At 41.9% G+C, this 71,040-nt stretch overlaps 1 protein-coding gene across 1 annotated transcript; it reads left to right on the top strand.

Moving 5' to 3' along the window:
• Positions 1 to 40,968: 40,968 nt before the first annotated feature.
• Positions 40,969 to 50,992, top strand: LOC120435746. Its single transcript, XM_039605811.1, has 6 exons — positions 40,969 to 41,026; positions 41,115 to 43,134; positions 43,291 to 43,370; positions 45,223 to 45,255; positions 50,176 to 50,230; positions 50,853 to 50,992. The coding sequence occupies exons 2-6, from the start codon at positions 41,145 to 41,147 to the stop codon at positions 50,990 to 50,992; spliced, it is 2,298 nt and encodes a 765-aa protein (XP_039461745.1). The 5' UTR covers positions 40,969 to 41,026; positions 41,115 to 41,144.
• The last annotated feature ends 20,048 nt before the right edge of the window (positions 50,993 to 71,040 follow it).

Below are 71,040 nucleotides of genomic sequence, written 5' to 3'. Positions count from 1 at the left end.
TCGATAGAGCATTATTTAGTCATAAAAAATAAACATCATTGAAATATCATCAGTAAAAGAAAGACTCTCACTATGTAAGACATGTTTGCAAATTCAGTTAATAAATAATGTGTCTAATATCTAATCTATACAGATGCTTGAAGGCATAAAGCAAAGCATGTTTGTTTCTTATGGCTTACAGATGTGTTTGGCTTTAACATAATTTACATTTCATTTATATAGTTTCACAGACGAAACAATAAAATAGGTTTCCCGAACTGTTCTTCATGGCTCAAATGTTGAATCCTTTTTAGGGTGATGCGTTATCCTTGATGGCGGGCAATTTGTTCTTTGATCTCTGACCCTCGCTGACTCTGACGCCTCCTAATTCTGCTTCCATCCTTGCTGATTAATTTGTTCTTCCTTTTGGCATTCCTGGCACTGATGCTGTCACCAGTTGTACACAACATCTCTGTTGGTCCACCAGTCTAATCTGTCATTCAGGTGAACCCAGAATTACCTGTATTTTTCTAATGTTTCAAAAAATATACACTATGTTGATGGGCATTGCCCCACTTTTATTTCCTTTATAAGTAAGAATCTCTATGGTTCTAATGACAATTCATATACAGATTGCGGAGGACATTTTATTCACCAATCCAAAAAGTTCCTCATCAGCAGAAAGTAGTAAGATTTCAGCCCACCGTTAATAAACCTATCCAATGCAGTGTTATCAGAGAAATTATGCAGGTGTTATGTTTTTATGTACTGGTAATCTATTTATCATTTATCATGATTCCTGCTCTGATGATCACTTTCTTCTCCTTCTGTAATTTTAATAGATAAAGGATGTTGAACATTAAGCTCCAAACAGGATGAACGAGGAAGACCACAGAGGAGAATCATGGCTGTAGTGAAAGAATACATGCAGATGGTTGGTTTCATGGACGAGCAACATCTGATACCATCTTAAAGAAAAAACAAATTAAATTGAAGATGAAAAAGAATGACAACAATATGGTCTTGTCATGGCCAGAGTTGCCCACTCATATTTAACTAATTCAAATCCAGTTACTGCATTGAAATGCTTATGTTCTAATAAAAGGCATTGTTTAACACTTCTGCCATGACAACCCAAATAAATCAATGAGAGGGAAACGGGAAGATTAGTCATCAGGCAAGGTGTACTGTTCATTTACCATGCCTTGACAACAGTAAGCTTAACAAAAGAAAAAGGTTGGGGACAAGAACCGGGCAGCTGAGCCAAATCAAAGACATTACTAAAACAAAAAGATGCCAACAGCTTCCCTAAAGTGGAAATCAAATAATATGCAAAACAAAAGGCCTGTGTAGCAGCTTGACACAAAGTCAGTCACAGGATACAAAAGTGTCATCATCTGCGTAACCTAGTGCTTTTAACACTTGAAGCTCAGTTGCAAGTGTTTGGGGTACCCCAATCTTATCTGTCCAGACTCACTCAATTTTATTTATATAGCGCCAGATCGCAACAGCAGTCGCCTCAAGGCACTTTATATTGTACAGTAGATACAGAGAAAAACGCAACAATCATATGACCCCCTATTGGTGACAGTGGGAAGGAAAAACTCCCTTTTAACAGGAAGAAACCTCCGGCAGAACCAGGCTCGGGGGGGGCATCTGCTGCAACCGGTTGGGGTGAGAGAAGGAAAACAGGATAAAGACATGCTGTGGAAGAGAGACAGAGATTAATAACAGATATGATTCGATGCAGAGAGGTCTGTTAACATATACTGATTGAGAAAGGTGACTTGAAAGGAAAAACTCAGACGTAGGCTGCCGGGGGATTCCCATGATGCACTATTGCAGCAAAACTAAGGGAGGATTCAGGGTCACCTGGTCCAGCCCTAACTATATGCTTTACCAAAAGGGAAGTTTTAAGCCTAATCTTAAAAGTAGAGATAGTGTCTGTCTCCCGAATCCAAACTGGAAGCTGGTTCCACAGAAGAAGGGCCTGAAAACTGAAGGCTCTCCCTCCAATTCTACTTTTAAATACCCTAGGAACAACAAGTAAGCCTGCAATGCGAGAGTGAAGTGCTCTAATAGGGCGATATGGTACTACAAGGTCATTAAGATAAGATGGGGCCTGGTTATTTAAGACCTTGTATGTGAGGAGCAGGATTTTGAATTCAATTCGGGATTTAACAGGAAGCCAATGAAGGGAAGCCAAAACAGGAGAAATATGCTCTCTCTTTCTAGTCCCTGTCAGGACTCTTGCTGCAGCATTTTGGATCAGCTGAAGACTTTTCAGCAAGTTTTTAGGACATCCTGATAATAATGAATTACAGTAGTGCAGCCTGGAAGTAATAAATGCATGAACTAGTTTTTCAGCGTCACTAAGAGACAGGATTTTTCTAACTTTAGAGATGTTGCGCAAATGGAAGAAAGCAGTCCTACACATTTCTTTAATATGTGCGTTGAAGGACATGTCCTGGTCAAAAATGACTCCAAGGTTCCTCACAGTGTTAGTGGAGGCCAAGGTAATGCCATCCAGAGTAAGAATCTGCTTAGATACCATATTTCTAAGATTTTCAGGGCCGAGTAAAATAACCTCAGTTTTATCTGAATTAAGAAGCAGAAAGTTAGCGGCCATCCAGGTCTTTATGTCTTTAAGACATTCCTGCAGTTTAACTAATTGGTGTGTGTTACCTGGCTTCATGGACAGATAGAGCTGGGTGTCATCTGCATAGCAGTGAAAATGTATACTATGTCTTCTAATGATGCTGCCTAGGGGAAGCATGTATAATGTAAACAGAATTGGTCCTAGCCAGTGTTACTGTAATTAAATTACTTTTCCACTGAAAAAGTAGAGTAACTGATTACTGTTCATTTTTAGGTATTTTAATTACAGTTAATTACAATGTAATTGCGTTACATTGTAAAATAATTAAACTCGCTGAATATCATTATTTAATTTCAATCATTTATTTTCTAAAGGTAAAAGTAAACTCTGCCGCTTTAACATCGCTGTAGTGCAGGTGGATGTCATTTCGCGCCAGTTTGCTGCATAGTCGTATTCTAAAGCGGAAGATGTCAGACTCGGCTGAAGCGAGTGGCTGTTTTATGAAATGGACATATTCCCGACTCTTCACTTTTCTGAAACAAGCAGCTTACATATTACTGTAATGTTCTTGTCTATGTCCTGGGGAGAAAAAAAACTATCGGCCGCTGTTGATAGCACGAGTAATCTACTGAAGCGCCTGACACGAGAGCATAGAAGAACAGAAAAGTGGTGAGTGGGTTCTTTTACAGTTTGAGAGAAGCCAATTGAGTCTAATAACAGATTAAATGCCATGTTAAGGCTGTCATTTTTAGCATCTACATGAATGTTAAAATCACCCACAATAATTATTTTATCTGAGCTGAGCACTAAATCAGATGAAAAGTCTGAGAAATCAGAGAGAAAGTCTGTGTAAGGCCCAGGTGGACGATATATGATAACAACTAAGACTGGTTTCTAAATTCACAGCTGGGATGGATGAGGCTAAGCATCAGGCTTTCAAATTAATTAAAAGTCTGTGTTGGCCTTTCATTGAATAATAGGCTGATGTGAAAAATTGCTGCCACACCGCCCCCTCGGCCTGTGCTTCGAGATTTCTGGTAGTTAGAATGACTCGGGGGTGTTGATTCATTTAAACTAACATAATCATTCAGCTGCAACCAGGTTTCTGTAAGGCAGAGTAAATCGATTTGTTGATCAATTATTAAGTCATGTACTAACAGAGACTTGGAGGAGAGAGACCTAATATTTAATAATCCACATTTCACTGTTTTACTCTTTGTTCAGATGTGGATAGTGTATTGTTCTTTCTTTGTGATTGTTTATGTTTAAGTTGTTTATTGCTGGTTTTTAGTTTGTTTTTTGTCTTTTTGGGAGCTGACACAGTCTCAATGGAGATGGGTTTTTGGGGGGGTAGCAGGAGGAGAGAAGCTGCAGAGAGGCGTGTAAGACTGCAACTCTGCTTCCTGGTCCCAACTCTGGATAGTCATATTTTGGGGGGTTTAATAAATTTGTCCATATTTCTAGAAATGAGAGCTGCTCCATCCAAAGTGGGATGGATGCCGTCTCCCAACAAGACCAGGTTTCCTCCAGAAGGTTTGCCAATTATCTATGAAGCCCACATCGTTTCTGGGACACCACTCAGACAGCCAGCGATTTAAGGAGAACATGCGGCTAAACATGTCACTCCTGGTCTGATTGGGGAGGGGACCAGAGAAAACTACATAGTCCGACATTGTTTTGGCAAAGTTACACTGTCATGATCCTGGGTCCTTTTGACCCAGCGTTTTGTGTTTTCTATTATTGTGATTTTGGTTCTGTCCTTCCTCGGTGTAGTGTTTATTCAGTTCTGCCCATGTGTTCCTGTGTTTAGTCCGCGTTTCTTAGTCTGTGTCCTTGCTTGTGTAGTTCCTGTTTTATTGTGAAGGTCTGTGTCTGACGTCAGTGTGTTCAGTTTACTTTTCCCCTGTCTCGTCAGGTCGGATTACTCCCAGCTGTGCCCTCCTTTTGTGTCTCATTCCTCGTTATCCTTCTGTGTATTTAAACCTCGTGTCTGCCTCTGTTAGTTGCTGTTTCGCCTGTGTTGTTCCCCTAGATGTCCCTGCCTCTCCATATGTGTTTCCTCGGACCTCCCTGCATCTTCGTTTCTGGTTTGCTTTGTTAGTTTTCCCAGTTTAGGTTACCTGTTAGTGTCACTCGCCATTTCTGTTTACTGTTAATAAATTCTTACCTGCACTTGAGCTGCTGCTGCCCGGTCCTAATTTACTTCCACACGGCTTGCACCCGCAAACCCGTGACAGCACGAAACAGCCAACATGGACCCGGCAGCTTGCGACCCTTCGGAGGAGCTGAAGGATGACATCATTTCTCCGTTGAGAACCTTCTCAGCCTGTGGTTGGAACATCCCCGGAGGAGCTTCATCGCGCTGTGGAAACTCGCCTACAGCGGCTCTTCTCTGGTCTTCCGTGGCTGTTTGGCTCGCTCTCTCCGACCATTCAGGCCTTCCTTCAGCGCACACCTCACCTGCTCTCTGCCACTCCTGCCTCGCCGCCCGACTCGCCGAATGTGATCTTGCCTGGCCCGTCGGAGCCGTCGGGCGGGAGGAAATGTCGATCGCGCCGCCCGGCGCGCCACCCCACAGCCGGACATCCGGACTTTTAATTCGCCGGTTGTGGAGAGTGAGGGCTCTTTTTCGGACTATGTGACTGTTCATTCTGGGGCTGTCTTCTGTGCGGCAGATGATTTTGAGAACAGCTCATCGCCTGCTCAGCAGCCGCCTCTGCTCAGTTTCCTGGTGTCACTCCACCGCTGCTTTCAGAAGCCAGGCCCTGCAGGAGGAGCAAGCAGCGGCGAAGGAAGGATTATGTGGTGGAGGACACTGGGCTTACTCCGCTACAATCCTTTGCTTTGTTTTTGGGACTTCCACGCTCGAGCTACACAAACTTCCCACCTCCTCGTCCCAGCCTCGCTCCGCCACTGCTGCCCAGCCTCCAGTGGCTCACTTAGCTGCCCAGCCTCCAGTGGCTCACTTAGCTGCCCAGCCTCCAGTGGCTCACTTAGCTGCCCAGCCTCCAGTGGCTCACTTAGCTGCCCAGCCTCCAGTAGCCCAGCTCCCAGGGTCATCTGCTCACTCACACTCAGTTCAGTCTCCAGTGCCTCCAGTGTCACCTGTAGTTCAGCCTCCAGTGCCCCCAGCGTCACCTGTAGTTCAGTCTCCAGTGCCCCCAGCGTCACCTGTAGTTCAGTCTCCAGTGCCCCCAGCGTCACCTGTAGTTCAGTCTCCAGTGCTCTCAGCTTCACCCTCAGTCCAGGCCCCAGTGCCGCCTGTAGTCCAGGCCCCAGTGCCGCCTGTAGTCCAGGCCCCAGTGCCGCCTGTGCCCCCCGTAGCTCAGGCCCCTGTGCCCCCCGTAGCTCAGGCCCCTGTGCCCCCCGTAGCTCCAGTCTCACACTCTCGCTTTAGGCAGGGAGAAGGTCTTAGTTCCACCCAGGGAGATTCTTGCTCTTTAGCTGCTTCAGGCGAAGTTATGCACTCCAGGGCTTCCCCAGAAGCTAGGTTTCACCCCCCAGCTATTACTGGACCCCTGAAGATTAAGCAGCCCTCAGAGAACTCCTCCATGTTAGTGTTGCCTGGGCAAAGCCAGTGCTCCGTGCAGTGCCAGCTGCCTTTATGTCGGCTAGTGGACTCTTTGCCTCGTGTCTCCGCTGGAGGGTCCGAAGGACCGCTCCGGCCATCGTCTCGTGTCTCCGCTGGAGGGTCCGAGGGACCGCTCGGCCTTCATCTCTAGTCTCCGCTGGGGTCCGAGGGACCGCTCCGCCTTCGTCTCGTGTCTCCGCTGGAGGGTCCGAGGGACCGCTCCGGCCTTCGTCTCGTGTCTCCGCTGGAGGGTCCGAGGGACCCGTCCAGCCTGCAGCGCCTCCGGCTTCCACGCCGCCTGCTGCAGCGCCTCCGTCCCCGGCTTCCACGCCGCCGCCAGCTGCAGCCTCTTCGTCCACGCCAGCTGCAGCGCCTCCGTCTCCGGCTTCCACGCCGCCGCCAGCTGCAGCGCCTCCGCTCGCTTCCACGCCGCCGCCAGCTGCAGCGCCTCCGTCTCCGGCTTCCACGCCGCCGCCAGCTGCAGCCTCTTCGCCCACGCCAGCTGCAGCGCCTCCGCTCGGCTTCCACGCCGCCGCCAGCTGCAGCGCCTCCGTCTCCGGCTTCCACGCCGCCGCCAGCTGCAGCGCCTCCTCTCGGCTTCCACGCCGCCGCCAGCTGCAGCGCCTCCGTCTCCGGCTTCCACGCCGCCGCCAGCTGCAGCGCCTCGCTCTCCGGCTTCCACGCCGCCGCCAGCTGCAGCTTCACCATCCACGCCAGCGGCAGCCTCACCATCTCACGCCGCCAGCTGCAGTGCCTTCGTCTCCGGCTTCCTCGCCGTCACCTGCGGCCTCTTCGCTCTCGGCTTCCTCGCCGTCACCTGCGGCCTCATCGCTCCGGCTTCCTCGCCACACCTGCGGCCTCATCGCCTCCGGCTTCCTCGCCGTCACCTGCGGCCTCTTCGTCTCCGGCTTCCTCGCCGTCACCTGCGGCCTCATCGCCTCCGGCTTCCTCGCCGTCACCTGCGGCCTCATCGCCTCCGGCTTCCTCGCCGTCACCTGCGGCCTCATCGCCTCCGGCTTCCTCGCCGTCACCTGCGGCCTCATCGTCTCCGCTTCCTCGCCGTCACCTGCGGCCTCATCTGCCACGCCTGCAGCACCCTCCGAGTCTTCAGCGTCGCCTGGTCCAGCCTCCGAGTCTTCAGCGTCGCCTGGTCCAGCCTCCGAGTCTTCAGCGTCGCCTGGTTCTACCCTGTCGGGGTCTGCAGCTGACTGGCCACTTTCCAGGCCACTGGCCAGGCGACATCGCCGCCGTGGGCGGCCCCGGACCGCCCGCCTGAGTCACCGCCATTGCCTCCCTCACGGCCGCCCCTGAACTGTCCGGGCTCCTGTGTTATCGGCCCCGGCCGCCCCTGAACTGTGCCCGCGTCGGCGCCGCTGCCGTCCTCACGGCCGACCCCTGAACTGTGCCCGCGTCGGGCGCGCTGCCGTCCTCACGGCCGACCCCTGAACTGTGCCCGCGTCGGCGCCGCTGCCGTCCCTCACGGCCGGCCCCTGAACTGTCCGGGCTCCTGGGTTGTCGGCCCCGGGCCGCCCCTGACATGGGTCCACATCGCCACCGTGGCCTTCCGCACGGTCGGCCCCGGAACTGTTGGGACTTCTGTGCGGTCGGCCCCTGGCCGCCCCCTGAACTCTTCTGTTTTGGACTCTGTTTTTGGGGCTCCAGTGTGCGTCTTTTGTTGTTGTTTTTTGGTGGTGGCTCGTGTTGTGGTTTTTGTCCCTCTTGTGCACTGGTTTTGTTTTGCCCCGAGCCCTCCGTCCTGGGCCCCCACCGCCCGCCCTGGTCGGGTTTTCTGTTTTTCTGGCTGTTTTTGTTTTCTTGTTGGGCTGTCTGGGGCCAGCCTTTGAGGGGGGGGTACTGTCATGATCCTGGGTCCTTTTGACCCAGCGTTTTGTGTTTTCTATTATTGTGATTTTGGTTCTGTCCTTCCTCGGTGTAGTGTTTATTCAGTTCTGCCCATGTGTTCCTGTGTTTAGTCCGCGCTTAGTCTGTGTCCTTGCTTGTGTAGTTCCTGTTTTATTGTGAAGGTCTGTGTCTGACGTCAGTGTGTTCAGTTTACTTTTCCCCTGTCTCGTCAGGTCGGATTACTCCCAGCTGTGCCCTCCTTTTGTGTCTCATTCCCTCGTTATCCTTCTGTGTATTTAAACCTCGTGTCTGCCTCTGTTAGTTGCTGTTTCGTCTGTGTTGTTCCCCTAGATGTCCCTGCGTCTCTCCATATGTGTTTCCTCGGACCTCCCTGCATCTTCGTTTCTGGTTTGCTTTGTTAGTTTTCCCAGTTTAGGTTACCTGTTAGTGTCACTCGCCATTTCTGTTTACTGTTAATAAATTCTTACCTGCACTTGAGCTGCTGCTGCCCGGTCCTAATTTACTTCCACACGGCTTGCACCCGCAAACCGTGACATACACACTGATTCAATATTGATTTTAGTGACCTCCGATTGGCGTAACCGGGTGTCATTACTGCCGACGTGAATTATGATTTTACTGAATTTACATTTACCCTTAGCCAGCAGATTTAAATTTCCCTCAGTGTCGCCTGCTCTGTCACCTGGAAAACAATTGACTATGGTTGCCGGTGTCTCTAGCTTCACATGTCTGAGAACAGAATCGCCAATTACCAGAGTTTGACCCCCAGCGGGTGTGTCGCTGAGTGGGGGAAAACAGTTAGACACATGAACAGGTCGGTGGTGTACCTGGGGCTTCTGTTTAAGACTATGCTTCCTCCTCACCATCACCCAGCCGCCCTCTTTCCCCAGCTACTTGGGGTCTGCCGGGGAACAGCTAGCCGGGCCTATGCTATCTTCGGCTGCACCAGCTACAGGGGCCTGGCTAGCTATGGGTGAATGAAGGGTGCGAAGCCGAGTCTCCAATTTAGAAATCCTGGCCTCCAGAGCTGCAAATATGCTACATTTGTTACAAGTATCATTACTGCTAAAGGAGGCCGAGGAGTAGCTAAACATCTGACACAATGAGCAGGAAAGTGCAGGAGGGACAGGTGAAGAGGCCATGGTGCTAGCGAGTCGGTTAGCTAAGCTAATGAAACAGTAAAAACACGGTGAGTGAATACTTTGGCTATAAGTTAGGTAGTGAGTACACAGAAAGTGTGCTTCGGGTGAAGCACGTCAAGATTATACTATGAAAAAAGAATGTATCTCACAGTTTTTAATTAAATTGCTTAGCAGATAAGCTACTCAAAAACACCACTGTGTTTGAGCAGGAACAGGAAGTGATACTCTACTGCAGAGAGAGCGAACACCAAGTGACCAAACCTTACAGCACCTGGTATGCCCAGGCAGTCATCCAAGTACTAACCAAGAAGAGGCAACAGAGGAAATTCTGAAGCTTGATGAAGTACTTCAGACTGCTATCTCAAATAGCAAAAAAACACAATGAAATTATCATAAAAAAAAACAAAAGGGCAGACCTATTCCAAATTTTCAAGTGTGCATGAAAGTGTAGAGGCTGAACAAGAGGATCCAGCAGAGGAAAGGGGGACAGTTAGATTGGCCCCTATACGATTGCTGCTATTTCAGGAAAAAGTGTGGATCTTTTGGACAGCCAAGGTGTGACAATACCGAATCTCAACATCGATCATTTGATGGTGATACAGAGGAACAGCCAAGAGTTCCACGTAAGTGTTCCACTAATGGATTGCCTTCCTCTTGTTCCTCTGAGCCATCCACCACTACCAAGTCCACAGCTGGGCCATCCACCGACACTTCCACCTCTGGGCCATCCACCGACACTTCCACCTCTGGGCCATCCACCGACACTTCCACCTCTAAGCCATCCACCACCACCAGGTCCACAGCTGGGCCATCCACCGACACTTCCACCTCTAAGCCATCCACCGACACTTCCACCTCTAAGCCATCCACCACCACCAGGTCCACAGCTGGGCCATCCACCAACACGTCCACTTCTGGGCCATCCACCGCCACGTCCACATCTGGGTGAGATACAAATGCTTTGGCCACTGCCACTCCAGGCATGATGCATGCCTCTACTGCCGCTGTCAAATCCACAACAGACCCATCAATCATTATTTATGAGTATGTTTATTTATTTTAAAAATTAACAAAAAATTAAAAATTAACAAAATTATTGAAGTTTTTGGAAAAGCATTTACTCACTGTGTAGACTTTAACTGTTGATACAAAAAACAAAAAAAAACCGAGTTGTGAGCTCCTATTTGCAACAGTTCTATGTTTCAGTTGTAATCCAAGATTTATGAACATTAAGAATATCTGAATAGCCCTGAGGATGTGTTCCTTAAACCTAATGTGCAGTTTTGTAATACTGTCACTGTCATTTTTGCATGTTTTTAAACCCCAAACATTAGTGTTTTGTGTTTAAGAATATTAGTAAAATATTTTACTTAATGTTTAAATTGACATGCAACCACCAAAGGCGCACTAAAATCGATATAATATTATCTTCTCATCATGTTTAAAAATAGTCAATCAGTACAGAATTCAGCTGAAGGTTCTGTTTTTAAAATTAACCCAAACATTTACTGGTGTACTGATTAAACGAACGAAAGTCGTCCTTAAGATCAGAAAGAGAACGAAATGAGAACAACCTGTTTTTACAAACATGGTTTTACAAATGTTCAGGTTTGACATTTGTAGACGTGGAGCCATAATTATCGATTTAGAGGGATCCATGCAAATATAAAAATAATTTTTAAAATGGTTTAACATATGTGACAGATGCATGTGAGGGAAAAAACACGTATGTCCTCCTTTCAAAAATTGTACCATACTAGTTATTCTTCACTGAATTATAATACAGCTCCACAAAGGGAACTTGAAAGAGTGGTAAGGGGACTTTTTTATGGTTTATATGCTAATTTTTTTCTAGGAAATATGGTTGTAGCATACAAAATCTCATTAATTGTGGTATTGTAGATATGTTTTTTTTTAAATGCTTATCTGATGCTCTTGATGAGCAAATTCAACAAAGAAAGTGCTGATAGAGCATTTATGATTGACATATTTGAAATGAATAAACCAAAAATTAAGGTATTAAACAATATTCTGTCATTAACTTGTCCTTAAAAGCTTTCTACTATGTGTCAAATGGTAGATCTATTTAGCTTGTGGTTTTACTGTGTTACTGATTGACACGGTTGTACAAGTACATTTTGGGAGTTGCCACTGAAGGTCATCACTGGATGCTGGTGGTAATAATTTTTTCGTACTTCATGATTATTTGCGTATATACATAATGGGTGGCAAATTAAAGGAAAAATCTGAATGAGAACACATTCTCATTCGGAACACATTCTCTAAGTTACAGACTTGGAGAATTAGTTTCAATGAAGAAACGACACAGTGTTGAAAAACATCTAAGACATTGTAGGTATTTTTTAAAATAGTTTGTTACCCATCTCGATCTCATGTTCAAGCATAAATAAAGTAGTGCATTCAGTCTGCTTTGTGAGACACAAGTACATCAAAAGTTTATTTATTTGTAACTCTAGTACTTCAACATTTAGGTGATCATACCTGGTGAGAAGAGAAGCATTTTTCTAGACGCACTGGGTGAAAGCAAAAAGAACATCAGTTCAATTCAATAAAACTTCATTGATCCCGAAGGTTGGCCCAGACGGAAATTGGGTTAAAGCTGCCGACCTTTGACTTCAGGAAGACATCCCCCCATCCTGCACTAACAGTGGTAAATCGTGCAGCCATTGAACTGGTGGACAGTTACAAGTATTTGGAGCTTGTTCTTGATAACGCTCTGTTGAACTTTTTCACTGTAGCAGCAAGATGTGACTCAAAGGACAAAGACTCTACTTTTTAAGAAGGTTGTTGTCAAATGTCATCATGTCCTGCATCATTACATCTTGTGTTAACAAGCAGTTTTTTAGGTTTAACTGATAATGTGCACAGTGACTGTATATGTGTATGTCAGATCAGACGATGTCTGAACATTTAGCACATAGCCTATAGCTCTGTCAGGGGCTCTGTCTATGACCCAGCATTTTGAATTAATTTAGTATTTTTGATTTCTAATATTATATTGAAAATATGTTGAGTCTTTTTTTGGTAATCTCAGTTCAGAATTAATAGTGTTATGTTACTTTAGGTTTTAATCTATGTCACCTTGTGTAAGCCAGTTCTTGTCCTCTGAGTCAGTATGATATGTATTTCTTTGTCCGTGTGTTTCATGTTGTTAAGCCTCCCTTGTTGGTTCATGTCATGTATCATAGTTTCATAACAGTTTTCACAATTAGTTTCCCAGTTAAGTTGTCGCGCCTTTGCTGGAGGTTTGTTCATGTTTACCAGCCTTAATAAAACTGCTTGCATTTGGTTGTAGTCTCTGCTCCATCTCCTCCAGTGTCTGCATTTAGGTCCTCCTTCTCGCTCAACGCAAGCACTTAATATGAATGTCAAAAGGTTAATAGAATGCAATTTCTGGAAAAGCAAATGTTACTTCAAATAATGACTGCATTGTTACATATTTTATTCCCTAGTGGTGTGCGATACTGCATATTTTGGTATTGATCTGATACCAAGTAAATACGGGCCAGTATCGCCAATACCGATACTGATACTTTCAATAAATAAGGTGCATGTGTCATTGAATTGCTAAATCTGAATACATTTTCATGACCATAAGTGTTTTTTGTGATGTTTCCTCTTTTATTATTAAATAGTTAAAACCCAGAACATAATTAAGACAAAGTTTATAATTAAACAGAAAATGCTTTATTATTGTGCGCGGCCGTGCTCTGCGATGCCGCTGCAGGTGAAGTGGACTCACCTGCACAGGATCTATAATCACACCTCGCCAGCTTAAAACCTTTGCTCTGCTTGTGTTTTTTTGGGGGGGTGGTGATGTGTATGGCTGGCAGCGGGAGAGCTGCAGCCTTTGAATGTACTGTTACAGCAACCGTGTGATTATTTTAAGGGTGGACAGCGCGCGGGGGGACTGGTTCGGGTGAGCCGGAGGCTGGCACGCCAACGGGACCTGCCGAGCTGGAGACAGAGGTCGAGGTGAATGAGGGTCCTGCCATGCCCGAGGGCGGCGTGCTGTCCAGTCCAGCCTCACTTCCAACAGAAGTTGGCACCTTGCATGGTCCTGCGTGCCGGCCGCCTGTGAACCCGGGCTCACTTCCATGCCTGCTGCACCGCCGCTGCTTGCCATGTGGGTGTCCACCAAACCAGCTCTGGGGCTGGCGCTGGAGGAGTGGGTGGCCCCCAGAACCACCTCGTCACTGGCGCCACTGGATGCGCGGGCGACCGCCAGAGTGGACACTTCCCCGTAGTGGGGCCGGGGCATGGGCGCTGATGGTCCGGGCCAATTCCCTTGCCTGCTCATGGAAGGGGGAGTAGGTTCAACCAGATGGCTCCCCGGCCTCAGTCAGGGCGATAGGGGTATGTCCGCCTCACCTGCACGGCATCTTTGCCGAAAGCACAGCATTGCAAAGAAAAGCAGAAGTAAAGTAAAAATAAAAGACGCGCACCAGATAAGAAGTTGCAACGCGCGTTTGTGTACATAAGATTTTCTGGTGGACGACATACATTTGTTTAGAACTCTTAAAGATGTCGAAGAAGCAAGCGCCTTTAAGCAATTAGTTTGTTGTTCCTCCACCTCGGAAGAAATGAGAGAAGGAGTCCGAACGGCAAAAGAAGCACGTATTCTCAGAAAAGTGGCTGCAGGAGGTGAGCTGGCTTCAAACAAATGATGAACGCACAGAGATGTGGTGCAGAATCCCACTCTAGCGAACAAAAACAGTGCCTTTTATATGTACGCAAACGCGCATTGCAACTTCTTATCTGGTGCTCGTCTTTTATTTTGACAGCGAAAGCGCACCTGTGGACCACTTATGTGCACCCTTGTGTATAGTATTGCTATAGTCTTATTATTAAGTCATGCAAACAGAGTTAATGATTATTAAAAGTAAATTATTTGCCTCTTGTTGTTGAAGATGACCTGACTGACCTGTGCCATTATTGTAGGATAATGTCACACATGCAGCATATTTTCAACTCTGTAACATCAATCGCCTCCGCCCCTTCCTCACTCCTCATGCCACTGCCATTCTCGTCCATAATTTCATTATCTCTCGAATTGACTACTGTAATTCACTATTATTTGGCCTTACACAAAAATCCATCAACAAGCTCCAACGTGTCCAGAACTCTGCTGCACGTATTATTACTAGGACTTCCTCTACCCACCACATCTCCCCAATCCTGAAGCAGCTTCACTGGCTCCCGGTTTTGCATTCATTTTAAAATAATCCTTTATACATTTAAGGCTATTTATTCTCTCTCTCCACCAAACCTTTCTGATTTAGTACAGATGAGCTTCGAGTCATTTAGACAGCCGTTAGCACATGATTCTCCTCATGGGGACCTGATATGTTTAATATGCTGCTGAGAATATAGCCCAGAAGAAGGGTATAGTATAGCTTTTATTTTGGAAAGAGCCATTTCTCTGTAATAAACTCTTTTCCAAAGATGAGTGATTCCTCGATCAGAGATTTATTTATTTTTTATTATTTTGTTGTTTCAGCAACATTACATTTAAAAACTGTATTTTTGAGTTAAAATATATATATTTATAATTTTAATAAATGACAAATGAAAAAGGCATTTTTTTGTATCGAAAAAATATCGAACCGTGACACCAAAGTATCGAAACGAACCGTGAATTTTGTGTATCGTTGCACCCAGTTATGGGAATAACAGCGTTACAATTTTCAGTAACGAGTAATCTAACTAATTACTATTCCTATCGTTACAACGCCGTTACAGTTACTAACAGGAAAATGTGGTCCGTTACTATTTTTCAACAAAAAGACAGTTAAAGCTGTGTTCAGCTTACCGCATCTTATATCAGTTGCACGGAAGTAGCTGACTACGTAAGTAATCTGGACGCTACAGCTTTAAGCAGCTGCGCACTCCCGCGGAGGGCAATCACGATCACTGTCTAGCACAACACCTGGAGCTATGGGGGCAAAACAATCGCATGAGTGCTGCTGTTTGACTGAGGAAGAATAAAGTAGTCGTGGTGAGCCAATCACATGACCACTTAAAGACAAAGCAACAAGGTGATATATACCAGTTTCTAAATTGTGTTGATAGGCCACGTAAAACCAGTCGTGATAAACAATATGTATGCGTGTTTTTTCCTCAATAGTTTCGTCACGTTTACTGTCTAAGGACAGCGCTAGCAAGCACTCTCTGCTTATGACAAAAAAAACAAAAAAAAAAAAAAACCCTGGGGAAGTTTTAGGAGTGACAGCGGGGGAGAGAGCGAGAGCGAGAGAAACCAGTGTTGGGCAAGTTACTTTGAAAAAGTAATTAATTATAGTTACCTCTCCCCCCTCTCTATATCTCTCTATATCGAGTGAGAGCGATCTATATCTGTTTTATCAAATCAAAATTTATTTATATAGCACATATTAAAACAACAGTGTTGACCATAGTGCTTCACAGTCAGTAAAAGCATGAGACAATTAAAACAAACAATAAAAGAGGACAACAAACAATAGGTAACAACACAACAAGCTAGACCAGCCAACTAGTCAGAATCAAAAGCCAAACTAAAAAGATAAGTTTTAAGACGTGATTTAAAAGACTGGATAGACTCGACAGTACGAATATGAACAAGGAGGTTATTCCAGAGTCTTGGTGCCACGGATGCAAAGGCCTGGTCACCTCTCGACTTCATTCGAGACCTAGGTTGTGCTAGGAGCCTGTGATTGGACGATCTAAGTGCTCTGTTGGGATTGTATAAGTGGAGTAGTTCAGAAAGATAGCTGGGCGCTAAATTATTCAGAATTTTAAAAGTGAACAAAAGAATTTTAAAATCTATGCGATATTTAACAGGGAGCCAATGTAATTTGGCTAAAATTGGAGTTGTGTTCATAGATTCTCGTACCTGTTAAAAGACGCGCAGCTGCATTTTGAATTAACTGAAGCCGGTAAAGAGAAGAGTGTTGGAGGCCCGAGTAGAGGGAGTTACAGTAGTCCAATCTGGATGTAATAAATGCATGGATAAGCTTTTCAAGGTCCTTTAAAGGAAGGAACGGCTTTGCTTTGGATATCTGACGCAACTGGTAAAAGCTGTTTTTTTTTAACCACAGTTTTATTTGCTGTACAGTGTCCTTGGGTGTTGTGAAAGGCACTATTTTTAAATAAAATGTATCATCATCATCATCATCATCATCATCATGAACCACGATGGTGACACTCACTGGCTAAATGCTTATGTTTTACGTTTCTCTCTTAGTGTCAGCTGAAAACAGGTGAAAAAAATAAATAAATCATGTAACAAAATGCAATTTAAAAAAAATTTCACAGACCATGTAAACACTTCACACAACTTAGTGTAGTTGTAAGGTATGGTGGACTGCTTTATAATACAAGTATTTTGCAACCTTTTACTTATTTGTAAAACCATTTTAACATAATACTCGTGTTTCTTTGTTTGTGTAATTCAGATTGGCTGTGACATTTGCCCACGGTGGTACCACAGGAACTGTGCCAAGAAGCCCGCATGAGCAAAAAAAAGACCCATTTGTTTTTGAAGCATGCCGGACAGAGGGTTAGGGTCTCTGGGGTTTTTTTTTTTTTTTTTTTACGGTTTGTAATTGCTTTGTGTTTTGTATCCTTGTATCCAAAATTAATTCGTTTCTTTTTTCTTTTCTTTTTTTTTTATTCATTCATTTATGTGTGTGTTGCTTTGTGTGTTTCAATAAACATTCCCAAGTTCAGCTTTGATTGCAATTGGTTTGGTTCATTAAAGTTCTTGTCTTCAAATTCACTTTGTATGTTTTAGGTACTGCAGTCTCAAAGACTGAATGAACCAGCATTGCAGCCATTGTTTCATTGTGAGCATCACAGGGAAGGTTGAAGCCGCCCACTGCACCTGTATGGCCGGAGTCACGGAGACCTGCACCCATATCGCTGCTCTTCTGCTTAAAGTAGAAGCAACAGTACGGATCCGTGGAACAAGGACTGTTACAGATGAACCTGCATACTGGGTTTTGCCGGGTAATATGACCAAGATACAGCCAGAAGTTGGCCATAAGAGACTTCTCTTCAGCTGCCCCCAAAAAGGCTCTCGATCAAAACATAAACAGACCATCTCTAGTGAAAGGCAAAAGAAGCCTTCCTCATGAAAGAAAAATTCCATTTGCTACACTGGAGGAGTTGTCACCGCTATTGCATACACTGCTGGAACACAGTAAAGCTGTGGGTTTGTCAGGAATAGAAATATCACACTAAATACACTGTACATTCACCTACATTACACCAGTCTCTGGCATGTTTACACAACGAAGGCACACAGTCCCTTGGCCTTAGAGATCTGCAGCTGCACTGTGCAAAGTATCTAAATGCTGCAACAGTGACTGAAGAGCAGGAAGAAGCAATTGAAGGACACACAAGACTTCAGCACAAGAGCCCTGATTGGTTTCGATGGTGTTCAGGGAGAATCACAGCTTCAGTGATGCATGCTGCATTTGCCACAAGCTTGGAAGCACCAGCCCAAAGTGTTGTTAAGTGTGTGCTACCCTGAAAACTCTGTTGCACAAACAAGATGGGGAGCGGAGCATGAAGAGGACGCACGAAAGGCCTACACCCAAAAAAAAAAAAAAAAATAAAATATTGCAGCACATCACTACAAACTGCAGGTTTGATTATGCGGTTTTATTGTGAAGACCAGTTTTCCTGAACTTGGAGCATCTCCAGACGGACTCACAATGTGTGACTGTTGTAGGAAGGGATTAAGAGATTAAGTGTCCTTTTAAATACAGACTGGACAGCAGGCATTGGATGGACTTCACCTAAAGAGGGCGCACCCCTACTACTCACAGGTGCAAACACAAATCTCTGACCAGCTCCAACCACTGTGACCTCGTTGTATGGACCCAAAGAGACATGGCTGTGTTACGCATCTTCCCTGATGTGGATTTCTGGGAACCACGTTTGAAGAAAGCACAAGAGTTCTTCAAAAAAACAAAGTGTACCTTCCAGAACTGGTGGGAAAATATTTCTCCAAGCATAGTTCTGTTGTGAATAACCCATAAATCTTTATGCAGGGGGTCTAGATTTATGCCTGAAGTGCATTGGCATGTAAATAATTTGCATTTACTGAATATGTACTTACAAAATACCACTGTTCAAAAGTTGAAGAAACAAACAAATTTGCCTTTTTAAAAATAAATAAATAAATAAAACCACTTTGTAACTACTCCGATTTTCGATAATGTAGAATTTATAGTTTACAATGACAAAATCTTTACAGCATTTACATGATATCACCCACTTCTAACATTATGTAATTTACTGTATCTTTTGAAATATTATCACCACACACACACACACACACACACACACACACACACACACACACACACACACACACACACACACACACACACACACACACACACACACACACACACACACACACACACACACACACACACACACACACACACACACACACGACTTAATTATTTAACAAGAGCAAGTTTCATTTTTTGCTGGTTTTACTACCACACTGGGGCAAATGTTCACCAAAACGCAGCAAACCTTAACTATCTTATCCAGAAGGGTCACCTCTTCACCCTCACATGGAAGAAGTAATCTGATTGGCATGGTAGTATGTAGCATTTTGTACTTGTAGCGCAAACTACCTATGACTCGCTTGACATGAATTCTTACATGGGCAATAGCTCTCGTGTCTTCAATGTCCTTGGCATTAAGTTGACAGAAGCCTTTTGTAAACGCAGGGATCTTAACCTCTGCACACATCATTCCCACAGCATCTCTGATGTCAAAGCCTCTGTCAGCCAAAACAAAATCCCCCGGTAACAGCCTGTTAAGAATGCCACATTTCTCTGTGATATGTTTATCTGATACACGCCCCCCACTCATGGAAATGAATTAAATTGAACCTTGTGGTGTAATACCGATGAGGTATTTCTTCGTGTGTACCCTTATAGTGAGAGTATGTTTGTTCACGTGCTTTTAAATTTGATGGTCTTTCAGTATGAATTTCAAAACAGTCAACAATGATGGCTACTTGTTTCCCAAAAGTTTCAATAAATTGAGGAGGCATTGCGGCTTATAGACAGTGCCTCTCAGGCCAGTGCACCAGGGCTCCTAAGCGGGCATACAAAACATCAATGGTATCAGCAAAGACTGAATTTGAGCGTATGCTACTGTAAATGCTTTTTAAATCCCTAAAAAGACAACTGATGGTTAACATTTCAGTGGAAAATGTTTTCAAAAGGAATTCTGGATGATTATCACAAAAAAGTTTTATTCTAACAAAACTCCACTGATGGTGAATCAGGTATTGTATGCATGCTACAGTCAGTGTGCCTAAAAACAATTAATGCTTCTTGTGTGTAAACAGGTTCTTCACGGCATCTTTTGGGAATAATGCAAAATGTGCTTTAACTAATTTTGGATAAGAGTACCCGTTAAAAATACCCTCAACCTTTTAAACGTTAAAAGAAAAAACCCATTCCATGCGTGCTAGACGAGGTAAGACTTTAGCTTGTTAAAGATTATTTTTCCTTGTAAGATTGTATAGACTTGTTACCTTCCCTAAACACACTTAAAATGTCAGTTTGTAACTAATGCATTTCTCAAAAAAACCCAAATCACTACGTATTTGGATTTGTGGATTACAACAGCGTAATTTATGTGACTCTCAGCAGATTGCTTCCCTGATTGGACATCATGACATGACATGTAATGATCATGACATGTAATGGACAAGACATGACAGACAGGACACCTTTATTATCCTCCACATCTGTATCTCTGACTGGTGAAAATTCACTCATGCACTCCATGTCCAGTTCTGATAATATATCTAAAAGATATGATGGTATTACCAAAAATAAATTATTTATTCTCAATGATCCCAACTAAACCGCCGCAAGATTGGTTCAGATCTCTAGATTCATATATGTCCAAATTCCTTTGGAAAAATAAGCCCCCACGTATAAGCTTAAAAACACTACAAAAGACCAAGGATAAAGGAGGATTAGAACTACCTAACTTTCAGCACTACTTCTTGGCCAACAGGCTTCAGTTTATCTCAGGATGGCAAAAACATACCCTCTTAGATGAACCTTGGCTAGATGTAGAACAAGCACTTTGCAATAATCTAGAGATTTCAGATCTACCGCTTTATCAGCTCAAACATCCAACGACATGAATGCTTCAAAAGCGTCAACATCAGCTCCTCTCTGACAGCGTGGTGGGAGTTTCTGAAGTTGACAGAGTCTCCATTAATCCCATGCAAACGTACACCTATCTGGAACAACCCTGACATATTACAAAACAATAATATGATAAACTTTTCAGATTGGAGTAGTAAAGGAATCAAATATTTAGAACATATACTAGAAGGAACAGAATTTATTTCATTTGACAGACTAGTTACACAATATGGGATCAACAAGAAAAGATTTTTAGAATATCAACAAATTAAATCCATAGTAAAAAGAGATTTAAACCGGGTCAAGTTGAACTACAAACACCACCAAGTGTGGTTCAATTTCTTACTCTTAAAACCCCAAATTACTATCCAAAATATACAGAATGCTTTCTAAAACAGATGAATCAATATCACTTCCTATTGCAAAATGGGAAGCGGATTTATCAGTTAACTTAGACCAAAACTTCTGGTCTCAGATTTGCTTAAAACCTTTCATTTAATTAGAAATCCCAGTCTTCAATTAATTCAATACAAAATACTACATAGAGTGCACTATACAGGTCATCGGATGTTCAAGATGGGCTTTACGTCTACCAACAACTGCTCACACTGCCAAACCAATTCACCGGACAATTATATCCACGCTCTTTGGTTCTGTCCACCAGTTCAGAAGTTTTGGCGTGAGATATGTGAAGACTTATCAAAGTGTCTGAAATGTAACATTCCAACTTCTCCTTTAGTATGTTTGTTGGGCAGCTTAGATAATGTCACTACGGAAAAGAATATAGCCCATATGGTTTTCACTGCCCTATGCATAGCCAAGAAAACAGTCCTCATGAACTGGAAAAATAAAAATAATCTTAATTCTAACCAATATAGAAATTATCTATTAGATTACATTAGTCTTGATACAGCCTCTGCCACCACATCAGATCAATTGCTCTGGGCTCCTTTGATCAGCTCCATCACCTAGTGGGGTGGGGGCCATAGTTTGGTCCCACCTTCACTGTTGTGATTGGTGTGGGGTAGGGACAGGCTTAGGGCGTCGGGGATTCCCCAGGAGCATCTTCCTTGGGGGCTCAACCCGGTAGCGGTCATGGCCAATTAGGGGCTCTGTTGGCTCTTAGGTGACGGTTTCCTCGTGGCTGCGTGCAGCGGGGCTAGGGAGGGTCTGTGCTGACGGACGTGGGTTACTGACCTGGTAGCCTGGCTGCCCCTGGGTGGGTCCGGGATGGGCGTGAGGTTCTGGGGCGCCCGTCTCTGGGCTGGGGCCCTGGCCGGGCCTCAGGGGCTTGGGTCCTGGTTGGTGTGTTGCCGAGGTTGTGGGCGGGTGGGTGTATGGGGGCCCGGCCCTGGCGCAGGGTGCCGCCGGTGCATCGAGCCACCTGGGGGGCTCTTCAACTGGTGGGGGAGGTTGTCACATCTTGCAGGAGCTTTCCTCTCTTCAGGAACTCTCTCTGCAGGAGGGGAGATACAGGAGAGGTGGAGGAAGATCTCAGCCTGGGCGTCTATTGTCTTGTGTAGTCTGGAAGATGAGTGGATGATGGGGTGGGTGCAGTTTTCTCTGTGGTGGGGTCAGGTGAATTGTCCCAGGCTCTGTGGGGCCGGGCGGCGCTGCTGCACTGGGCCCCGGTCCGGATGGGCCTGGGCCCCTTTTCCCTGGCGGGTTGCACAGCATGGGGTGCCTACTGGGGTCAGCGGGGAGCTGGCCCCAGGAGGGGTCACTGCCCTCCCTTCCTTCCCTCCCCATCTCCAGCGGCCTCCTCTTCCCGCTCCACCACAATCACCCACACATGCAGGGCCTTGGGGTAGGGGTGTGTCACCAGGGTGCAGAGGAGACATCCCCCCTCTGTCCCCTTCTGGCTGCCTCTGCCTCAATTTTATCCCACAACTTAGACATTCACATTACTCACACTCTCATTACACATACATATAGGATCTTGGAGGTGGGCACGCTACACGGATTCCAAACTACCATCAGGGTGTACACCTCACCCCTGGCGTCGTTGCCCACCTCTCAATTTTAAATACATGTAGACATTGAGGGCTAGCAGGAGGGGCTATATGCTTACCTGCTGCTCTGGCAGCGTGGCTCCATGCCCTCCTGGGTTTTAAATGCACCTTAGAACACACATACATCAACAGTACATATGAGCGGGTGGAGGGAGGTTTGGAGTCTTCCCACACCCCGTTTTCTGCGGCCTGCTGGAGCAGGGGGCTAGGAGGAGGAGTTGGCCGTCCGACTGGGGTCTGGTGTATGGGGCCTCCCTGCTGCTGCGGAGTCGGGCGGTCTGCTTCTCCCACCGCAGGGAAAAGGGTTACACCACCTGAGTCTGGGTGCAGTTTCCCCTCCCAGGGGCAAGGGTACCTAGACTCGGGCTTAGAGTACGCTTGGGGAGTGTGATTGTGTGTACAGCGTCTCTCTATGTCTGTCTCCACGTTGGGTGAGTGTTGAGCAATTGTATATGAGAGCATGAGGGTGGGAATAGATGTTTGTAGCTGTGTGTGCCTGTTTGTCTGTGTCTATATGTCAGGTTGGGTATCAGACGCCACCTCTCTGGGGACATCTCAGGCCCTCCAAGGTTTGAGGCCCATCTCCCCACCACTTCCCCTGCCGGTGGCGGACGCCCTCAGACATCGGTGCGTTGGTGGTTCTCTGTCTCCGGGGTGGGCGCCCAGGTACCCACCGGCTCACTCCTTGGCGGCTGCTTATTGGGGCCTGGAGCCTGGGGCTCGCTCGGGCCACTTTGGGGATGGGGTGCCCTCGGCCTCACGGCCCGGGCTCGCCACTCAGGCACAGCTGGCTGCCGGCGGAGCTCACGGGCACGTCACTGCAACCCCCTGGCTTCTGCTCCGCGGCTGCTGAGTGACCCCTCATCTGGGACTCTCCTCAGCTCTTTCTGGGATAGTGGCGCGGCTGCCCTCTGTTGGTCTTCCTTGGTCTCTTGTGTTCTGAGGGCCTCTGGATGTCTGGAGTCTTGATCTCCTCCATACCTGCTTCATGCCCTGGAGCTCGGGGCAGTGGCGCCCACACCCTCTAGCAGATCATTACATGAAGGAACCTTTTTAAAACAAGCGCTTCATGCTCACAGGTGTACACACGGGTGATCACACACACAAATTACACCCTTTTTGGCTCCTACCTCAAAGCACACTGTGCGCTGTCGATCTCACGTGCTGCACAATAATGTTTAATATTTAGTATTTACTGTCATATTCCCATATATCATTGTGATCTTGTTTATTACTCTTGTTTTCTTCTGCTTGCTTTCTTTTTCTTTCTCAACAGGTGATCCAGGTGATCGATATATGTATTTTTTGTCTGCTTATTCTGTTGGTTTTGTTTTTGCCCTTTTCCCCGTCCCTCTTCTCAGGTTTTTTTTTTCCTCTTTCTTTCTCCACGTTCTCTCCTCCAGTCAAGTCTGTCCCGTATTCAGCAAGTGAAAATAAAATAAACAATAAAAGTTGAATCAAATGGACCATTACGGCAAGGCTGGGATGGTCCATTTGGTAAAGTAAATCCGTTGGGCATCTTTCTTCGCCTTTAGACAATAATTCTGATGGCAAAAGAACCAAACGGGACAGGTTAAAAAAAAAAAAAAAAAAAAAAAAAAAATATATCTAAAAGAATCATGATTGCTGTCTCCTGCCTTAGTGGCTGGCACGAATATGTAGCTGGTGCAGTGATCACTCATCTTCCAGACTACAACAAAAAATAAAGAAAAATGATTAAAAAACTGATGGAACCATTAAACTAGCCGAGGGTGTCAGTTATGAAACATTTAGCCTCACTGATGGTGTACAAATGTTTCCTTGCAATTCATGTGCCCATGTGCACCTGACTGTTGAGGAATGCCATCATCACTACAGCAACTCTGACAAAGTTGAAAATCTGAGCAAAGTGCTTGCGAATGAGATGCAAGAGCAAGTATACCATGTGAATTGAGGAGGACGACACAAAAGATTTGTCTGCTGTTGTTAAGGGATCCCAGATCAGGATGGTGGTTTAATGTAATGTTTGATTATGTTATAATAGACAAAATTCTATTCTTCTGCTTTTATTTACAGGAGTATATTACCTAAATGTCACCCATCATGCCCATCTGAAACCAGTTGTTTGAGTTTTATTGAAGTTCTTTTCTTTCAGCTACATTACATGATTTACGCTAACCTTTTTTATTTCACAATTTGTTCTTTGTATGCTCTGTCTGAATTAAGTTACATGCTTATTTGCCACAATGTCTTTCATGTATCATAAGATGTGAAGTGTAGTTGGGACCGAAATGCAAGGACGCAGAGAAGCCAAAAAGAAGGCAAAAAGCATAAACTTAGCAGGGGACAAGGAAGACTAGAATCCTAGCCATTAAATTGCTATAAACTAAAGCAACACGACCAGACAGTGTACACAGTGTGACAAGACAACGAAGCAAGACAAACTGAGGCTTTAAATACATGCAGGAGATAATCAGGGAGAGTGGAAACATAAGGTAACAAGTCACAGCTGAAAGTAATTATGACAAAGGAAGCAGGACCAACAGCAAGGCACAAGAGACAGTGGATTATAATCCTAAACATGGAGACAGCAATTTTACAAGAACATAGAAAGTGGTAAAGAGGAGGCAAGAATAAACTAAAACAAAATGAATCAAATATTAATATACTCCAAGAAAGACAAAGTCCTAGTAAACAAACAGTAAAACTTGTTAAAAGCTACCTTTCAATATATACAGTTTCGAAAAAGCACAATGACCAGATAAAGTGTTGATATTTAACACAGACCACCAAAAAGTGTTTTTGATGAATCAACTTAACATATTTGTTTAGAAGGACAATCTAAATTACTTTAGGTTGGCTTTATAGTTGAAAATAGACTTTAACCTTTTAAAAGGCCACTAATCTGGTTTATGGCTTTGGACTTTCACAACCATTTTTAACAAAACAAATACTATTATTTTTAATTTTATTATTATTATTATTATTGTTATTATTATTACTATGATCATTTAAAGTATTATTAAACAGAAATGTTGGTTAAATATAAATGCAGTTTGTTTATGGATAGATTTGACATTAATAGATGCCACCGATGTTCAAAAGCTGCCATAAAGCATTAAAATTAATACAGGGGTTAAGAATATACAGTTCATATTAGAGCTGGGCGATATGGCCGAAAATATCTATCTATCTATATCTCGATATGTATAATCTCAAAATGACTGAACATACTCCCATACCAAATACACTGCAGATGAATAAACACACTTAAAAAAAGTACAGAATGCCATTTTTAGAACATTTATTGCGCAAAACATTAAAAAAAAATTAAATTACAAAACTTTAACTTTTGCCAGACAATGTAACACAAAATTATTAAATAACAAATATAAATGAAGATAAATGCACGAACATTTTTGAATAAAATGCAAGTAAAATATCAGTAGAACACAAAATTTTAAATGGTTTAAAATAAAGTGCAAAATGTAAATAAATAAACATTACAATTCTCCCTGCTGTCCTGATTACTTATTTATATTGCACAAAAATAAAGCTGCACATATTTGAATTGAAAACCCTTCAAGTTTAACAGGTTCCTCTTCTGTTAAATACAGGGAGTGCAGAATTATTAGGCAAATGAGTATTTTGTCCACATCATCCTCTTCATGCATGTTGTCTTACTCCAAGCTGTATAGGCTCGAAAGCCTACTACCAATTAAGCATATTAGGTGATGTGCATCTCTGTAATGAGAAGGGGTGTGGTCTAATGACATCAACACCCTATGCACACCTGATATAGGGCAAAATGGGTCAAAAGAAGAACTTGACAGGCTCAGAAAAGTCAAAAATAGTGAGATATCTTGCAGAGGGATGCAGCAGTCTTAAAATTGCAAAGCTTCTGAAGCATGATCATCAAACAATCAAGCGTTTCATTCAAAATAGTCAACAGGGTCGCAAGAAGCGTGTGGAAAAACCAAGGCGCAAAATAACTGCCCATGAACTGAGAAAAGTCAAGCGTGCAGCTGCCAAGATGCCACTTGCCACCAGTTTGGCCATATTTCAGAGCTGCAACATCACTGGAGTGCCCAAAAGCACAAGGTGTGCAATACTCAGAGACATGGCCAAGGTAAGAAAGGCTGAAAGACGACCACCACTGAACAAGACACACAAGCTGAAACGTCAAGACTGGGCCAAGAAATATCTCAAGACTGATTTTTCTAAGGTTTTATGGACCGATGAAATGAGAGTGAGTCTTGATGGGCCAGATGGATGGGCCCGTGGCTGGATTGGTAAAGGGCAGAGAGCTCCGACTCAGACGCCAGCAAGGTGGAGGTGGAGTACTGGTTTGGGCTGGTATCATCAAAGATGAGCTTGTGGGGCCTTTTCGGGTTGAGGATGGAGTCAAGCTCAACTCCCAGTCCTACTGCCAGTTTCTGGAAGACACCTTCTTCAAGCAGTGGTACAGGAAGAAGTCTGCATCCTTCAAGAAAAACATGATTTTCATGCAGGACAATGCTCCATCACACGCGCCCAAGTACTCCACAGCGTGGCTGGCAAGAAAGGGTATAAAAGAAGAAAAACTAATGACATGGCCTCCTTGTTCACCTGATCTGAACCCCATTGAGAACCTGTGGTCCATCATCAAATGTGAGATTTACAAGGAGGGAAAACAGTACACCTCTCTGAACAGTGTCTGGGAGGCTGTGGTTGCTGCTGCACGCAATGTTGATGGTGAACAGATCAAAACACTGACAGAATCCATGGATGGCAGGCTTTTGAGTGTCCTTGCAAAGAAAGGTGGCTATATTGGTCGCTGATTTGTTTTTGTTTTTGAATGTCAGAAATGTATATTTGTGAATGTGGAGATGTTATATTGGTTTCACTGGTAAAAATAAATAATTGAAATGGGTATATATTTGTTTTTTGTTAAGTTGCCTAATAATTATGCACAGTAATAGTCACCTGCACACACAGATATCCCCCTAAAATAGCTAAAACTAAAAACAAACTGAAAACTACTTCCAAAAACATTCAGCTTTGATATTAATGAGTTTTTTGGGTTCATTGAGAACATGGTTGTTGTTCAATAATAAAATTATTCCTCAAAAATACAACTTGCCTAATAATTCTGCACTCCCTGTATAGCACAACAAATTTCAAACTTGCAATATGTAGTGCAAATACAAACACAACATCAGTGTTTATGGTCCTTGCGTGCAGTGATTAAACTTTCTTGCACATCAGAGGTTGTGACTGAATTTCTGCTGTTGCTTTTGTCAAAATGAACTCTCTTCGGTCATCAGCTATATATGATGATCTGAAGCGTGGGTCGACAAAGGAGGTCATATCCAGGAGGTCATCAGTTGCAGGGTCTGTGTACTTCCCATTTAAATACTTGAGGATGGCTCTCTTCATGTCCTTCGTCAGGTCTGTCTTCATCAGCTAGAGGAAGAACTGCATTATTTAAAAGGTGGTGCACAGGTTTGACATACGACACACTCACATACTCTTCTCCCGACAGAGCATCTGTGAACTCCATCAGGTGAGGAGTGTCTTGTTCACACATTCCAACATGTCAATGTCCTGCCAAGTTGGTACCAGGTGCCTGGTTTTTCTGTCTGCTTTCAGGACCTGAAAGTAGAGGGGGCTTATGTGCATGCAAAGCCTCGAGAAATGAACCTTTTCATGAAGCGACTAGATGGACAATTTCAAGGCCTCATCTGGCTATCAATACTGATGGGTTAAGGGCCTTAACGGATGAGGAGGGAAAAAATGTCAGTGGCCTCAACCTGAAAAACCATTTCTGTTTTGGGGTTGTCTGATTGTTCCCCTTCTAGTGCACCTGTTGTTAATTTCATTAATTAACTAATTAACAACCCCCTCTGCTACTTAACTGACCAGATCAAAATCCCAGAAGTTTAACTGATTTGATGCTATACTCTAAAAAAAATTAAAGGAACCCTTTAAAGCAGAGTAGTGTCGTTTTTACACCTCTATATCCACTCATGAAAGACAAGTGTCTCTAGTTTTGGAACACTGGTTGTGGAAAATTAATTAAAAAAAAATTGAACTACTTTATATTTGGACTTTCCTTCAGTTCCACTGTCAAATTGTTCCACAGTTTCATTCCACACACAGAAACACAAAAACCTGCAAGTGTAGAGGACGGCACAGTGTAGCATTGTGAAGCAATAAAAGTCAGGTAGAAGTACAGAAGATTACCGCATTTTTTGCACCATAAGGTGCACTGGATTATAAGGTGCTATGTCGATGAATGGGTCTGTTTTCATGCATAAGGCGCACTGGACTATAAGGCACATTACGCGAAACAAAACAGATAAGTCAACCTTTACTCAACTCATTCTTCTTTCTTCCTCCACTCCCGTACCATCGATTCATTAATGTTGAATTCTCTCGTAGCTGCTCTATTCAGTGTTACCAACTTAGCGACTTTGTTGCTATATTTAGCGAGTTTTTGGACCACCTTAGTGACTTTTTTTTCTAAAAAGTGACTAGCGACAAATCTGGCGACTTTTGCTGCCGTTATTAGGAAGACTTGTGACCGCTTTTTGATGTGATGCACGTATCGCTCTTACTCTCAACAAGCAGCGGGTGCTTCCTCACCCGAGCCAAAGCCTCACACGTGGCAGATCCTGTCCTCACACAGCTGTTGCCTCCAGCTGCTGTCAGAGCAGGAGATGCTGACCACTACGCATTCAAACTGCAAATGAATTGCGCATGAGCGAACAGTGTTGCCAACTCCTCAGTAAGGAAAATCGCTATTGGCTGTCCTAAAAGTCATCGCCTAATTTGCATAATTGGTCATGCTAATGTAATTGTAACCTATGCTGTTGGAGAGAGAAATAACATCGTGGAAGACAGATAAAGTCAGTAAAAAACGTCTTAAATGCATTTATAATTTATTTAGAACTACAAATTAAATTTATTTTAGCAATTATTGTTTTTTTAATGTCACAATTCCAACCCTCCTCCTTTATCCAGGCCTGGACTGGCAAAAGTGACCCGAAATAGGCACTCTGGTGGAGTTACTTTGTGTGTGTGCGTGTGTGTGTGTGTGTGTGTGTGTTTATAAGTAGTTTTAAACCTTGTGGTCCAGAAAACAACATAACAGTAAAAGAAGAACTGACTGCGTTACAGTCAGTGCGGGAGCAGCGGTTTCACTCATGCACGATTCATTTGCAGTTTGGACGCATAGGTTTGAACGTCTCCTGCCCTGATAGCAGCTGGGGGAGGACTATCCTCTGCCTGTGAGCGCTTTGGCATGGGCGAGGTGCCCACCGCAGCACCCGCTGCTTATTGAGAGTAAGAGCGATACGCATTTTCACGTAATAAAGTCATAAAAGTCGTCATAAATAAGGCTCCAATAACACCAGAAAAAGTCGCCAGATTTGTCGCTAGTCGCTTTTTAGAAAAAAAGTCGCTATGGGGGTCTGAAAACTCGCTAAATATAGAGACAAAGTCGCTAAGTGGGAAAGATGTGACAGTGGGAAAGAGAAAGGAGAAAGGACAAATGGCAAGAAGCAGCAAAAAGCAAAAGACTGCAACAAAACTCTGGGACAAAAAAAGTGAAATGAGGATGTTAAAGTTTGTCAGTTTTGTGGCAGGAGTAATGAATGTGGAGACAAAATAGGTTGTTTGTACAGGAACATTTTTACAACCAATATGTATGATTTCAAATTAAGCGGATATTTTTTTTTTTTTTTTTTTTTTTTTTTTTGCCTGTCCAGTTTGGCTCTTTTGCCATCAGAATTATTGTCTAAAGGCAAAGAAAGATGCCCAACGGATTTACTTTACCAAATCGACCAACCCAGCCTTACCGTATTGGTCTATTTGATTCGCCTTTTATTGTTTATTTTATTTTAACCTGCTAAATACGGGACAGACTTGACTGGGGAAAAGAAAGGGGAGAAAGAAAGAGGGAAAGAAAAACAGTGGGGAAGAGGAATGGTGATAAAGGGCAAAAAAACAAAAACCAACAAAATAAGCAGACAAAAAATACATATATCAATCACCTGGATCACCTGTTGAGAAAGAAAAAAGAGAAAACAAGCAGAAAAAAAAGAGCAATATAATAAACAACATCATTACGATGATCTATGGGAATATAACAGTAAATACTAAATATTAAACATTATTGTGCAGCACGTAAGATCGACAGCGCACAGTGAGGTAGGAGCCAAAAAGGGTGTAGTTTGTGTGTGTGAGCACCCGTGTGTACACCTGTGAGCATGAACGTGCTCGTATTTAAAAAGTTCCTTCATGTAATGATCTGCTAGAGGGTGTGGGGGGCCATAGCCCCGTCCTCCAGGGCATGAAGCAGGTATGGAGGAGATCAAGACTCCAGACATCCAGAGGCCCTCAGAACACAAGAGACCAAGGAAGACCAACAGAGGGGCAGCTGCGTCACTATCCCAGAAAGAGCTGAGGAGAGTCCCAGATGAGGGGTCACTCAGCAGCCGTGGAGCAGAAGCCAGGGGGGGTTGCAGTGACGTGCCCGTGAGCTCCACCGGCAGCCAGCTGTGCCAGAGTGACCGAGCCGCAGGCCGAGAGGCTGAGGGTACCCCACCCCCGAAGTGGCCCGAGCGAGCCCCATGCTCCAGGCCCCGACAAGCAGCCACCAGGAGTGAGCCGGTGGATACCTGGACGCCCATCCCCGGACACAAAATTAAGCGGATTCTAACAGGCCTCCAAGCAAGGTTGAATAATAATAATAAAGATTGCCAAATTAATTATCTTGTTTTTGCTTTACCACTGAAAGGTACTGATAACTATCAGTGGAATACTTTGATTTTGAAGGAAAGAAACAGATTGGACAAGACACTGAAGAGTCAATAGAAGATGTACTATAAGAGCTTATCCTTCACCCAAATGAATGTACAAAGTCTATCACCACTATCTGCATCTCTCAGGCAGGTAAGAATTCATTTAAATACTGCAGAAACTCATGATCGCTACCGCCTGCTGTAGTGTGATAAATATGCATCTGGTGAAGTGATGAGAAAAAAGAAGAGAAGCCACTGGTGGAACCATTAAGGTGAACATTTCGCTTCAGTGATGAAGTGACATGACTGTAAGAAGAGGGACCAAGGCCACTGTGCTGAAGTTGGAAGTCTGAACCCCTCATTAAAAATGTGAGGTGGAAAACAGCCAAAGAGCGAGCATGACAAGCATCAGTGTGGACTCAAGGAAAAAAGAAAATGATGTTTAAAGAAAAAGCTCTCTGACGAAATAAAATTTGACTGAAAGGGCAAGAAGTTTTCCATTTATACTGAGTGTAGTGCTTACTGCTGTACTGACAGAAATGTAAGCTGTCACGTGTACGTGATTGTACGCGAACTCTGGTTTTGCTGCACTTAACCTGTACCCCTTCCCGTTGTAAATGCCACCTTTTTTTTAGAAAAAGGAGGGAGAATGGCAAGTACTGTTGAACAACACAAAGACTGGACAACAGCCACATTCCAGAAAGAACAAAGTCTCCAGCATTTTGACGCAGAAACACATCACCTATGCTACAGAAAGGATCAACATGGCGGGCGATCTGGTATCCTCGTGTTTATGTTATTCCCACATCATCATAATTAATGTTGCTCCAGGTTCAATATTGCAAGTGACCAGTCACATTGTTGTGATGTCATAGTTTTGTGACTTCGAAAAAAAAAACGCCTTAAAAAAAAATCTGCTTCGCTTGCGAGATCTCTACTAGATATAGCAATTTTAATTCTCTACCCTTAATAAGATCGCACATTTTAGGATACTTTCTTTAATAAACAGTAAGCATTATACATATTTTCTTTGGAAAAGTGGAATTTCATATATAAATTTATCATTTGGCTTGGTGTTTGTTTGCTAGTGATAAGCTACTTGACGACAACATTAGCTAACCAGTGTTCTCTATACAGAGAATTTAATGTCAATGTATTATGATCTATTATGAATGTTCAGCTAGCCATGGCTGTCATAAACGTGTGGTCAGGAAAAATTGCAGTAGCTTCCCTGATCATTTTACTAGCATAAGTAAAGAGAAAAGAATCTAAATAACCTAGCCTAATGGTTGTATGCTGAATTGATGAATAAAAATATCAGCCGTAAACATAATAAACTGGCCCAGTTTGGGTGTGGAGATTGACTTGAATTGTCTGTAGAGATTAACAGTAATTAAAAATTAATTAATTAATTAAAAGCTAAATTTGTCCTGGGCCATATATAAAGTATAGCCCAGAGGGACCATATGAAAGTTTAGGCATTTCTTTTGGCCCGAGTTTGTTCAAGTTTAATATTTAAATTGTATTGGGGGAAAAAACCAAAACAACTTAATGTGAATTAATTAATATCTACTAATTAAACTTATTTTATTTTTCCACCAGAACTGGACAATATCATTAGAAGAACTGCCATGAATGATGAAAAATAGGGAACTGGAAAAGATACACAACTTTGTGTTCATGTGTCAAAACGCCAGGAGGACTCATTCAGTGTTGTGTTGAAAAAAATAAACTCATTAACCCTCCATTATAAATGTTTCAATGTGGGGTCAGGTGAAGACAAGAAAAGAGACTATTACAATTTAACTGCATCAGAGCTAGAAAAAAGTCAAAACAACTACAGAGCAGTGGGCTTTAAGCCTATGTTTTATTTAAAATAATAAAACTTTGGAAAGACCACACAGTCATTGTGCAGCGTGTCATATGATAAGCATTATGGCCATGATCCTTCTCACCCAAAAGATGCACATTCCAACAGTATGTGTGTTAGCCCTGTTGAGTCCTACTGCAACTGTTCATAAGTGGAGTTCTTTGCAAGCATCTAGTGCTACTTGCAAAATTAGCAGAGCTGGACAATGACAACTATCCAAACATGGAAACAGACATTTGTACCTTGGCAAAAATTGCATTGAAAGAAAGGCATTACTCTGCACACTGTGAGGACTCAAATGATTAAAAAAAAACAAGTTTGTTTGGAAATCAGGTTTTGGGGGGGTGTTTGCATCGGCTGAAACACTTCAGTGCACTTGTTGTACATTCTCTTACTATAACACTATAATATCTTGTAGCCATTTTAAACAAATGAAAATCAGTCTGAAAACTCCTTTATCAACTTTGAATGACATTGTGTAGTACAAAGCACAGACAAGAAATGCACTGAAGATGCTGTTGAAAAACCTAAATAATGTTTTAGAAACTGTTAAAGCCAAGTCTATGCACAAGTACAAGTAGACTCTGCATCTTATGTAGACATTTCAAAGGGACTGCTTCAGTTGCCTAACTTTATCGAAAACTAAAGCTGAATAGCTGGCTTAACTTTCTGCCAAGGAAAGAAATTGTTTGGTCTCTAACTGTCAAGCAGGTGTTATTTGAAATGTGTTTTATTCATTACTTTAGGTTGGTTGCTTGTATTTTATACTGCTTCATCTGTGCCCGTCGTCTTTCAGTAGGGTCTTATTTTTATATTACTATGCATTATGAATAAAGGATTACTTATTACTACTAAAGGTCTGCTTTTGTAATTGTTGGTATTATTCATAAAATCTTCGCTCTTAATTTTTTGCTCCATAAAACAGTACCTGGCAGTTTTTGGACATGGAGTGGCAGAGGTTGAGGTCCTGTGAGTCATCAAAAGGGAAGTAAAAGGTTTCAACATCCAGCCTTTTTATGATTGAATGCCGAGTACTATAATAGAGTTATCGTTATGTGATTTTGCTAAAAGTTAATCATGCCTAATTGCAATTAAGAATATAACCAGGTATAAGTCTAATCATAATGATGAATAAGAAGAATCTATAATAGAAGTCTCAATATCTGACCCTCTCACTGAGATTCTCTATAAAGTGGCATGTTTATACTAATGCTGACCTTGGGGCTCAGAGGTTCTCTGTGTGTATGTATTCAGGAAAGTTAACTTGACCAATGTCCAATGGTTTGGCTGCTTTCTTGTTGGATTGTATAACACAGAACAGAACTAATGCCCCAGTGGCCAGGGCGTGCCCACCCTCCTCTCTCTCCTTCACCCCAACATCAGTATTAGAAACCAGCATTAGCTCAGAGTAGATTGGATTTCGGTATAGTGCAAGTGATTTGATTCTATGATTATTTGATTCGGCTTTTGCTTTGCTCTTGCTAAATTAAATTAAATCTCTTTTCAAAAATTATAAATTATGGACATTATCTTTTTCACCCTCTGTGAAACACTAAAGGTAAAAACCTGTGTAAAAAGTTTACATTTATTTAAATAGCTCTCACAGATTACTCCGGTCTTTAAAATGACCAGATCCCTGGGGCCTGTTTTCCAGGCCACTAATTTAAACCCAGTCAATTACCAAGTGCACTGATCCTAATCCTAATAGGCACACAAGTCCAAACATCTAAATCTTTAATACAATAGACAGGCACAACTCAAGCATGGGGAGTCAGACACCAATCCAAATGAGGAGCATATGAAAACTCAAAGTGAGTAATTATCTGATGGTTAATACATAAGACTGACTCAATAGAGTAACACTAATAAGGCAAGACAAAGAGGAAATAAAAATGACAACAGTGTAAACATACCAAGACTCACAAAATAAAACAGGAAATTAACTGAAACCCAAGAGTGTGACACATATACATTTATACTGACTCATATGTGATTCATTTCTTTCTTTGCCACATTTGTGCGATATGTAATGTCACTTATGTAATATTGTGTGGATTAGGAACCAAAGATTTTGCTCAACAGTTACCTCAATACAAAGTTAAAACAACAGTGAACATTTTTACTGATTCTGTTTTACAGATGACTGACAGCAAAAAATATTCAACAAGTTTCATAATTTAAGAGAGGTGATCCATTTTCTCACTAAGGAAAGAAATAACAGAATCCACTGCTGAAGGACCAAAGGTATTAACTTTGTCAACAGACTAAAGTTCCCGTTTCAGGTTTTCTTGGATTTTGCGAAGACTCTGTTATCATATTAAACCAATAATCCAGATAAGAGGAAATGTCTCATAATAACAAAAATTTATAATTTTCATAGTAATTTATTAACTTCCTTGTTATATCAGCACTTGAAGGATCGAGGAGCCTTTACAGACTGTGTCCCTTGTGACATCACAGGCCAATCTTCCAGTAAAGCCAAGGCCTAGCTCCCCAGCCTCTTCTTCGCTCAGGATACTGAACACAGTCAGTTTAGTTTCGGCCTTCTTCGGGCTGTCAAGAAGCATCGCAGGTAGTTTGCCTTTACGACCCTGAAGTTGACATTTACCTGACATTTTGAAGGAATCACTATTTCTGTAAGGACAAAAGAACATAACATTTGGATGTGTTACACTTCTTTTTCACAAGTGAGTACAGCCATTCGTTTTCATTCCATTACTAACAAGCTGTCATATGATGGCCCAGGGCAAATTCAGGTATTTTTTTTTTAAATTGCCTTAGCTGAACTTAAAACAATTTACCCACAGTGCACTACACAACCAATACACACCTACCCAACTATCTTTTGGAGCATGCTGGCTCGAAGAGGCTTGAAAGGCAAAGGCTGGAGCTGTGAACTGCCAGCCCCCCAACAGGAAATTTATATCTGCTTAGGATTACTCCAGCAGCAAAAAAAGCAGGCAAAATAATAAAAGTGTACAAAGTAAGAAGTTGAAAAAGCTCAGCTGGCATTCAACCAGTAACATTCGCTGCCTCTGCCATCAGGAACAAGCTCAGTATGAAGAACAATAGATTCCGTTTACAGGCCTCCTCCTTATTTTCAAAATCTTAGTCAATTAAAAAAACAAACAAAAGAAACCCCACACATTTATTTCCCAAGAAATCCAGAGCACACGAGTCCAAAGGGAAACAAGGAGGCAACGTTTTCAAACTAGAAGGCTTTGTTAATAATAAAAAGACAGACAAACCAGTATCAAAAGAAATAATTTTTACTGTTATACCTAGAAGTTGATCACAAAGGAAACAGTAATAGATGATTCCCTAGGAAAACCACCTTTATGCCACCAAGCAGGTAGAAACATTAAAACCCACACTACACAGCTTCTCTGGTAATGGAGCCGTCCTCAAGTACTTTTGATCTAATAGCTGATTGGAGTCAGCTGTCAAAGGCAGGACTCAACACTGGAGAGAGAAGCAAGTTAGACTCACTCAGACACAGTGGAATTTTTTATTTTTTCTAAAAGTGGCAGCAACAAAAGTATTGTTTTATTCCATATTTGTGCACAATTTGGACAATTAGATTTTCTGAAAAAACCCCAAAGCATTAAAAAAAAAAAAAAAAAAATCAACAACAACAATCATAATGAGGCTCTGTTATGCAGCCCAGAGTGAGTGGCAGACCTGAGATGGTGGAGAATTCGAGGTGAGCAGGAGGGCAGGCAGGTGAAACGAGGAAAATCTGTGTTTTACCCTTCCGAGAAAGTGAACGGGGGGGCTGGCACTGGGCCGCAAAACTAATGAGGGTCAGGCTGCAGTGATGCAAGCATAGGTAGCTGATGCACTGATGTAAAAGAGATAGCCACGCCAGGTTTAAATGCAGCCCCATTGACAGCTAAAGAGCGGCAGGTAAGTGAGAGTGGACTGGGCTCTGCACCAGGGCGGAGCTGAGGGAACACTGGAAGGATGGAAAAACACCAGCTGCTCACTTGGATCGTGACAGGATCAGGAAAGTATCTAGCAATTATAATTTTGGGATTACAGTCAAAATGGAGACACATTCAAGTCTGCAGCAAACATGTAACTGCACATACTGTGACTGGATGGGAATCCTTCAGAATTTGCTGACCCCTCTGTTGTTTTTAGATCTCTTCAGCATTAAAGCAATTCAGTGCTCATTGTTTCCACTGCTACACAGCAAAAATTAACAGAAATCAGTGCCAGAGATGCTAGCAGGATCAATAAACCAATCCACAAGCCTGGAACCATCACTGACTGGAATTTGAACACATTTGAGTCAGTGAGGGATTTATTTCTTTCCTCTTTGTGGTTGCAAATCTTTGACAAACAAACAAAAGGTTAACAAAGGTTAACACATTCACACAGCACTCCCTCTCATACACAACACATATCACAAGATCACATCCTAATATCCCCCTAATGCTTGTCCCAGTTGATCACTAATCTGTTCTTGCACAGTCTGTTCTGGATTATATAATAAGATACACGAGCTTCCTTAAACGTCCCTCAGTTCTTTAATGAGAAAATGTTTTAAAGTAAGCTACAAATTGCTGTTTCATGAAACGTGTTTACATCATGCTGTTGGGTTGCCTTCATAGATGGGGGGAAATATCAAAACTCTGTAGGACAAATTTGTTATTCGGGCCATGGGAAACCCCATTAATTATGTGTCACTGGTACAGACTAATATAGACACATAGACATATTTTAAATTAAAAAGTCACCTCCTCGATTTTTACTTTATCTTTTTGACAAGATAGTCCGTGATTGTCCGTGACAACGTGAGCAGCCTGGTTACCACAGCTGGACCCGAGAGGACAGGAGATGTCAGTGTTCGTCTATTAAGCGAAAAAAACAAGTCATAACTCTTTCAATGATGAGGATGTACACATGCTGCCGGTATATGACCTGTACACATCCTGGACAGGGAGGAACACTGGTTTGAGCGCGGAGTCAAGGAGGCCATTTACGTGAAAAGGGAAAGACCATCTCTGAATCGAGGAGGGGGCCTAAGGGTACATCTTTCGCCATCTTACAACGCTGTGATTGCAGCCATTCCCCAAGTCTCTGTGAATGGTACTCATGGCCATTGATCAGTGTTCTTTGATCAGTGGGTTTTGGTCAGTGATTGTTGATCAATGGTCATGGGAATTTGCATAATTATGATTAAGGAACTGACCTCACAGCCCATTGTTCCTTCAGTGGGCTGGTTTCAGTCATTATGCAAATGTACTGTTTATAAGATTGGGGAAACCTGCAGTCAGCTGAGACTGAAGAAGTCACTTGGATGAGTGACGAAACGTTTCTCCCACAAAACGCTACGTCCAGATGAACAGAATCAACTTTTGGAGATTTACTTTCCTGGATGATTGAGAATGCATCAAGAAGTCATAACTACAAACAGAGAGGTTCAGCTGAGTGTTTACAAAAGGCTGTTTAGAAAGCTCTGGTACGTGCTGCTTCTTCTTTGTGCGAGCCTTTCATGAAGAAATGTTTTCAGTCCGTTTGTTACTCGCTTCTGTTTCGATTTGTGTTTACATGAATAACTTTACATTATCACAGAGAACAAGAAAGCGTACAGAACATATAACACAACCCCCCCTTTCATTTTAGTAATAATTTTTACAATACAAATTATATTTGCAAAGAAAACTTTTTTTAAATATATTTTTTAGGGCGCAATTTTCTTGCAAGTCCCAAACTTGTTTAAGTAGAATTAATGTGAGGTTGGATTGTCTATGACTGTTTTGACAATCACCTGTTTTTCTAGGTGACAGAGGGCTGAAATGGCTGTATGTGCAAGGTATCTACATATCAGAAGACAAATGTGCAGAGATGTCATGTTTGGTGCTTACAGACACCACACTGCATTTTGGGATTTCATAGATAGTGTTGTGATACTTTGTAGTTTCCCATGGTCACCATCATGCTAGCTCATTTTAATGTAACCTTTTTATTTCTTTCAGTGCACCTCATCCTCCTGTTATGCCAGATCTGCAGCAGTGTGAGAGGGCAGAAGGTAACGGCATGCTTTTCCTCTACATACCATAGACCTCTGTCTGATGGCATAATAGTTACAAAAGAACAAACAAACAAAAAAACCCCACACAATCTGTCTTTTTTTTTTTTTGTTTATCACAGTAATTTTTTAGCCTAAATGTAAAAATCTATTCCAGGAGCGTCTGAAACTGTGGTCTTTAGTGAGTTCAGCAAAATGATTCACATCATTATCCACTCTGTCAGTGTCACGGTTTGCGGGGCAAGCTTTGTGGTGTTAGTGAATAAAGGACCCAAAATGCAGGCACAGGCTGAGATGCGACTGAGCTTTTATTCCGAGAGGTGAAAACACAAACAAAAGCAGGGACAGAACTAAGAAAACCTAAATTGGGAAAAATCTAAAAAACAAAACCCGAAACCATAACTCACAGAGTGACACGCAGGGAGAAACATCTGGAGGTTATACAGGGGATGATGAGCAGGGATGACACGGAGAATGTAGAGCAGCGAGACGCAGCAATACACCAAGTAACATAGAGGGAGCGACGACGAGCAAAAGCAAACACACACTATAAATACAAAAGGTGAACCGTGCAAAGAGGGAACAGCTGGGAGACACAGCTGAGGACAATTACATCTGACGAGACAGAAGGAAGCAAAACACAATACATTAACCTGAGACACGGACCTTCAAAGTAAAACAGGAAGTACGACATGCATGCACAAACACGGGCCAAACACTATGACAGCAGAAGAAACACAGAGACACAGACTAGACCAGGGATCAGCAACCTTTAACACCCAAAGAGCCATTTGGACCCGGGTTCCACGCAAAAGAAAACACTGGGAGCCGCAAATACTTTTTGACATCTAAAATGAAGATAACACTGTATATATTGTTTTTTACCTTTATGCTTTGTGTGAACAACTAAGGTGTGTTGCTTATGAAATCCATAAAGTGCTACAGAGAAAATTACATTTTATTTATGTAATTAACACATTTTGAACTCTTAAAGAAATATAACAAAAGGAAAGACACCAACATGAACTAAAATGATCCATGTAGCAAGCAAAAACTGTTGTCAGCCGCCACCCTTATATTGCCTTTGGGCTGTTGGAGCCTTGACCTGACTTTTAAAAAATAATTGGAAAAAAGCTCTGTGCTGCTGAAAAAAGAAAAATAGATATTTGCAAAATTCTGCCTAAATATGTATTTTACGTGGTTAATGTGTGTGGCGGGGCATGGTTTGCAGCGCCGCTGCAGGGGAGGTGGACGCACCTGAGCGACACCCGGAATCAGGCCTCGCCGCCTTAACGTCTGTGCTATCTATGCTGTTGTGTTGTTGTTGGTATGTGTCGGGCTGTGAGCTGAAAAGCTACAGCCGGCTGTATGCGTACAGCAACCGTGTGTGAAAAGTGGTCAATAAAGAGATGCTGAAAAGCATGTTCATGGAAACATCGTCGGGTCTGCCGTGATGTGTTTACAATGGGACTTCTGCTCCTGAACCTCTGCGCACAGCGCCTGCAAATCGGGCTGTACTGAAGTCACTTTCATCTTTACGCAGGACTGTAAGCTGTCATCTGTGAGGCGTGAGCGGTGTTTGTTTTTAACATAGTTCACGGTGGAGAACAGCTGCTGACTTAATGTGGATCCAAAGATCCATAACTGGCCTACCTGGGGTTGAAAGTCTCAATAAATGCACAGCGTTTCGGCGGGTATACCGGCTTCCGCGAGTGTGACTTATTTTGAGCAATGAAAAAATAATAAAATATTATTTTATTTTTATATTTCAATATCACAATAATCTTCCAATTTAGAACTACAAGTTAAAAAAAGAACTAACATAAATAAAATACACTTCAGCTAAATACTTCTAATTTATTTTCCCAAACCACGCAGAGCCGCACTATAAGGACTAAAGAGCCGCGGGTTGCCGACCCCTGGTCTAGGGTGCTCTTGTATCTGGCACAAGTCTTGTTACATCAAAAGCACAAGGCTTGGACTTGAACTGGTAGGTTATTGTAAGAATTTATATTGTTATATTTTAGTACTTAAAATACATGATGTAGACTTATTTTTCGTTCTTTTTTTTTTCCAAGGTTAGTGAAGAAACTAGTTCAAGTGAAGAGATGTCAGGGGAAGAATATATACCGGATTCTAGCAGTTACTCAGACAGTTCAGCTGAAATTACCCCCCTACGTTCAAAACCTTTAAATACGCTCATAGTGGAGGATTGCAGTGAACTTTCGCCAGAAATTCCAAAAATCAGAGACGGCACAGAAATTGTCTTGGTTGAAGGGCCAGTGTCTAAAGGTGCAGATACTACAGAGAAGCAAGTGAAAACTTGTGGGGAGAGTAAACAAGAAAAAGTATCAGAAGTTCAGAGTGAAGTTGCATCTGTGGAGACTGGCACAGGAACTCGGGAAATTGAGAGCACACAGTCTTCACACATATCGTCTTCAGCAAATCCCAAAAATTATTGCTTCAATTGTGACAAACCACAGTCAAAATTGGCCCGACACTTGAAGACCCATGAGAAGACAAATTCTGAAGTTGCTCAAATTTTAGCACTCCCAAAAAACTCAAAATATCGTAAAAAGATGCTTGAGAAAATGAGGAATAAAGGTAATTTTAAACACAACACAGATGTTTTAACAAGTGGTAGTGGACTGTTAAAACTAAAACGTAAATCCAAGAAAAACTATGATGTGAAACAGTATGTGCAGTGCATGTATTGTCAAGGAATGTACCTTCGGAGAGACCTCTGGCGACATGCTCGTAAATGTCTCTCAAAACCGATGGAGGCTGATGAAAAGGCTGGAAGAAAAAGAGTCTTGTCCTTGTCCACGATGGTGGACTCAACACTGTGTCAACAAATATCCAGAGGTGTATGGAAGCTTTTAACTGTGATGAAAGATGATGAAGTTTCTGCTTCTGTGCAAAGTGACTTTTACATTCTTCAGCTTGCGCAGTCATTTTTCGACAAACATGGTCAAGATCCGACCAAACATGAATATATTCGGCAGAAGATCCGTGAAGTTGGAAGACTTCTACTGATCCTACGCAAGGAATATTCAATATACAACCTTGAGGATACGATCAGACCTGCAAATTTTCATAAACTTACCCAAGCTGTCAAGCAGGTGGCTGGGTTTGACGAAGACAGGCTCTCCTATAAAACTCCAAGTCTTGCTCTAAAGTTGGGTCACTCATTGCACAAGATATGTGACATCATACAGTGTCGGGCTCTGATAGCAGAAGACAATGAGCTGGAAAAGTCAACCCAGACTTTCAAAAAACTGTACGCATCAAAATGGTCTGAGCTTATCTCTCACAGAGCTTTAACAACACTGAGTGACAAGCACTTTAACAAGCCATCCACACTCCCTTTCACTGAGGATGTGCAGCGTCTTCACCAGTATCTTGAAAAGATGGCAAATTCAGCATCTGAGAAACTGAAAAATAATCCATCACCACAAGCCTATGGGGAACTTTGCAGTATAACTCTGTCAAAAATTATTTTGTTCAATAGAAGAAGAGGAGGAGAGGTTTCAAAGATGCCGCTGGAAGCCTTTCTTCAGAGGGACACAGCTGCCCTACATAAGGATGTTGCAGTTGGTCTCTCTAAGTTTGAGCAAAAACTGTGTGCACATTTCAGTCGTGTTGAAATTAGGGGTAAAAGAGGCCGAAAGGTTGCTGTACTGTTATCACCAGACATGGTTGAAGCCCTAACGCAGCTCATAAGCAGAAGACTAGAGTGTGGAGTCCCGGAAGAAAACCCCTTCCTCTTTGCAAGACCCAACTGTTTGACTCCTTACAGAGGACAGGACTGTCTCAGGATTTATGCAAACGACTGTGGTGCACAAAGTCCTGAACTCCTTAGGTCAACACAGCTACGCAAACATGTGGCAACTTTGTCACAGGTCTTGAACCTAAAAAATCACGAGCTTGACCAAGTTGCTGACTTTCTGGGCCATGATATTCGTGTCCACAGAGAATATTACAGACTTCCAGAGGCTACAACCCAGCTGGCAAAAATATCAAAACTACTACTTGCCATGGAGAAAGGGACCCTTGGAAATCTCCAAGGCAAAACATTGGAAGAGATTGAAATCGAAGGTATTTCTAATTAGTAATAGTATTTTAAGTAGTCTAGTTTTTAAGCTTTTGAGTGTTCTTAACACATTATATTTAATATATAACCTAACTTTTACATTAAAGCTGTTAAGAGAAACAAGCAATGTTTGTACCTGCTGCCTAACATTTTTTTGTCAGATAAACTAGACTTGACAGACTCTGGTGAGAGTGAAGACGGCGAGGCGGATGAAGAATACCCACCAGCACAACAAAAATGGGTAAATGCACCAACAAACAACTCATATTTATGTAGTATTCAGTTGAATGCACTATTGTGAGATGTTTCAGGTATACACAATTATTTAAAAGGTAGTAGTAGGGCTGGGCTATATCATACCGTTCACGGTAATACCGGTGTAATGTTGGCAACGATAGGAAAATGAAATATCGCGACAGACTGTGTAAAACGCACATGCGCAGTGCCTTTGTTTACATACGCACATGGCGGCGATGCAGAATGAGAAGAGCGAAAGTGGATCATTGAATGAAACGGATGAACCAGAATTGGTTTGTAAAAATGCTGCAACTTCAGTGGTGTGGAACTGGTTTGGCTTTCGTCTGTCAGATACACAACAAAGCACTATTTTTGGTAGAGCATGCTAGCGGGCCGTCGTTATTACAGTGTTGTTTGGAAAATACGGCACACTTAAAATCAATCCTTTGATTTTTTCTGAAAATCGACAGTGCCCCTTATAATCCCGTGTGCCTTATGTATGAATTCTGGTTGAGTTTACTGACCTGGAAACGATTTTATGTGGTACACGGCGCTCGAAATGTTTTAGTACGACTTTGCCAAGCTACAAAGCCGCACCGCTTGATGGATTGTCGGAGCATTACGGCTATCGTAGGCAGGCACCTCGTGGAGTGATACGTACTGTGCTTCAACATAATATTACCGTATTGTGTGTGTATAACCTTTTTAAGTTTTGTGCATATTATACATGGTTATGCTGAGGATATTTCGGTCAATTTCCACTGGAAATGCTTTTTGGTTAAACTGTCAGCAAGGATTTGCATTTGCACTGTTACATTTTTATATAACTTTAATACACATAAAAAGCAGCTGCTTGTTTAAGTGAAAATACATTGATGGGGTTTTTTGCACTAATAAAGTTGTGGCGTTGTAAAGTATTTTGTCTAGTGTCAATTATATTGTCAATTATATCGTTATCGCAAATTTTCAAATGTATATTGTGATAAATATTTTTGGTCATATTGTCCTGCTCTAGGTAGTAGTAAGGATTATATGTGCACTGCAAGTATTGAAAATGTCTTAATTTGTTTTGGGCTGAGGTTAATACACTGCTTAAGCTATTCTTGACATAGTCATAAAGATTGATGTCTGTCAAATAATGTCACTAAAGAAAGGTCTAACCAGATCGGTACAAAAAATGTAATAGTACTTACAGTGATAGTTTTGTGTTGTGTTGTGATGCTACAGATATCTAGCCAGAGATGTGTGTAAATGAACTGACTTTACTGGACTTTGCTGCCCAGTCGACAAGGCAGGACATTGGCATTGTGGTTATCACTGTTGCCTCACAGAAAGACGGTCCTGAGTTCATCAGACTAGGGTCCAAGGTCCGCAAACATGGAGTTGTTTTCTCCATGTGTGTGTGGGTTCTCTCGGCATACTTCAGCTTCCTCGCAGAGTCCAAAGACATTGGAGTTAGGTTAATTGGTCACTCTAAATTGCCCATTGATGTGAATGTGATTGCGTATAGTTGTTTTTCTCTGTAATAGTCCTGTGGGAGACTGGCGACCTGCCCAGGGTGTACCCTGTCTCTCATGGACCTGAGGATTACTTGTATTTATGGGTGCCTCTCTCCTTGTTAGTGAAAATCATTTTCGTGTTAAAGGAAAGTCTGAACAGGAACAGATAATGTGACTGCTATATTGAGCTAAAATACTCATTGTACTATAGGGAGGAGTATTATGCCACCTGTAGAGGAACCTCCAAACACCTCAAACGGTATAACTATCCATCACCCTGCAAATTGACGGCTCTTCCATGATTACCAAGCCACTCATATTGTTTGTGATATTTTTGTTTTACTTATCTATTTACAGATGTGGACTCGGCTGGAGAAGGCATATCACAAGGTACCACAAGAATAAAACATTTTAAAATATCAAGACATCTTTGAACAGATTCTTTGAACAACAGACTAGCAAATGGTTATCTATGTAACAGCGTTTGATGAGATTTTTGACGTCTTTCATCTGTGTAGATGGCTTTTATATGTTTTATTTCTAGTAAAATGCTTTCTAGGTTTGGGAAATGCAGTTAAGATTACTTTGAAAAGACAATGCTTATTCAAATTCTGGTATTGCAGATATATCATGATGCTGTTATTAATGTTTGGTCAATATGACATGCCAGAATTTTACAAACAAACGTTCATGACTAATATCCAGTATGACCTTAAAGTTGGCATGAGGAATTTACTTCTCAGGTTCAGCGTTAGAATATTTTTCTTGTTTCAGTTCTTATTTCAGTTTTGGGATTTGAAAGCCACAGAGACGTTATGTTTTAAGAAAATCCGTATCAGCTGTTCTTGTCCTTCTTCGCTCCTGGATTGGCTGGAGCGTTCTCTAGGCGCCTTCCCAGCTTTGACAAAAGTCCAGCTGGAATAACCACGTTTACTCAGGGCCTTCTTGATGTCATGTTCTTGTGCTTCCCTGGCCGCTGTGTCTGTGGGGATGGTGTTTGCGCTATTTTGTAATATCTTGGTGACAACCAAGTTGTGCTCCAGTGGATGGTGAGAGTAAAACCTTAAATACTGATCTGTCTGTGTAGGTTTACAGTACACATCGACTTCAAAGTTGGCTCACTTAAAGCTCTAGTAAACTCAGCTTAAATACTAATATTGCATATTAATACTTACTATTAATCATCTTCAAAAGCCTGAGTAACAGTTCAAATGTTCATAATTATTAGAAAACAACGATATTTTTAAAACATATCTGAAAACTACATAGGCATGTTAGATTACCTTTTGATTGAAGGCTTTTTTTTTTTTTTTTTGACACTGACAATATGAGAGCTTATTCTCAGTGTTGGTTAATTTGTAAATCTGTACATCTTTAAAACGAATATTTTTTTTGCTCAAGTTATTTCTAACTAAAATGTTTTTTAATCTTCCATATTTCACAGTTTTTATCAAATGAGAAAGAGGTTTACTGTGAGTTTTGCTGAGTATGACATCAGAGTAGACTATCCTACATTGTCTTCGGAACAGATTGTTTTGACTTTCAGAGGAATGGAAACAAATGTGTGCCTTACATCACTGGATCTTGAATGTGTCCTCAAAGTATCCTGGATATCTTTAAAGTTTTCATTAATATTGGTAGTATCTGATCACCCAGAACTTTTCATAATGCCACATCTGAACTGGGTTACTGTTACAGTACAAAATCATGTGAGAATAAAAGTGGTGGAAATGAGTAATAATTTGCTTGACAAGCTAAGTGAAAGGATCAGAGGACAAAGCTGAAGTAATGGGTTGAACCTGGATTCTGCATGATTGGAAGTGGAAAAAATAAGAAATAAAGGAGGATATGTTGAAACTGGATGGGAACTAATGTCACTTTGTAATTGGGTGTCCTGTGGCTTTCACATAGTTAGAAGTTTTATCTTTAATAGTTTTCTTTGCGTTAATTTTTTTGTGGGAAAGAACGAGCTAGATCTGCTAATCAGAATATAGCTTTTAATGTATTTATCTAACATGGCAAAAAGCCAAAACCCAGTGTAAATCTAAAGCCCCACAGCTATTTAAACCAAGTTAAAAAATGCTGTGGTTAATACCTGGATTTCTTTTTGATATGTGTACCATGAAAGGGATTTGATGTTTACATCCCTATTGTTTTTGAAGAGTAACTTTATAATAACTTAATAATTAACAAATCAAAAGTAAGCTGATCTTATTTTCTCTCCTCCTTGTAGCATTCCCTGGAAATGTTGCAGAAGGGGAGAATCCTCGAAGGAGACAAAAATGTCCATGGTCTCCCAACGAGATTGCAGCAGTCATGAGACATTACCGTGGGCACATTGCAAATGGGAAACTAGCCAATGTGACAGAAATCAAACAGTGTAAAAATGCTGAACGTCCTGTATTAGACAGTCGCTCTGTTCAAAATGTGAGAGACTTCGTCAGGAACCGTGGCATAACACTAAAAAAGAGGAACAGCCGCTAAACGATTAATCAGGTTACAAAAATATATACACAGATGTTTGACGTGTATGTCATGTTTGCAAAAAGCACTTGTTCTTGTTTGGAAATAAACTTGAGCATTCACCAGCAGATTGGCTGTTATATTTTTTTTTATTTTGTCTCTAAAGACCGTACGTGATATGTGAAAAGCACCTTTTCTGTGCTTGAGAGCATGTATCTAATTACCAATTCAAAAACTTTGAAGATGCACAACCCTGGCACTTTCTTTTTGGAACTGAATATTTGTCTTTCAGTGAGGCTTTCTGATATTGAGGGAAAAAGTTCCTAAAAGCAAATTCTTATCAGCAGTTGTATAACTTAAATATAAATTAAGGAAGATATGAGCTTAATGTAAATGCATAATATACCAACTAGGAAATCTAACCTCTAATTGCTAGCCTTTAACAGAAAAGACCTGTAAATTCATGTTTGAAAAGTTACCTTTGGAACTCTTATCCCTGTATTGCTTTGACTTAAGCATTGGACATTTCATAAAGACTATAGGGCAGTAGTTCCCAAACTAGCGTACGCGTACCCCCGGGGGTACGCAACTGGCTGTAGGGGGTACGCGAGGGTCGGGGTTTGAGTGGGGATCACAAATGTTAAAAGCCAAAATTTGCGCTAATGCAGTTTTATGTGGCTCTCAAATACATGACTGTATACCACCCTCTGGTGTTCAGCAAAAGTAGCTCTAACAAAATACATGGGCGTGACTGACACCCAACAGTTAAAGTTGCCTCCAAGCATTCAGTGCTGCGCAAAAATGGACAAGTGGTTAACGAGAAAAAACGGCCCTACCACAGAGACACCGGCCACAACAACCGATCAGCTCATATCTAAAGATGCATTTTCCAGTGACCGCACAGGTGATTGTTCAAAAACAATGTGTTCCTCAGATTTGGATGCTAGCACGGATGTATCTGTCGTTGCTAGCCAAGCGGCTAGCATAGCAGGAGCCAGTCATGTGGAAAGTTATGAAGTGTCTGATGCGGAGCATCAACGTGGGAGAAAACATGACAGCTCGGACTGTAACACAACCTCCTCAAAGAAGCGCAAATATGATGACAATTATGTTTCGCTGGGGTTCACGTGTATAAATATTGGTAGATTTTCCCGGCCACTGTGTTATTTGTGCAAAGGTATTGTCTCAGAACTCAATGAAACCTTCACTTTTGCGCAGACATTTAGAGATAAATCATCCCCATTTGAAAAATAAACCAAGAGAATATTTTGAGCGACAGCTAAAATCACTTTCAACAAGTAAAACCTTCATTCAAGTGCCAGATCTTATGAATAAAAACAGACTACAAGCATCTTACATGGTCAGTTACAGAGTGGCTAAAACCAACAAACCCCACACTATTGTGGAGGACCTCATTCTCCCTGCTGCTTTAGATATGGTAGGGACAATGTTGGGGGAAAAGGCAAAAAAGACGATACAGTCCATTCCGTCATCAAACAATACTGTCTCACGGCGCATCAGTGCATGTCAGAAAATGTTTTACAGCAGCTACTTCTGCACATACGCCACAGTGAATTTTATGCAATACAGCTAGATGAGTCCACGGATGTGGCTGGCCTGGCGCATCTCCTCGTATATGTGCGCTACATTCATGAAGGAACCATCAAGGAGGACATGCTATTCTGTAAACCGCTGGAACAAAGGACAACTGCCGCAGATATTTTTCAAAAGCTGGACACATTCATGAACACACATGGACTCAGTTGAACACGCTCAAAAGACCCTGGTGGATTTCTGGATAGGACTGCGCACTGAACAGCCCACGCTGGCTAAGCGCCCTGTCAAGACTCTGATGCCTTTCGCCACCACATACTTATGCGAAAGGGGATTTTCTGCTTTAACAAACATGAAAACAAAATACAGAGCAAGACTTTGTGTGGAAAACGATTTAAGACTCAGCCTTTCCCAAATTGAGCCAAACATTGAAGAGCTGTGTGCCTCTGCTCAAGCACATCCATCACATTAAATAGTTATGGTTAATGAAAGTTCATATCTGGCCTTTATGCTCTCGACAAAACGGTGAATTTGAATAAATCTTTTGATACACTGCTAATATTAAGTAGTAAAGTTCGTTATTAAAATTCTGTCATTACTAAAATATATTAATAAATTCATTTGGTGGTGAGAAATAATCGTGCAGTATTTATTTGTATGCATGTGGTATTGCAATGTATTTTTAGACACTAATTAAGAGTTCGTTCGTAGCAGCGGGTACGCGGCTGAGGCTGACATGTCTCAAGGGGTACGTGGCTGGAAAAAGTTTGGGAAGCACTGCTATAGGGAATTGTGTCAACTTGTGAAGAAAGAAGAGTATATGTCTCCTTTTAATGTGGATCCTTGAATTCACATTATAAATATGTGATGGCCCCAATACAAATCTAAGAATAAGGTTTGTCTTTGCAAATTGCATTGAGCTGGTTCTCAAATTCAAGTCTTTGTGTTTTGTGATGTTTGATTTGTCATAAAACCACGTGTATTAACTATTAATTTTAATACGTAGTAGTGTATGAGTTTAGCCATGTCCCACTTATTCATTTTTGGCCCTATAATATACTTTGGTGACAGGTATGTGTGTTGTATAGCCAGTGTCCTCACAAAGCCTGTTGGGTGTTAAAATGTCTAATATTTTCATAGGCGGGGCTTCTCACCTAATTATCTATGTCCTAATAAGGTTGCAATAAAACAGGTTCTTATATCTCTAGTTGTGTTGCGTGTATAGGAACTTTGAAGTGAGATCTGTGCTCTGTGGCTCAAACCAGATTTTTTGACGTATTCCGCATCTCTCAGGGGCAAGCAGAAAGTGGTGTCCCCGTAGTCCACCACCTGGGCTGGTTTGGAAAAAGTGTCCTTACAATGTATAGAAACCCGTGTAGGTAGGTGTGTGTGTATGTGTCATGGGGGTGTGTTTGTGTGACCTCCTGCTCACCAAAAGGATCATAAAAGCAGGAAGCTTACCATACATCAAACAGAATCTTCACAAGGGATGTACTTGTGATAAAACACTACAGCCTCCTCCCAGAACCTCGAGAGGCTGGGGAGGGGGACAAAGGAATGTCTTGATCCTATAGTTTGAACTAAGACTTTACAAATTTAAGAAACACAATGACAACATTCAACAATTTGACTTAACACTGAAGCTTGATGAAGTGCTTCAGACTGCTATCTCAAATCGCAAAAAAACACAATGAAAGTATCATAAAAAAACAAAAGGGCAGACCTATTCCAAATTTTCAAGTGGGCATGAAAGTGTGGAGGCTGAACAAGAGGATCCAGCAGAGGAAAGGGGGACAGTTAGATTGGCCCCTATACGACTGCTGCTATTGCAGGAAAAAGCGTGGATCTTTTGGACAGCCAAGGTGTGAAAATACCGAAAATCAACATCGATCACTTGATGGTGTTTACAGAGGAACAGCCAAGAGTTCCACGTAAGTGTTCCACTAATACCTTCCTCTTGTTCCTCTGAGCCATCCACCACTACCACGTCCACAGCTGGGCCATCCACCGACACTTCCACCTCTGGGCCATGCACCACCACATCCACAGCTGGGCCATCCACCACTACCACGTCCACAGCTGGGCCATCCACCGACACTTCCACCTCTAACGGTGTGTTCACACCGAACGTGATAGAGGTGGCCAGAGCGTCAGGTTTACATGTAAAGTCAATGGAAAAGCGCGATGACACGCGATTGCGCGTCCGGCGAAAATTCGGAAGCAGATTTGCATTGCGAAAACGGCAAAACTCGTGAAACGCGCGTCAGTGTCCCGCGTCTGGCGCGTTTGACTCGCGGAAAAAACCACGCGCGTGAGTTTTTGTGTTGCATTTTGTGCATACGCGTGTTTCGCCTCTACCGCTCGAGTTGGAAAAATTTGAACTCCAGCGTCAAATCGCGCCGCAGCAACTGATCAGGAGCCTGGTGATGTGGCTGTAACCAGGTCAAAGGGGCAGATCAAACCAAAGCCCTTCATTCTTCATTCAGTATGGAGGAAAAACTCATCAGCGCAGTGGCTAATCGTCCAGAACTATACGATGCTAGCTGCTACTTCTACCGGGACAGGAATAAAAAGGACCTAGCTTGGAGGCACATAAGTGAGGAGGTAGGGCAACCTGGTAAATTCATTTGTTCTTCTTTTTAATTTTCAGACTGACCCGATGAAGCCGCGCAAAAGCTAGCAAGCATGCCTACTGTCCCGCTATTTTCCCACTGATGTACAAATACCTTTCCGCTAACAAGATAATGTGTTTATTCAGAGGACATCTGCAGGAAAAAGTGGAAGAGCCTCAGGGACACATATAATAAGGAGAAGAGGACATGGAAGGAGAAGAGGAGTGAGTCTGCAGCAGGATCGGGGAGGAGATGGAAATTTTACGCGGTCATGGGATTTCTGGACCCCTTCCTCACCCCGCGGGAGACTAGTGGCAATATGGTGCAGACCGTGGAGAACTTCGCCCCCGAGGACGAGGGACAGCCCGGAGAGGCAGCAGGGGAATTTCAGTCTGAAGGTATGTTTACAATGAATTAATGTAGGCAGTTAATTTATGCGTGTTGTCATATAGGAATATATTTTGTTTATTAATAAACAGTATACAGTGGTCCCGCAGTTCATCCGTCACTGCCTGGCCTTTTCGCTGATTTTTTTTAGTGCACCGTACAGCTTTCAACAATGCGCATTGCATTCTGCAGCCTGATTGACAAATCTCCTCCGTGTCGTGTCTCCTGCGCCAAATTTACCATGTTTGGTTTTGATAACCATCACGTCCAATAGAAAAAACAGCACAAAGACACTCATAACTATGACCCTCATTCGGAAATAGACACCTGCACTGCGAGGGAAAAAGGCGCACAAAAGTGGCGCCACAGACGGAGAAAAAGCGCGCATAATAATACTTTTACGTTTAAAATCGACAAAGGTTTGCACTTTGAGAATGAACTTATGAGAACTGCGACTATTGTTCATGTGCTGCAATAAATGAGGGACCACTGTATATAATTTCTGAATGACTATTGTTTTCAACCTGTTAACATTTAATATTGTCTTGATAGAGTCAACTGATTATGCAGCAGAGCCATCCCCTGATGCTTCTTCTGGCTCCCCAGTCCCTGGTCCCTCCACTCCTGCTGCTGCACCCACAGGTATGTACATCAAGCACTGATAGCTTTTTAGTCACTTGGATTGCCTGGTGATCACCTTTACTAAATATTCACAACCAATCTGTTCATATCCTGTTTTTTTCAATTTTGAAAATGAAAATCTAGTAGCAGCCTTCTCAATTCTTTGTGTTTTGTGCTGTGTTTTACAGGCCCACAGAGGAGGACAGCTCAAAAGCGGTCAAGGGACAGGTACCAGGATGGTCCATCGGCGGTGGAGCTGGCCATCCTGGAGTCACTGAAGAGGCCACGCCCGTCTCCAACGGAGTATTTCCTCCTTGGCCTTGCTCCTGCTCTGGAGAGCCTGCCGCCTCAGACACGAGAATTCGTGAAATTCCAAATGCACAAATTAGTTTTTGAAAGCAGCACAGCTGTGTTAAATTTGGAAACATTGGACCCTAGCGATCAGTAGTTTTCTGATGAGGCAGCAGGCTCTCCAGGGCAGAAACAATGTTCTTATTTTTCTCCTCATTCTCCCTGAGGCTCTTCCACTCCAAGCTGGGTCCTTTTTGTTCCTGTCTTTCTGTAAATAGTTAAATTTTATATATTTATGTTTAATGTTGTTGTTATTGAATTTATATATTTTTTCAAATAAACGTTTTTAATGACTAATGTCTCAGTTTTACTACACAGCAAATATTCGCACCCGACTTGACACATGTAGAATGTATTTCTTATTATACTAATGACAAAATATACAGTGGGATGCAAAAGTTTGGGCAACCTTGGTAAAAGTCACCATTTTCCTGTACAAATCGTTGGTTGTTACAATAAAAATTGACAGTTAAATATATCATATGGAAGACACGCACAGTGATATTTGAGAAGTGAAATGAAGTTCACTGGATTTACATAAAGTGTGGAATAACTGTTTAAACAAAATCAAGCAGGTGCATAAATTGGCAACTTAAAAAAGACATGAAATGAAAATTTAGTGTATATCAATGTGTGTCTCTCCTATATGATATATGCAAGTGACATTTTCAATTGTAACAGCGATTCATACAGGAAAATAATGACTATTAATAAGGTTGCCCAAAATTTTGCATCACACAGTATATAGGAACATAGTGAAGACAAGTTATTTAAGAGAGTAAAGAGAGGTTATTTTATTTTGGAGTAGAGCTCCATTTATTAAGAAAATTTTAAAAAGGCAGGAACACTCTTTACAGGTTTGTGGGTGGCTCTTAAAAGAGCCGTTGTGGGGAAGTCACTCGGACTTCAAACAGGCTACTCCTTTGGCTGCCAAGTCACAGCTCCCTCCGCCGAGAAGTGGGCCATGAACTTCTCCCTCACCAGGACAGCCTCTCTGGAGGAGTTGTTGGCTGCTACACGGCCCAGGCTTTGCAACGGCTCCACCACAGCAGGTGCCACACTCCTCACAGCAGGTGCCCCTCTCTCGTCCAAACAGCGCAGAAATTTGTGGAGAACACACGTTGCCTTCACACACTTCTCCGCAATTTCAGGACGGAGCTCCATGGAGCGCCGATACAACCTCCACTGTGAGGAGAGGACACCAAAGGCACCCTCCACTATCATCCGAGCCCTGGAAAGGCGATAGTTAAAGATCCTCTTCTCTAAAGGGAGGAGGCGTCCAGGGAAAGGCCTCATGAGCTCACGCCGCAGCGGGAACGCTTCATCAGCCACAAACACATGGGGCTGGGCTCCACGGTGTTCTCCACCAGGTAGAGGCTGGTCAGGAGGCAGATGGAGAGTCCCAGCCCGAAGAGCCTGACCAAAGGTGGAGTTGGCCAGAATACCACCGTCACTGGTCCTCCCGTACCCCCCAACATCAATAACTCGGAAGCGATACCTTGCATCCACAACCGCAAGGAGAACAATGGAGAATGTTCCCTTGTAGTTGTGGAACATGGATCCTGAGTTGGGGGGTTCCTTCGTCTGGACGTGCTTCCCATCCAGAGCTCCACAGCAGAGAGGGAAGTGCCAGCGCTCCTGGAATTCCTCTGCAATGGACTGCCAGTCTCCCGGTGAAGGCACAGCCATGAAATCATCCACTAGACAGTCCCAGATAGCTGTCGCTACCTGGGGGATGATCTGGCTCACCGTGGACACACCAACTCGAAAACTGAACGCAATGGTCCTGAAGGAGTCCCCGGTGGCAAGGAACCTGGACAAAATTGTTTAAAATTAGTATGATGTGTACTGCAGTTACAAAATACATTATTCAAATTCCAAAACACTTTGGTGATGTTAGATTTCAATTACAAATATATTAGATATTATCTAATATACACTATGTAATTATTAGATAATATCTAAAACAGTCTGCGGGGATTATATAAAAAAAATTCAGCTATACATGAATTAAACCAGGTCTAAATAAAAAAAAAAAAAAAGGAGAGTATCACAACAAAGATTAGCGCACAGTGGTCCACTGTTTGATATCAGCAAACACAGAGAGCATGCACTGATAGACACCACAGCCATGCTATCATTGCTAACACTGATAACAGCATAAATCGAATTAATTCGGGACTTGATGAGAACTTTCATGTATCACTAGAAATATTAAAAATACAGTCGTCACCGTACCACAGTTTGCTTTCAGTAAACACCGAGAGCATTCAGTTAGCATAGCACATCCATGTTAGCAGTGTATAAACGATAGTTTAGCATATATTAGCACAGGTATCAATAAAGGACTACCGTATTAAACACTTTTACTAACCTCAGGCAGATGGACAGGCGCTCTGCAGGTGGAATTGAGCGCCTGTAGTTGGTGTCTAGGCGGGCGACTCTGGGACCAACGCGGGACAGCAGGTCCTCAAACTGGCCGAGTGAAAGACGGTGATATCGCTGGAATCGGCCGTCATCCAGGCGCAGCTCCTGGAGCAAATGGTGAAACTCACCAAACTGCTCACGCCTCTGGAGGACCTGATGGACCCAGGTACGGCGAGGACGTCTTTTTCCCCGCTGCTCTGCTCTCCACAGTAGATAGAGAAGGGAAACTCTCTCTTGAAGTGCTTGCTCGACAGCTGCCATCTTGCAAAGATACCGTCTGGCGCAACTTCCTCCCACATTCCTCCCACATTTCCGGTTCACACGCGTCAAAATATGCAATTTTGAGGCGCGATGGATTTCTGTTGGACACGCGTCGAGGTGCGAATGTGCACGCGTCAAATTAGGGGCGTCCGGAGCGTTTTCGCTCGCCTCTATCGCGTTCGGTGTGAACACACCGTAACTCAATGCAATTCCTCAAATTCAAATGCTAAAGAATCCTCTTCACTTGATGCAGAAGACAAACACATCTGCTTCATTTGATGACACCAGAGAGTCCTCTTCACCTGATTGTTCTGATGTGACGGTTATGACACTAAGGAAGAAGAAACATGGTGGCAGATTGTACAACAAAAAGTTCTACTGTAAGTTTTGCTGTAAACCTTTCAGCAAGATGGCACGCCATTTGCAAAAAGTGGCAAAAGCAATGGCTTTCCCAGTAGGGTCTAAAGAGCACAAAATACAGTTGAGTTTATTAAGAAATCAAGGGAACCGTGCCAACAATAATGAGGTGATTAAAAAAGGACAAGGAATGGTGATACCTCGTCAACAATCCAGTGTACCTGTGAAAGCCAGTGATTACTTGCACTGTATTAATTGTCAGGGTTACTTCAAGAGAAGGTCACTATGGAGGCACATGCAGAGATGTCATCTCAGCAGGAAGGTCAAAGGTTTAAGGCCAGGAACATCTAGAGTCCAGGCTACGTGTAAATATGCAGAGCCAGTCCCAGACAGTGTCAATGCACAATTTTGGAAATTGGTACAAGTCATGCATGATGATGAGATAACAAATGTTGTCCGCAAAGAGAGTTGCATACTGAAATTTGGGGAGCATCTTTTCAATAAGCATGGACATGATGTCACTAAACATGACTATATCAGACAGAAGATGCGTGAGACAGGGCGACTGGTGCTCCAAGGACAGAAAAATGGCAAGTTGAAAATGGTGTCTAATTTCTTTGTACCAGGTAATTTCCCTCATGTTATTGCAGCAGTGAAAAATGTTGCTGGCTTGAATGAGGAAACAAACACATACAAAACACCGTCTTTGGAGAACAAGAAAAAGATACCAGATGTAGGTTGCAGTCATATCATGGATTCACGCTATAACTTGTCAGTCTCTGTCACAAATGCAGCTGTGGAGGTAATGTCAGTAGTTAAAAAAAAATGTGTTTACTTTAGATATCCAAAGAACTTATTTGATGTATATTTAATATCTCTGGTCCCTTATGTAGGTGATGAGATGTATAGCAGAATTATGTCACTGAACCGCTGGCTGGCCAGGAATTGAAGGAAGCTGGGATTTCAGTTTGTGAAAACCTGCTGAAAGCGGACGGTCTGCATCCTACTGGAAAAGCTGCCGCTATTTTATCCAGTAACATAGACAGCGGCTTAAAGCAGGTTTGACATTAGGCAATTAGCATTCGGCAGGTCACAGGTGATTAGAGAGCCTGCTAGGTTTATTGGTAGTGCACTGCTGGAGTCTATTAGCTTAGCTAACATGTCCTGTCAGGGAAATCTTCAAAGTATAGTAAGACTGCAAGAGTAACCAGACCTATAACACGGAGATTGTCTGCCACACAAACTGAGTCCTGTGTAGCCTGGAAAGTTTAAGGCCATAGTTTATTACAACTTAAGTTGTAATGAACTTTATTAGCACTTCAAAAGAGCAGTGAGCGAGTGTATCTGAAAATACAGTTGTGGTGTTTGTGCAGCAGCCTCTCTTGTGTTCTTTTTGGCTAAAGGTAGAGCTCAGCTCCCCCACACAGAGTACTCTCTGTTGAATGCATTATAGATTAAAATATACACCTCAACCAACAGTCAGTACTTTTAATTGATAAAAGACATGTATACTGTATATAATGTATTATTAACATTAAGAAAATATTAATTAGATAAACACGCAGGAGATGTTAAAAACAGTACATTTCAAATTGTAGGTAAATCTCTAAGTGGATGTTTTGGTGTTACTGACACTGTAACTGATTTAAGTTGGTTTTCATCAAAATAATGACACTTGTCTCAATGTTTTGGTATATAGTCTCCTGTAACATCTAAAAGAAGGTAGAAGTTGCAACAGATTGTGTCCACATTGTGATGGGTCTGTAGTGCTATTTCCGAACTCTGAAGATATAGGTCCTGTGATTCTCTCTGCAGTCCTGACTGTTCTTTGTAATCTTGTTTAGTTCACTTTTGTGGCTGATTCACACTGGTGATGTCGGAACAGAGAACACATTATTGCAGTGTAGAACTGGATGAGCAGCCCTTGTCCCATTAGTAATAGAAGATGTTGTGTTTTATCTTTAGCAAGTGCACTAATAAAGCTTTGAAGAACATTTTCTAAGTGTAGTCTTTGCTGATGACAAGATTGCTTTCACTGTGTTGAATATTTATTTACTAAAATAACTTTTTCCACAGACAAATCAGGGATGAAAAAGAATTCTACTACTGAAATTGGACAAAACAAATATCCACAGTCAGACAAAGGTAATATTTCTAGTAATTGTAAGACAGATGATTGTGCATTTTCTTTTGAAAGACATTACTTGTATAGAGGGCACGCTGTCCAGTGCGATTGCTAGCTTTTATTACTGTGATGTCTTTTACTTTTTCTGTCATTTTTATTTAGTACATTAATTTAACATAGTGTATTAGGAAATAGCAAAGGGAAGTTTATTTTGTCAATACTCTTTGCATTTATTGAAAGTCCTTCTCAGTTTTGTTCTTACTTTGACAGGAATGTCAGATGAAGAGATGCCACCGAACATTGAGGTCTGTGTTGAGTTGCACAAAATAACAGGTAAGCTGTGATTATCTTATTTGCAGAGGTAGGTAGAGTAGCCAAAATTTGTACTCAAGATTAGTGTTACTTCAAAGTAATATTACTCAAGTAGAAGTAAAAACTAATCCAAAAAATGACTCGAGTAAGAAAGTACTTGGTGAAATGACTACTAAAGTAGTGAGTAACTGTTTGATTGTAGTGTATGATATATTTTTTGAAAAATTATGTAATTAGACAGAAATATATTAAAAATGTGCAAATTCTAAATTTCAAATAATAAATTAAAGAGTAGAAATAACAAATTAAAGCACAAACTAGATGACATCTCTCTGGTAGAAGAAATGGTAACACAAATCTACTCAAGTAAAAGTAAAAAGTATTGTGCAATAAAACTACTCTTAGAAGTAATTTTTTTTCAAAATATTACACAAGTAAATGTAACAGTATTTGGTATAATGGACATTTTTGCTCCAGATATGTCTGGATGCTGCATGTTCTTCAGTTAATAGTTACTGTATTGTGTGTGCTGCTATTGCTGTGAACCATTATCATACCCTCACTGTGACCCTTACAAAAAAAGTATAGTTAAATGCGTATTCATTTCACATGTATCAAATTAAAACTTAAGTCACCAGTTGTGTGACAGTCACAACACCCAGAGTGCTTCATTTACAGCAACTATGTTCATAGTTAATCTGCCAGTCGTGGTCTTTAAGTAAACTAGTAAGTAATTGAGAGGGAAGTTCTATTGACTGTCTCTTCTCACTGATAGTTTTATTTTTTTAAATTTATTTCCCACACTCTGTTCAAAAGGTAAAACATCATGTTACAACAATGTTTGACAAATTATTTATTTAAACATCGATTAATTCTTTCATAGTTTGTTTACAGTTAAATCGCTGCAATGCATTATGGGCATTTCTTGTACTTATACTTGAGGAATACCAACAACTACAAAGTATAGTCCAAATGTACCTATAGCTTTTGTTATACTTGTCGACATACTCCAAGTATCAGATCTGGTCATAAGGGGAGTCATGTGATTACACACCAACTTGATGCCCTTCTTTTTGAATAACACGGTTACTGTCTACTTTATTCAGGCGCATCACAAACCACAAGAAGGAAGTGGACTGAAGCAGAAATAAAGGCTGTGGAGAAGACTGTAATGGAGTACATCAGCTCTGGAAAGGTTCCTGGGAAGGCAGAGTGTCTCAAATGTATTGAGACTTCACCATTAGCATTGAAAGAGAGACGTTGGGAGGGAGTTAAGTTTTACGTGAAAAACCGAATTGATGCTTTAAAGCGAGAGTCTGTGAAAAGAAGGTAAGAAGCTAATGTCAAACAAATGGAACATAAACAGCTTCAGTTACAGTTAAAATTTTCTCCTGTTTAGAGAAAAAAAAAGGATTGTTCATTTCAACCAGGCAATTGTCACGGTGTGTTCTATCTTTGTTATTATTGCGGGCTCATGTTTTGGTCCTTTTGCCCCTTGTGTTATGCTGTGACCCCTCTGTTCTGTGTCCTGTCATCCCTGCCTGTGGGCTCCCTCTGTTCCAGTTTAGTTAGGTCCCTGTGTTAAGCCCATGTCTCTCAGTCTGTGTCTTCGCATGTGTGTTTTCTGTTTTACTTTGAAGTTCTGTGCCTCATGTGGATGTGTCTTGCTTTGCCCTCGTCTTTGTGATTTGTATCAGCTGTGTTCCTCGTGTGTTCTGACGCTCCTTGTTATTCCCCTGTGTATTTATGTCGGCGTCTCCCTCAGTTCCGTGTCGCATCGTACCCTCACCCTGCTGTGTTTCCGCCCGTGTATCTTGCCTGCTAGTTCCTCAGTTTGTATTCTCAGTTTAAGTTAGTTTGTGTGCAGCAATAAAGCTGCTTTTTCGGTTCACTTTCGTCTCCGTGAGTCTGCATTTTGGGTCCACCATTTCATGCCCATCTACACACAGCCATGACAGCAATGGTACATTAGTATTGAAAAGATTGTTTTCTTTGCTGTTCAGGTTAAGTTTGAGCAGGGAGTTTTCTCTCAAATTTAACTGCAACTATATAATTTGCTATGGACTGAATTAAAGGGTCTGTGAACCCTTTCTAAAACCATGCGAGTATAACATGTGACCATACTTGTTTATACTAAGTTTTCTTTTCAGTCCATGTGTGCCTTTAGGTTTAGTGTATTAATACTTTGAGTTTATGCAAGCATGAGATGGAGAATTTGTTTTTGATTGGTGGTGTCTTTTTAAATTATTATTGAATTTGGAAGGCTAATTATAATGATTAGTAGGGGTCTGCAAAATCTAAAATAAATATAAAAAAAATATTGATAAATTATATTTGGATAAGATTAGATAATATTGGCCACATTAATCATACAATTAAGGCAGAATTGTCGTACTGAAGTAGTCTTGATTAGGCTGGGGTCTAAAATACAAAAGTGATTAAAACTGTCTTAATGTCTTCTCACATTCACTGTTTTTAAATGGGTAGACCACATGAAGCAGAATGTTAAATGTATGAGCACATTATACATATTAAATCTTCAGTATTTGGTATCCCCTTGTGGTATTTTGATATTTCAGTATTTCTTTTTATACTGTATATCTAAAAGATAAGTTGGGAAGCTAAGCTCTTTAGTTGAAACATTTTTTTATTGAAAGCAGAGGCCAGTGCACAAATTTTCCAGTGAACAAATACAAGGGGTAATGACAAAATAACAAAAACAATTTAAAAATCAATAAATGAAAATATGTAGCAGACACCATTCTCTGAAATCCAACCGGCACTTGAAAGGTTTTTCATTATACCAGCTTTGATTACTCTGGGTTGTAAATTCCTATAAATAGACCCTCTAACTGTAAACGTGCAACAGTGTCACCTGGTGGTGGTTTGTGAAAAGACATAAAAGCTGTGTCCCCACCAGGTAGAAAAACCTCACAAAAATTGGATTTTGTAAATTTAACAAATTGTGGTACCAAAATAGATGTTTGGGCCCTAAAAATATTAGGAGTTCAAATTATGCCTTAATAATACCTCTATTACATTTAGAAATGTTGTGTCCCCACGTGTAACCTCCTAGATGGAAGTCCCCACGTGGCTGGAAAAACGTGTATGTGTGTGGGGTCCGAGTGTGACCCCATAAAAACTTCCCTAAACCTGCTGGTCTGGAAGTCCAACAGTTCATCTAAACAAAAGGCACTTAGCCTAAAACAGACAGATACGTTTATCCTATCACAAAACAATAAGAGAAGGTATGCCCTCTCCCATGCTCCCAGGATGTGGGTGTGAATGCCAGAACACTCTGGAATGCACACAGTCTTTGCAGACTATTAAAGATCACACATCCTATCACTACACAATCGATTATACACCTCTAAGCATATACGGTTAAATATTTCTTAATACAAATGACAGCAATAAAATCTAAACCCATCATCACCACCCAACAGCCTAAGTCATCAAAAGATCAACATGCACTATTCTACCATATGCAAACTTATATCACTAAAAGATTATACTGACTACTAAGTATGTCATCCAGGGAAGGACGGATATTGTTTTGCTTTGTTGTGTTTTAATGTGAAGCGTTTATTTATTCTATATTGCATGTTTTGGTTATATTTTGTGCAGTGTTTTATTTATATTGCATGTTTTGGTTACACTGTCGTCTTGTCTGGAAAGACTCCGCCCCTCCCTGATTATGAACTATATACACCTGCGAGGCTCCCGGAGGCCAATAAGAGGGCCTACCAGACGACAAACAAGAGGCCTGAGAGAGAGAGTAGCAGTGATGGCGGTCTAGAAGTGGCAGCTGACGGCCGCAAGCGGCGGCGGCGCCGGAGTTGGCGTCAGTGCGAGGCTGGGAGAGCTTGGCGTGAAGCGAGCCAGGAGGATACAGCGCCGATACGCAAGGACGCAGGGCGAGGTGTCCGACTGCTTCAGCAACTGGAGGCCAGATTTCGCGTCTGCGGAAACTAGAGGCAGCGAGGCGGGCCGGTGCCGATTGGCGATTACAAAGAAGCAGCGGGCAGAGTTAAGAGCTCTGCCCACCTGGGGTAAGTCTTTTGACTTATCCCCTTTAACGAATGATAGCTGCCGAAAAGAGTAGTGACTGCCGCTGCCTTTCTTCCTTTAGCGCACTGGGGCGCAGAACGCGAAGAGGAAGACGAGGACGCCGCCGGGTTTCCCTCCTGCACCGCTTCACTGGATTTTTAAATTTTTAGTGACTTCTATACCGTGGCGATCGCCACTGGACTTTTAATCTTGTGTTTTATTGATGTTTATGGTGTGTTCTCCCCTGGCCAGGGCTGTTTTAATCTATTTTACATTTTTTTAACTGTTTAAATGTAATAAATTATATTTTATCTTTACAGTTTTTAAATTTGTTGTGCATTCCCTTGGCTGCCCCACTGCTCTGTCCGTTTTAGGAGGGTTTCTCTCTTTTTTAACATCTGTGCAAAGAAACACCTTCCCCCCTCCGTTACAAGTACAATTTTCAATTGACAGTGACACTCACTAAATGCTTATGTTTTACGTTTCTCTGTTAGTGTCAGCTGAAAAAGGGTGAAAAAAATAAAAATAAATCATGTAACAAAATGCAATTTAAAAAATTTCACAGACCATGTAAACACTTCACACAACTTAGTGTAGTTGTAAGGTATGGTGGACTGCTTTATAATACAAGTATTTTGCAACATTTTACTTATTTGTAAAACCATTTTAACATAATACTTGCGTTTCTTTGTTTGTGTAATTCAGATTGGCTGTGACATTTGCCCACGGTGGTACCACAGGAACTGTGCCAAGAAGCCCGCATGAGCAAAAAAAAGACCCATTTGTTTTTGAAGCATGCCGGACAGAGGGTTAGGGTCTCTGGGGTTTTTTTTTTTTTTTTCTACGGTTTGTAATTGCTTTGTGTTTTGTATCCTTGTATCCAAAATTAATTCGTTTCTTTTTTCTTTTCTTTTTTTTTTTTTTTTATTCATTCATTTATGTGTGTGTTGCTTTGTGTGTTTCAATAAACATTCCCAAGTTCAGCTTTGATTGCAATTGGTTTGGTTCATTAAAGTTCTTGTCTTTAAATTCACTTTGTATGTTTTAGGTACTGCACTCTCAAAGACTGAATGAACCAGCATTGCAGCCATTGTTTCATTGTGAGCATCACAGGGAAGGTTGAAGCTTCCCACTGCACCTGTATGGCCGGAGTCACGGAGACCTGCACCCATGCCGCTGCTCTTCTGTTTAAAGTAGAAGCAACAGTACGAATCCGTGGAACAAGGACTGTTACAGATGAACCTGCATACTGGGTTTTGCCGGGTAATATGACCAAGATACAGCCAGAGGTTGGCCATAAGAGACTTCTCTTCAGCTGCCCCCCAAAAGGCTCTCGATCAAAACATAAACAGACCATCTCTAGTGAAAGGCAAAAGAAGCCTTCCTCATAAAAGAAAAATTCCATTTGCTACACTGGAGGAGTTGTCACCGCTGTTGCATACACTGCTAGAACACAGTAAAGCTGTGGGTTTGTCAGGAATAGAAATATCACACTAAATACACTGTACATTCACCTACATTACCATCTCCGGACGGACTTACAATGTGTGACTGTTGTGGGAAGGGTTGCCTAGAGATTAAGTGTCCTTTTAAATACAGAACGGACAGCATTAAGCAGGCATTAGATGCACAGGATAAAGACTTCTGCCTGGAGTCAGCTCAAAATGGACTTCACGTAAAGAGGGCGCACCCCTACTACTCACAGGTGCAAACACAAATCTCTGACCAGCTCCAACCACTGTGACCTCGTTGTATGGACCCAAAGAGACATGGCTGTGTTACGCATCTTCCCTGATGTGGATTTCTGGGAAACACATTTCAAGAAAGCACAAGAGTTCTTCAAAAAACTGTGCCTTCCAGAACTGGTGGGAAAATATTTCTCCAACCATAGTTCTGTTCTGAATGACCCATTATTCTTTATTCAGGGGGTCTAGAATTATGTCTGATGTGCATTGAAATGTAAATAATTAGCATTTCCTGAATATGTACTTACAAAGTGCCACTGTTCAAAAGTTGAAGAAACAAATTATTGCCTTTAAAAAAAAAAAAAATTAAAAAAAAATTAAAACCTCTTTATAGAAAATCACATCAGTTACATTGTAGAATCAATGTCATTTAGTTTACAAATGACAAAATGTTTACATAAAATCATGACAGCATTTACATGATATCACCCACTAACATTCTGTAATTTACTCTCTTGATAAAATTATCACCACACACACACACACACACACACACACACACACACACACACACACACACACACACACACACACAGCACAAGAATTTTAAGAGTATTTAACAAGAGCAAGTTTAATTTTTCGATGGTTTTACTACCACACTGGGACAATTTTCCACCAACCTTGCAATTGTTCGCAAACCTTCACTATCTTATCCAGAAGGGTCACCTCTTTACCCTCACATGGAAGAAGTAATCTGATTGGCATGCTAATGTCAAGGATGCATACAGCTCCTCCTCCCTCCCCCCACTTGGTAGGTCAGATCATAACCTGATTGACCTCACCCCCCGCTATGTGTCAATTGTGAGGAGGGAACCTGCGACCACGAGGAGCATTAGGGGGTGGTCAGAGGAGGCCTTAGCGGAACTACAGGGCTGTTTCGAGGTGACCGACTGGGAAACACTCTGTGAGCCTCACGCCGAGGACATCAATGGGCTTACTGAGTGTATCACAGACTACATAACTTTCTGCACCGACTCCATTGTTCCAGCTCAGACTGTTCATTGTTACCCATATAACAAGCTGTGGGTGACTAAGGACATCAAAGCCCTCCTCAACGACAAGAAGAGGGCTTTCAGAGGAGGCAATAAAGAGGAGGTGAGGAAGGTCCAGGTGTTACTAAAGGACAAGATCAGAGAGGCTAAGGACAATTACAGGAGGAAGCTGGAGTGGAAACTCCAGCAGACCAGCATGAGAGAGGTGTGGAGGGGCATGAAGACCATCACTGGATACAGGCCAACCAACAGCAGGGGAGCTGAGGGAGGTGAGAACAGAGCTAACGAGTTGAATCGGTTTTTCAATAGATTCGACACCACAGTGTCTGCTCACACCCCCACAACCTCACCTGTGGTCAGCCTAGAATCCAGAGCCACACCACTGTGTCAGCCTCTCTTCACATGGCGCTGTTGCCTCCTGTGAGATTCCTGACACCCCTCCCCCACCCATCACCTTCACTCAATACCAGATTGAGATGCAAATGAGGAGACTTCACTCAGGCAAGTCTGCTGGACCAGACGGAGTGAGCCCCCGCGTCCTCAAGGCCTGTGCCCCCCAGCTGTGTGGAGTCTTTCATAAACTGTTTATGCTGAGTGTGAGTCTGCAGAGGGTACCAGTGATGTGGAAGACATCACGCCTCGTCCCTATTCCAAAGACGCCACGTCCCAGTGGCCCCCAGGATTACAGGCCCGTGGCACTGACCTCCCACATCATGAAGACCCTGGAAAGGCTCATCCTGGACCAGCTGCGACCCATTGTCAGACCACATCTGGATCCCCTTCAATTTGCCTATCAGCCTCGTCTCGGAACAGAGGACGCCATCATCTATCTGCTCAATCGTGTCTACACCCATCTGGACCAGCCGGCGAGCACTGTGAGGGTCATGTTTTTTGATTTTTCCAGTGCTTTCAACACCATCAGGCCGACCCTCCTGGGTGATAAGTTAACAGCGATGCAGGTGGATGCTTCTCTGGTGTCCTGGATTGTTGATTACCTGACAGGAAGACCACAATATGTACGTCTCCCACAGTGTGGGTCTGACAAGGTAATCAGCAACATAGGGGCCACACAGGGGACTGTCCTCTCCCCCTTCCTCTTCACCCTCTACACCACACACACTTCAGCCACTGCACAGAGACCTGCCATCTTCAGAAGTTTTCTAATCACTCTGCGGTGGTTGGATGCATCAGCAGGGATGATGAGACAGAGTACCAGGCTGTGGTCGACTCCTTTGTCACGTGGTGTGAGCAGAATCATCTGCAGCTCAACGTGGCAAAGACCAAGGAATTGATAGTGGACTTCAGGAAGACCAGGAAACATTTGACCCCTGTTTCAATCCAAGGGGTCAGTGTTGACATTGTGGAGGACTATAAATACCTTGGAGGACACATTGACAATAAACTGGACTGGGCTACAAACACCTTACACTTTACAGAAAGGGCCAGAGTCGTCTCTATTTTTTGAGGCGACTGAGGTCCTTCAACATCTGCCAAAAAATCCTCAGGATTTTCTACGAGTCTGTTGTGGCCAGTGCCATCCTCTATGCTGTTGCATGCTGGGGGAGCAGGCTGAGGGTCGCAGATGCCAACAGACTCGATAAACTGATCCGTAAGGCCAGTAATGTTGTGGGGATGGAGCTGGACTCCCTCAAGGTGGTGTCGGAGAGGCGGATGTTGTCCAAGATAAAGACAATGTTGGATAACACCTCCCACCCACTCCATGACATGCTGGTCAGTCACAGGAGCACGTTCAGTGAGAGACAGAGTACCGAAAAGCACCACTGAACGACACAGGAAATCATTCCTGCCTGTGGCCATCTCCCTGTACAACTCATCCACTTAACACACTGTTTACTGCAACAGCTACACCCTTCTTGTACATGTTCTTTTTCAGCTATTTATTAATAGTGACATATGCGCGCCTGTATATAATGTGCTATTCTTAGTTAGTGTATTGTCTGTCTTTGTTAATGTTTGTTTATAATGGAGCACTGTAACGAAAAATAATTTCCCCTAAGGATCAATAAAGTATTCTGGTGGTATGTAGCATTTTGTACTTGTTGCGCAAACTACCTATAACTCGCTTGACATGAATTCTTACATGGGCAATAGCTCTCGTGTCTTCAATGTCCTTGGCATTAAGTTGACAAAAGCCTTTTGTAAACACAGGGATCTTAACCTCTGCACACATCATTCCCACAGCATCTCTGATGTCAAAGCCTCTGTCAGCCAAAACAAAATCCCCCGGTAACAGCCTGTTAAACATATCACAGAGAAATGTGGCATTCTTATCTGATGCAACACCCCCCTTTGGAAATGAATGAAATTGAACTTTGTGGTGTAATCTCAATGAGGTATTTCATGGTGTGTAGTATAGTTAGAGTATGTTTGTTCACGCGCTTTTAAATTTGATGGTCTTTCAGTACGAATTTCAAAACAGTCAACAATGATGGCTACTCATTTCCCAAAAGTTTCAATAAATTGAGGAGGCATTGCGGCTTCTAGACAGTGCCTCTCAGGCCAGTGCACCAGGGCTCCTAAGCGGGCATACAAAACCTCAATGGTATCAGCAAAGACTGAATTTGAGCGTATGCTACTGTAAATGCTTTTTAATCCCTGAAAAGACAACTGATGGTTAACATTTCAGTGGAAAATGTTTTCAAAAGGAATTCTGGATGATTATCACAAAAAAAAAAAAAAGCTGAATTCTAACAAAACTCCACTGATGGTGAATCAGGTATTGTATGCATGCTACAGTCAGTGTGCCTAAAAACAATTAATGCTTCTTGTGTGTAAACAGGTTCTTCACAGCATCTTCTTTTAGGATTAATGCAAAATCTGATTTGTACCCCAGAAATAATTTTGGATAAGAGTACCCGTTAAAAATACCCTCAACCTTTTAAACGTTAAAAGAAAAAACCCATTCCATGCGTGCTAGACAAAGTAAGACTTTAGCTTGTTAAAGATTATTTTTCTTTGTATAGACTTGTTACCTTCCCTAAACACACTTAAAATGTCAGTTTGTAACTAATGCATTTCACAAATAAACCAAAATCACTAAGTATTTGGATTTGTGGATTACAACAGCTTAATTTATGTGACTCTCAGCAGATTGCTTCCCTGATTGGACATCATGAAATGGACATCTAAGGTGGACTGAGACAGCTCAAGATATGTAGCAACAAACAAACAAACAAACAAACAAACAAACAAACGACACCTTTATTATCCTCCACATCTGTATCTCTGACTGGTGAAAATTCACTCAGGCCCTATGGAGTCTCCATGTCCAGTTCTGATAATATATCTAAAAGAATCATGATTGCTGTCTCCTGCCTTAGTGGCTGGCACGAATATGTAGCTGGTGCAGTGATGACTCATCTTCCAGACTACAAAAAAAATAAAGAAAATGATTTTTAAAAAAAAACAAAAAAAACTGATGGAACCGTTAAACTATCTGAGGGTGTCAGTTATGAAACATTTAGCCTCACTGATGGTGTACAAATGTTTCCTTGCAATTCATGTGCCCATGTGCACATGACTGTTGAGGAACGCCATCATCACTACAGCAACTGTGACAAAGTTGAAAATCTGAGCAAAGTGCTTGTGAATGAGATGCAAGAGCGAGTATACCATGTGAATTGAGGAGGACGACACAAAAGATTTGTCTGCTGTTGTTAAGGGATCCCAGATCAGGATGGTGGTTTAATGTAGTGTTTGATTTTGTTATAAAAGACAAAATTCTATTCTTCTGCTTTTATTTACAAGAGTATATTACCTAAATGTCACCCATCATGCCCATCTGAAACCAGTTGTTTGAGTTTTATTGAAGTTCATTTCTTTCAGCTATATTACATGATTTACGCCAACCTTTTTTTTTTTTTTTTTTTTTTTTTTAAAAACACAGCAATTTGTTCTGTGTATCCTCTGTCTGAATTAAGTTACATGCTTATTTGCCACATATGCACACAATGTCTTTCATGTATCATAAGATGTGAAGTGTAGTTGGGACCGAAATGCAAGGACGCAGAGAAGCCAAAAAGCATAAACTTAGCAGGGGACAAGAAAGACCAGAATCCTAGCCATTAAATTGAAAACTAACCTAAACTTAAACTAAAGCAACATGACCAGACAGTGTACACAGTATGACAAGACAAAGAAGCGATACAAACTGAGGCTTTAAATACATGCAGAAGATAATCAGGGAGAGTGGAAACATAAGGTAACAAGTCACAGCTGAAAGTAATTATGACAAAGGAAGCAGGACCAACAGCAAGGCACAAGAGACAGTGGATTATAATCCTAAACATGGAGACAGCAATTTTACAAGAACATAGAAAGTGGTAAAGAGGAGGCAAGAATAAACTAAAACAAAATGAATCAAATATTAATATACTCCAAGAAAGACAAAGTCCTAGTAAACAAACAGTAAAACTTGTTAAAAGCTACCTTTCAATATATACAGTTTCTAAAAAGCACAATGACCAGATGAAGTGTTGATATTTAACAGACCACCAAAAAGTGTTTTTGATGAATCAACTGTGGAATTTAACGTATTTGTTCAGATGGACAATCTAAATTACTTTATTCTCAACTACAAAGCCAACCTAGACTTTAACCTTTTAAAAAGGCCACTAATCTGGTTTATGGCTTTGGACTTTCACAACCATTTTTAACAAAACAAATACTATTATTACTATTTTTTACTTTATTATTATTACTACTATTATTATTACTATTATCATTTAAAGTGTTAAATGGGGGGAAAAAGTGTTAAAAAGTGTTAAACAGAAATGTTGGTTAAATGTAAATGCTGTTTGTTTATGGATAGAGTTGACATTAATAGATGCCGCCGATGTTCAAAAGCTGCCACAAAGCATTAAAATAAATACAGGGGTTAAGAATATACAGTTCATATTAGAGCTGGGCGATATGGCCTAAAATCTATATCGCGGTATAATTTGAAGCATGTGGTAGCGATATATATATATATATAAAATCTCAAAATGACTGAACATACTCGCATACCAGATGAATTGCAGATGAATAAACACATTTCAAAAAAGTACAGAATGCCATTTTAAGAACATTTATTGTGCAAAACTTAAAAAAAAAAATTACATTACAAGACTTTTCAACTTTTTCCAAACAATGTAACACAAAATTCTTAAATAACAAATACAAATGAAGATAAATGCACGAACATTTCTGAATAAAATGCAAGTAAAATATCAGTAAAACACAAAATTCTAAATTGTTTGTGCAAAATGTAAATAAATAAACATTACAATTCTCCCTGCTGTCCTGATTACTTATTTATATTGCACAAAAATAAAGCTGCACATATTTGAATTGAAAACCCTTCAAGTTTAACAGGTTCCTTTTCTGTTAAATATAGCACAACAAATTTCAAACTTGCAATATGTAGTGCAAATACAAACACAACATCAGTGTTTATGGTCCTTGCGTGCAGTGATTAAACTTTCTTGCACATCAGAGGTTGTGACTGAATTTCTGCTGTTGCTTTTGTCAAAATGAACTCTCTTCGGTCATCAGCTATATATGATGATCTGAAGCGTGGGTCGACAAAGGAGGCCATATCCAGGAGGTCATCAGTTGCAGGGTCTGTGTACTTCTCATTTAAATACTTGAGGATGGCTCTCTTCGTGTCCTTCGTCAGGTCTGTGTCTTCATCAGCTAGAGGAAGAACTGCGTTATTTAAAAGGTGGTGCACAGGTTTGACATACAACACTCACATACTCTTCTCCTGACAGAGCATCTGTGAACTCCATCAGGTGAGGAGTGTCTTGTTCACACATTCCAACACGTCAATGTCCTGCCAAGTTGGTACCAGGTGCCTGGTTTTTCTGTCTGCTTTCAGGACCTGAAAGTAGAGGGGGCTTATGTGCATGCGAAGC

This window comes from Oreochromis aureus, linkage group 22 (assembly GCF_013358895.1).
Source record: "Oreochromis aureus strain Israel breed Guangdong linkage group 22, ZZ_aureus, whole genome shotgun sequence".
NCBI lineage: Eukaryota > Metazoa > Chordata > Actinopteri > Cichliformes > Cichlidae > Oreochromis > Oreochromis aureus.
Note: the sequence above shows the minus strand (reverse complement) of the source record. Positions and strands in the feature narration are given on the sequence as shown.

What these genes read in the sequence shown, in the direction of transcription:
- LOC120435746 (XM_039605811.1), top strand. Translation starts at nt 41,145, where the DNA reads ATGTCAGGGGAAGAATATATACCGGATTCTAGCAGTTACTCAGACAGT. An exon ending in TGGAGAAGGCATATCACAAG is followed by an intron (nt 45,256 to 50,175) that starts GTACCACAAGAA and finishes CGCATCTCTCAG; the next exon opens with GGGCAAGCAGAAAGTGGTGT. An exon ending in CCTGGGCTGGTTTGGAAAAA is followed by an intron (nt 50,231 to 50,852) that starts GTGTCCTTACAA and finishes TGTTCCTCTGAG; the next exon opens with CCATCCACCACTACCACGTC.